The 72,089-nt window shown below is 42.4% G+C and overlaps 2 protein-coding genes across 2 annotated transcripts; both read left to right on the plus strand.

Annotated features, from left to right (window-relative positions):
- Nucleotides 1-8,628: 8,628 nt before the first annotated feature.
- LOC132900114 (hemoglobin embryonic subunit alpha-like) lies at nt 8,629-9,241 on the plus strand. Its single transcript, XM_060942154.1, has 3 exons — nt 8,629-8,723; nt 8,806-9,013; nt 9,113-9,241. The coding sequence occupies exons 1-3, from the start codon at nt 8,629-8,631 to the stop codon at nt 9,239-9,241; spliced, it is 432 nt and encodes a 143-aa protein (XP_060798137.1).
- A 5,057-nt stretch (nt 9,242-14,298) lies between these two features.
- Nucleotides 14,299-40,626, plus strand: nfe2l3 (nfe2 like bZIP transcription factor 3). The gene is made up of 4 exons (XM_060943185.1): nt 14,299-15,009; nt 16,296-16,403; nt 16,522-16,608; nt 38,261-40,626. The coding sequence occupies exons 1-4, from the start codon at nt 14,599-14,601 to the stop codon at nt 39,461-39,463; spliced, it is 1,809 nt and encodes a 602-aa protein (XP_060799168.1). The 5' UTR covers nt 14,299-14,598; the 3' UTR covers nt 39,464-40,626.
- Nucleotides 40,627-72,089: the final 31,463 nt, after the last annotated feature.

Consider the following 72,089-nt stretch of genomic DNA (forward strand, 5'->3'; position numbering starts at 1 on the left):
TTAAAGAACTGTTGCATGAACAGTTCTTTGAAGCCCTGAAAAAGGTTCTTCTATGGCATCGCCCTGAAGAACCGGTACTGGCCCCATTATTTTTTAGAGTGTATAAAGTCAAATGAATGATGTGCTGCCACACAGGATATAGTGCAGTTTGTGAGGATGTTACGGGGCAGACCGGGTTTGGTTCAACAACAACAACAACTATAATAATAATAATAATAATAATAATAATAATAATAATAATAATAATAATAATAGCTGCATTGATGGAGTTTGTGGGCATTAAATTGTGCACTCTATGCATCTTTATGGACCATCTTAAATGCGTGGGATCTTGTGAAGGCTGCCAAGAAACATGTTGGTATTTCAGTTTAAATACGCTATCAACAGAAGGTTTCCATGGGCGTGACCTCTCAAGATTTATTGCAGGCTGTTCTTATTGCAGCTAGTGTCACTAGATTACGTTGCACTGTGGTTACCATGCTAAATCCATCCATCCATTCATCCATTATCTATACCGCTTATCCGTCAGAGTCATGGGGAAAGAGCCAATCCCAGTTGACTTCGGGGCAGAGGCGGGCTACACCCTGGGCAGGTCACCGATCTATCGCAGGGCTCCATGCTAAATCAGATTACTAGCCAAAGTTAACTACCTCAATAGTTCTCTAAATTTCTACATAATTTTTTATAGGCCACCATGACTGTATTGTTAGTACACAGTATGTGATATAGGGTGAATTCAGATAGCCTATATTGGGACAGTTTTTGAATTCCCAGATTTCTAAGCTTTCTTGCCATTAATAAAACAAATCCCCAACACATGATTGATGATTATTTTCTAAAGAACCATGGCTTACATATTGTCAAGACTGACTGAAAGTCATTTCTAATGGAATGGGTCTAGTTTCCCAAAAGCATTGCAACACAAAGATCATATTGAAATGGTCTCTACCAGTTAAGACGATCTTAACTTTGCAATAGCCTACTTCAGGAAGCTCACCCCGCTTGGTAAATTTAGACTGCATGAATTTGGGACAAATATTTTCATTCTTTTAGGCCTTTATTATCATCAGTTACATGTTTTTAAAAACTATTATTTCTTTGAGCACACTTTTTCATCAGTGAAAAAAGTTCAAATTTATTTGATTTAAATGCAGGGTGTAGTGGTTAGTGCTGTCGCCTCACAGCAAGAAGGTCCGGGTTCGAGCTCCGTGGCCGACGAGGGCCTTTCTGTGCGGAGTTTGCATGTTCTCCCCGTGTCCGCGTGGGTTTCCTCCGGGTGCTCCGGTTTCCCCCACAATCCAAAGACATGCAGATTAGGTTAACTGGTGACTCTAAATTGACCGTAGGTGTGAATGTGAGTGTGAATGATTGTCTGTGTCTATGTGTCAGCCCTGTGATGACCTGGCGACTTGTCCAGGGTGTACCCCACCTTTCGCCCGTAGTCAGCTGGGATAGGCTCCAGCTTGCCTGCGACCCTGTAGAACAGGATAAAGCGGCTACAGATAATGAGATGAGATGAACTTAAAAGATGCCCAAGTGTCAAGTGTTTAGGTGTAAAAATAAGCCCAATCATTGAAGCAGTGATCTCTCTCTCTCTCTCACACACACACACACACACACACACACACACACACACACACACACACACACACACAGAGCAGACCCATACCTAGCCTTTTGCTGCCTATAAACATGACATTGCCAAGAGTCAAGTTTTTCCTTGTAGTTTTATGTGATATGCTTTTGTTTGCTTTTATTCACTGATAAAAGTGATTTTTTTTTTAGATGTCCAGAATTGTGTTTCTATGAAAACAGGATTGTTTACTAGTATCTGTGTCAGTATTGCGTGTGTTATATAGCTGAGTGACATTTAAACTTCATAAAAGTGAAATCTATTGATTTGCAGATTTTGTTGCCAATAAAAATCTCATGGTTACTGAAAATTTCTGATTAGATTTTTAGAATTAGAAGCCTTTGTCACATGTACACCACAGCACAGTGAAGATCTTTTTCTGCATTTAACTTTGCTGAAGCAGTGAACACACACACACACACACACACACACACACACACACACACACACACACACACACAGAGAGAGAGAGAGAGAGAGCGAGCAGTGGCGCCCAGGGATTTTTAAAAAAAATTTTTAGAATTAAAAGACTTTATTAGATAGCTCTGTGTTATTAAGGCAAATGGCATACTAGTGATCCGGTTATGTCACAAGTGAATATCTGGTTTCAGTGCAAATGGCTGTCCACTTTTATATTTATATATTATACTTTATAATATTATATTTTATATTATACTTAAATATTCTTAGCAATATCATAACTTTTAAAATATCATAAATTTTTAAAACGAGAAAACAGACTCAAAAAGGGAACCCATCCTGATTTGAGTGATAACTGATAGCATGATTATAATTAATCATGATATTTTGTTGAAGTTATCTACTGTTCATTGATGGAGACTTTAGTTCAAGACTGTTAATGACAACTGCAGTCCTAAAGTTATCATGGCAATTGTAGTCCTAAACCATAGTAGCAAAACTGTAAGTGTCCAGAGCCATCTTAAGTGTATCTTTTGACTGTCCATATGGGGCCATCGTCCACAGGAGCAAAGTGATAAGAACTCCAGCCAAAGGTAGGGCATCATGATGGATCAGGCATGTCCGAAGAGCAGGAGAGGCCAGAATCACTGGTATCTCAGAATTGACTTGACAGAGAGAGATTGAATGAGAGAGAGAGAGAGAGAGAGAGAGAGAGAGATTTTTAGGTATGCCCATTGCCACCTCATGATTAAGAAGAGTATACATTGTGTGCTGATGCCATGGCCTAATGGTTAGAGAAGCAGCTTTGGGACCAAAAGGTTGCTGGTTTGTTTCACTGGACCAGTAAGTTGAAGTGCCCTTGAACAAGGCACCTAACCCCCAACTGCTTCCCTGCTATTCATCGCTCTGGATAAAAGCATCTGCTAAATGCCATTAATGTAATGTAATGCAAGATTAACTATGACAGCATAACTAAAAGGGAGAGCCAGAAGATAATACAGACATGAGGGAGCCCTGGGACATAAAGCAGCCAGCCACTCCACTGCCAACAAAGCTGAGTGAATGCATCCATACATCTCAGTTTACCAAAACACTGTATGCCCAAGAATCATCCAGAGCTACTCCTTTAAATAAAAAAAAGGTATTAAAAAATCTGTTTTCTCTCAAGCTTTGTTCCTGATGACATCTCAGGGAGTTTTTCCTTGCCACCATACCCTCAGGCTTGCTCATTAGGGACAAATAAATTTAATAGGGATAAATGTATAAAAAGGTATTAACAAAATGCTTGACTAAACTAATATGTTTTCAGCCTAGATGTAAACACTGAGGCTGTGTCTAGGTCCCAAACACTATTTGGAAAGCTGTTTCATAATTATGAGGTTCTGTAAGAGAAGGCTCTGCCCTTGATGTACCTCACAACTTCACTATTTGAGGTACCAATAAATAGCCTGCACCTTTTGATCTAAATAGGCACGGTGGGTTATAAAAGACAAGAAGTTCACTCAGGTATTGTGACTTGAGACCATTCAATGCTTTATAGATCAATAGTAGTACAACCCCAATTCCAAAAAAAGTTGGGATGCTGTGTAAACTCTAAATAAAAACAGAATGTGATCATGCAAACCCTATATTTCATTGAAAATAGTACAAAGATATCAAATGTTGAAACTGAGAAATTTAATTGTTGTTTTTTTGAAATATATGCTCATTTTGAATTTGATGTCATCCACACATTTCAAAAACTTGGGACAGGGGCATGTTTACCACTTTGTCGCATCACCTCTACTTTTAATAACACTGTAAACATTTTGGGAAACTGTAGTTTTGAAAGAGAAATGTTGTCCCATTCTTGCCTGATATATAATTTCAGTTGCTCAACAATTCCGGCTCTCCTTTATCATATTTTGCGCTTTGTAATGCACCAAATGTTTTAAATGGGAGACAGGTCTGGACTGCAGGCAGGCCAGTTTAGCACCCAGACTCTTTTACTACAGAGCCATGAAGTTTTAATATGTGCAAAAAGTGGTTTGGCATTGTCTTCCTGAAAAAGATTTTGTCTGGATGGCAGCATATTGCTCTGAAATGTGTATATACCATTCAGCATTAATGATGCCTTCCCAGATGTACAAGCTACTCATGTCATGTGCATTAATGCAGGGCCGGCTCTAGGTCTTTGGCTGCCCTAGGCGAGATTGAGTTTTGGCGCCCCCCCCCCCCCCCCCCCCCCCCCAGAAAATAACCCCCTCTAATAACATCTAAATAACACTTTAATCTAATCACTCTATTCTATTACTATTAAACAATGTATGGTGCATGGACAATAAACAAGGAGTCATTTTTATCTTTTTCATTATTGTTATTATTGTTATCATTATTCACATAAAGTGTTACAAAGTAAAATGACCACACAAATTCAATACATAATATCTCCATATGATGGGCAAAAACTCTTCCGCACCCTGTTCAAAGTGTAGTGCATGGACAATAAACAAGAAATTATTTTTAGTTTCTTTTTTGCTATTAAAAGTTAAGTCATCTCTGAAGAATTAACAAATTAAATGAATAAAAAATTCTACAGTTCTGAATTGTGCAAACTTAAGCACCCTGTTAGGACATCAATGGGCTGTATTTTCAAACAAAAGTGCTATTATGGGTACTTTGTTATTGCTGTTTGCAATAACAAAGTTATGGGTTAATAATAACTTAGTACCCATAATAACAAAGTTATTATGGGTACTAAGTCTATTGCTGTTTGCATCTAGTTAGCTAGGCAGACATTGATTCAAGCGTCTAAAATATTAATTTGCCACTATAATGGTTGATATGAGAGATTAGATCAGACTTACCTCTATACTTGGCTCTATTTGTTTCTTCCTGTAGCCTTCGTTTGCGCCCTTGCGCACCCGAGAGTTTGGATTTCTTCATTTAAGCACTTGTAGTCTGGGCTACTTTTTGCAGTGGATAGCCATTCTCATTCCCCAATGAGCACCGCTCCCCGGGCCCCCCTTATAACCTATCATTGTGCATTTTTAGTAGGCATAAGGAAATCACCGACCACTACTGCGTAGGCTACACTTGTTTTTCAACCTTTTTGAGCAAGGGCGCACTTTTTTCAATGAAAAAATCTCAAGGCACATCACCAATAGAAAATGTTGACTGAAACTAAAACGCTGTTGCCAATATTTACAATATACAGTCATTCTATAATTTTCCACGGTACACTTGGTGATCTCTCACGGCACACTAGTGTTCCGCGGTACTAGAGTTCGGCAGCACAGTGGTTGAAAACACTGTACACCACTGATGCACTTGGTAACATCTTCATTCAATAACTCCATCCCTCCTTTTTGGTGGGGTTTTGGTCGCCCTTGGCGCCCCTGGGCACACTTTGTGCTCTAGGCAATTGCCTAGGTCGCCTATAGCAATCGCCAGCTATGATTACATGGCCAAAACAGAGAATAGCTGCGGATGAGCACTTGCGCGCCCGAAGACACACTATAGACAGGGCGAACCACTGTTGAGCGCTTATTGTTTCATGATTAACAACCACCACCCCACCCCACCCCGCTTTTTTTGACAAATCGCACCCTGACTACATGCTTTGCTGTACAATTAAAATAGGCTAAGACATTGTAATGCTGACTCGTTTTCAGAATAGTGGAAGTCATAATTTTTCTCCCCCCGTTTCTGCGCCCCTGGATGGACGCAGCGCCCTTAGCATTTGCCTATATTGCCTATGCCACAGGCCGGCTCTGCATTAATGCACCCTCATACCATCAGAGATGCTGGATTTTGAACTGTATATTGCTAACAAGCCAGATGGTCCTTCTGCTCTTTAGCCTGGAAGATGTGGTGTCCATGATTTCTAAAAAGAATTTCTACTTTTGATTTGTCAGACCTCAGGACAGTTTTCCACTTTGCCCCAGTCCATCGTAAAAGAGCTCGGGCCCAGAGATGGTGGTGGTGTTTCTGGATATTGTTTATATCTGGTTTTAACTTGCATTTTTGGATGCAATGAACTGTTTTCACAGGCAGTGGTTTTCTGAAGTGTTCCTGAGCTCAGACAGTGATTTCCACTACAGACTCGTGTCTGCTTTTAATGCAGTATCGCCTGAGGGCCTGAAGACCACAGGCATCCAATGTCAGTTTTCAGTCTTGTCTCTTGCATACAGAGATTTCTCCAGATTCTCTGAATCTTTTAATGATATTATGTACCATAGATGATGTGATCCCCAAATTCTTCACTATTTTACATTGAGGAACGTTACTCTTAAATTGTTGCACTGTTTGCCCGTGCAGTCTTTCAAAGAGCGGTGAACCCCTCCCCATCTTTATTATTCTGAGAGACTCTGCCTCTCTGGGATGCTCTTTTTATACCCAGTCATGTTACTGACCTGTTGCCAATTAACCAAATTAGTTTTTCTCGCATTACACAGCTTTTTCAGTCTTTTGTTGCCCCTGTCCCAACTTTTCTGAAACGTGTTGCCAACATCAAATTCAAAATGAGCATAAATTTTTCAAGAAACAATAAAATTTCTCAGTTTCAACATTTTATACTATCTTCAATGAAATATATGGTTTCCATGATTTGCAGATCTTCAAGTTTTGTTTTTATTTATGTTTTACACAGTGTCCCAACTATTTTGGAATTGGGATTGTGTTTTATAATCAGTGTGAAACTTGATTGGGAGCCAGTGCAGTATGGATAAGATAGGGGTGATATGGTCATATCTTCTAGTTCTGGTAAGGACTCTTGTTGCTGCATTTTGGACTAACTGGAGCTTGTTAGTTCCCTTAATTCCATTGACATATTCGAGTCTATCAAGGAGAATGTTATGCTTAATGGTGTCAAAAGCTGCACTAAGTTCAAACAACAAAAACATGGAGACACAGCCCTGATCAGAGGCCAGTGGTAGGTCATTTGCTACTTTAACCAGTGCTCTCTGTGCTGTGATGAGGTCTAAATCCTGGTTGATACATTTCACGGATGTTATTCCTATGTAGATATAAGCATAACTGCTGTGCCACAGCTTTTTCTAGGATCTTGGCGATAAAGAGAAGGTTTGATGATATTGCCTATATTTGCACAGCTGACAGGGGTTGAGGTCAGGTTTTTTAATCAGGGGTTTGATAACTGCTAGTTTAAAAGATATTGCTACATAGCCAGGGCTAAGGGAAGAATTGATTATTTTTAGAAGAGGTTTAATTGTTTCTGGTATTATCTGTTTGAAAAGTCACATAGGTAAGGGATCTAGTACACAAGTTAAAGATTTTAGTGAGAAAATTAGGTAAGATAGTTTGATTTCTCTAAGGGGAGTAAAGCATTCTAATTGCTGATCTAATACAATTATCTAAAGGGTTACTTGTCAAATTGTCTGGCTTTAAATTCATAGTTTAAATTTTTTGTCTGATATTTCCAATGTTGCCACTGAAAAAAAAATAATGAAGTTGTCGCTACTACATATTTCAGGTGTGTATGTGTCTATGGTAGTCTTTTTCCTCATTAATTTTGCTACAGTATAAAAATAAGAATATAGGATTATTTTTGTTATCCTCTATTAGGGTGGAGAGATACATCGATCTCACAGCACTAAGAGCTTTTCTATACTTCAAGAGGCTCTCCTTCCATGCTAATTGGAATTCTACTAATTTTGTTTGATGCCATTCATGTTCTAATTTTAGAATGGTCTGTGTGTGTGTGTGTGTGTGTGTGTGTGTGTGTGTGTGTGTGTGTGTGTGTGTGTGTGTGTGTGTGCGTGTGTGTGTGTGTGTGTAATCTATTTTTTTCTGATATGGATGCCATCTGTTTGCAGTCTTTGCACAGGAAAAAGGCATTCTTCGAGAAAAATGAAAATACGGCAGAAGGGAAAGTGAAAAATTGAGAAAGTAAAAAAATCTTAATACTAAGTAGTAGCCTAGGCCTAAGTAGTATTCTATATTTCCCAGTCTATTTATATACTTGCTTCAACTGGCAACAAAAAATATATTGCATTTAACTGATAAAGTAAATCATTGCTTTCCCAGTTTGACTGCAGTGTTTGAGTTGTACAAAAAGGCAAAGAATGTAATAACAACAGGAGAATGTAATAAGGCAAAGAATATAATAAAATGTATAAATTAATTTCTAAATTTTATTGCGCAATTAATAACATGAACCTTTATACCTATATGCCAACAAATAATTTATGTTTGATGTTTCAGATAGTTTTTCAATAAAATAATTGGTCCTTTTGTTTACCTCATAAAAACTATGTGTAACTATAAACTAAAATGAGTATTAAATAAAGCAGTGTAGATTAACATTGAGCTTTCATTAATTTCATGTAATTTGCTTTCTGGGCTGATTAGACAATTGTAAAGTTTTTTTTGGGGGTAAAATATCACAGCCGAATTAGCACGTTATTTCTTATCAGGTGTGAAAGTTATCTACAAGCAGCAGAAGTGCTGTCTAGTCTGTCATATTTGAAATTAATCTGAGGTGGGTCGCGGGTGTGCCAGCTTCAGGTCCTTGTATAAATGGATGATTCGTTTTTGAGGCAGTTTACAGAAGTCTTCTTCAAAGCCACTTTGAAACCATGAGCCTCTCTGCCAAGGACAAAGCCACCATCAAAGACTTCTGGGCCAAGATTGCCCCAAATGCTGAAGACATCGGTAGCGAAGCTCTGTTCAGGTAGGTGCTTGAGTAACTCTTCTCCCTTTGTTATTCATTTCGATTCCTCTTCAGATAATGAGGGCTAACTCTGTCTACGCAGGATGCTGACTGTTTACCCACAGACCAAGACCTATTTTTCCCATTGGAATGACATAAGCTATGGCTCTGCCCAAGTGAAGAAGCATGGAAAGGCTGTAATGTCTGGCGTGGAAGAGGCTGTCAGCAAAATCGATGACCTGACCAATGGGATGGTCAATCTAAGTGAGCTGCATGCTTTCCAGCTGCGTGTTGACCCTGCCAACTTCAAGGCAAGTTTATCTTAATCCTGTCTCCACTTGCATTAAATTATTGTTTTATCTGTGGCACAACATAATTGTTAAATGTTTGTCTTTTTCATTTCCTTGTAGATGCTGTCCCACAATTTGCTCGTGGTTTTGTCCATCATGTTCCCTGCTGACTTTACTCCTGAGATACATGTGGCTATGGATAAATTTCTTGTTGCTTTGTCTCTGGCTCTCTCTGAGAAGTACAGATAAGACGCTCTGCAGACAACAGAACAGAGACACCTGTATGCACAATACGTCTTTCTTACATCTAGAAAATGCCCTAGATTGATCTAAATAAAAGCTAAAATATTTTGGTCTGTAATTGAAAAAAGCACTGTATGTTATTTGTCTTCTCTGAAACTCTGTATTCAAGTATTACTGCATGCCCATATTAGACTCAGAATGAAAAGAAAGCTGACATTATAACAGGCTCAAACAAAATGAAGTAGGCTAAATGTGCTACTATCGGCTACAAACAAAGATTTCCACTGCCACAAGTAAATTGAACTAGCAATTTTCTGGTTCTATTATTATATTTTACTAATGTTTGAGTTAAATGAACTACATAAATCTAGAAACGATACAAAGAATAATACAGCTAGATCTACACACAACCATTTCTACTTCAAGATCGCTAACATCGTCATCTTTAATAGTTCCAACCAAAAGAAACAGCATATGACCACACTGTAAAATGTAACAAGTTCATCTTAATTAAAGAGGGTGGCACGGTGGTGTAGTGGTTAGCGCTGTCGCCTCACAGCAAGAAGGTCCGGGTTCGAGCCCCGTGGCCGGCGAGGGCCTTTCTGTGTGGAGTTTGCATGTTCTCCCCGTGTCCGCGTGGGTTTCCTCCGGGTGCTCCGGTTTCCCCCACAGTCCAAAGACATGCAGGTTAGGTTAACTGGTGACTCTAAATTGACTGTAGGTGTGAGTGTGAATGGTTGTCTGTGTCTATGTGTCAGCCCTGAGATGACCTGGCGACTTGTCCAGGGTGTACCCTGCCTTTCACCCCTAGTCAGCTGGGATAGGCTCCAGCTTCCTTGCAACCCTGTAACAGGATAAAGTGGCTAGAGATAATGAGATGAGATCTTAATTAAAGGAATATGGGAAACCAGTTGCCTTGAAATATCCATCCATCCATTACCACTTATCCTGTGCAGGGTTGCGTGCAAGCTGGAGCCTATCCCAGCTGACTATGGGTGAGGTACACTTTGGGCAAGTAGCCAGGTCATCACAGGGCTGACACATAGAGACAAACAGCCATTCACACTCACGGTCAATTTAGAACCATCAGTTAGCCTAACCTGCATGTCTTTGGACTGTGGGGGAAACGTGAACACCCGGAGGAAACCCACACTACACAGAGAGAACATGCAAACTCCACACCTTCAAGTTATGCTTACTTTATGACTACTATTTAAGTTTACTTAAAGCATAGTTGTGTTCACTCAACTGAGTTGGGTTGTTCCTACTTTAAGTTAAGTAAATATAACTATTGCTTTCAAGTTTACTTTATGCCTTTTATTTAACTTTACTTTAAATAGCATGTACACATAAATGGTCATTTCTAAGAGTTTCCAACTTGTATAACCCAAGTTAAGGTGACTTAACAAGAGAGTCTTGCTTACCTAATAGAATTCAGGAAACCGATTGCCTTAGAAAAATAAAGTATCACAACAAAGAATTCTTAGTCAGAAGTACTTTTTTTTAATGTTAACAAAAACAAATTTCAGTCTAACTGAAGAGTTTCTAGCTTTTTAACATTATAACTGGTGGTCCTGGCTTTGTGACAGTAACTTTCCATAAAACGTACATGTTCCGTTGTCAAACAACAACACACACACAAAAAACAAAAACAAAAAAAATGACACAACAAAAAGATCCAACTACATTTCTACTTTCACGTAGGCATAACATATACTTCAGAGGTAGTTTGTTCTACAAACATAAGTGAAACTAGATAGAACTCGACGCCAACTGCGTCGATGGGGATGCCTCCAACGGGTAGACTACACGCCTTATTAAGGTGTGATTTGGGGATGAACATTTGACCTCACAGTAATCTTGACCTGGTGAAATTACTTGTATTAGCCTTGGAGATATTGTGTTCACAAGGTTTTCGGACAGACATTTGACCTCACAGTGACCTTGACCTTAGACCTTTTGATCTCAAAATCTAATCAGTTTATCTTTGTCCCCAAATTCACAAATGATGAAAGTTTGGTGAAATTCCTTTCATTTGCCTTGGAGATATTGTGTTCACAGGGTTTCCGGACAGCCATTTGACCTCACAGTGACCTTGACCTTAGACCTTTTGATCTCAAAATCTAATCGGTTTATGTTTGTCCCAAAGCGCACAAATGGTGAAAGTTTGGTGAAATTCCTTTCATTAGCCTTTGAGATATCGTGTTCACAAGGGTTCGGGACGGACGCACGCACGCACGGATGCACGCATGCACGGACGGACGGACGCACGCACGCACAGATGGACGACCCAAAAACATAATGCCTCCTGCACCTTAAGGTGGCGGAGGCATAAAAAAATAGTTGATCTATTTCTAGAGGACCAATGAAAAATTAGAACACTAAATCAGGCTTTAAAACATTCAACTTGCAACATTCAATTCGAATAGAGGAGCAGGGGGTCACAAACACACACACATACACACACCACAGAGTGTAGGAATAGAGATAATATACAAGCACAGACACTACCTGCTCCTACCAAAGAACACTGGTGCAGAGGGTAACACATGCCTCCACAAAAACAAGTGGGGAAGAAGCAGCACACATCTACTGCAAAAGTGCAATTTTCACACTCTGGAGTTTTGGCCTCAGGTCACCTCCTCCCAGGTTCAACATGACCCTTCGAATGAAGTCAAAGGTGTTCTTCATTTTTTGGGGGGGATAGTCCAAATGAAGGTTATAAATTAGTCTGAAAGTCAGGCAAGCTTGAGCAGGGGTTCCAAGGTCATCCATAACAATGTTTCCTTCTAGTATGATAGCAGTGCTGGACAACTCAAGGTGCAGGGCATTTGGACCTGGTGGTTGCCTGTCTTCGGGTACAACAGTCAATACCACATACTCCGTGATGGCATATGAATCCTGCAGACAAAAAAGAACATTATGAATATGTGCAAGATAAAATTTGTCCTTGTATTCCTTATTTATTTCCCTGTGGTTATCATTTGATGTATTGAGTATATATATATATATATATATATATATATATATATATATATATATATATATATATATATATATATATATATATATATATCCATCCATCCATTATCTGTAGCTGCTTATCAGTCACAGGCAAGCTGGAGCCTATCCCAACTGACTATGGGTGGGTGGGGGGGTACACCCTGGACAAGTCACCAGGTCATCGCAGGGCTGACACAGAGACAAACAACCATTCACACCTACGGTCAATTTAGAGCCACCAATTAGCCTAACCTGCATGTCTTTGGACTGTGGGAGAAAGCGGAGCACCCGGAAGAAACCCATGCAGACACGGGAAGAACATGCAAACTCCACACAGAAAGGCCCTCGCTGGCTGCTGGGCTCAAACCTAGGACCTTCTTGCTGTGAGGCGACAGTGCTAACCACTACACCACTGTGCCACCTATACACACACACACACACACACACACACAATTCCAGAAAAGTTGGAATGCTGTGTGAACTGTAAAATAAACATAATAAATCACTGGATTGGAAAAGAAAAAAAAGAATAACAATGAAGAAGGGGCGGCACGGTGGTGTAGTGGTTAGCGCTGTCGCCTCACAGCAAGAAGGTCCTGGGTTCGAGCCCCGGGGCCGGCGAGGGCCTTTCTGTGTGGAGTTTGCATATTCTCCCCGTGTCCGCGTGGGTTTCCTCCGGGTGCTCCGGTTTCCCCCACAGTCCAAAGACATGCAGGTTAGGTTAACTGGTGACTCTAAATTGACCGTAGGTGTGAATGGTTGTCTGTGTCTATGTGTCAGCCCTGTGATGACCTGGCGACTTGTCCAGGGTGTACCCCGCCTTTCGCCCGTAGTCAGCTGGGATAGGCTCCAGCTTGCCTATTCATCCTCTGCATTTAACCCATCTGAAGCAGTGGACACCCGTGCGCACACACACCTAGAGCAGTGGGCAGCCACACACAGTACCCAGGGGTTAGGTACCTTGCTCAAGGGCACCTCAGCCCAAGGCCACCCCACATCAACCTAACTGCATGTCTTTAGACTGTGGGGGAAACCGGATCACCCGGAGGAAACCCACACGGACACGGGGAGAACATGCAAACTCCACACAGAAAGGCCCTCGCCAACTGCTGGGTTCGAACCCGGAACCTTCTTGCTGTGAGGCGACCGTGCTAACCACTACACCACCGTGCCGCCAACGAAGGGGAGTGCTATAAAAATAAGATAAGAAAAGATAAGATGAGGTGAGGTAATGAAAGAAAAAAGTCAGGAGATACTTTTCTTGGGGCAAATTTGATTGGATACGATGATTTAAAGGCGGCACGGTGGTGTAGTGGTTAGCGCTGCCGCCTCACAGCAAGAAGGTCCGGGTTCGAGCCCCGTGGCCGGTGAGGGCCTTTCTGTGCGGAGTTTGCATGTTCTCCGCGTGGGTTTCCTCCGGGTGCTCCGGTTTCCCCCACAGTCCAAAGACATGCAGGTTAGGCTAACTGGTGACTCTAAATTGACCGTAGGTGTGAATGTGAGTGTGAATGGTTGTCTATGTGTCAGCCCTGTGATGACCTGGCGACTTGTCCAGGGTGTACCCCGCTTTTCGCCCGTAGTCAGCTGGGATAGGCTCCAACTTGCCTGCGACCCTGAAGAACAGGATAAAGCGGCTACAGATAATGAGATGAGATGAGATGAGATGAGACGAGACGATGATTTAACACACAAGCCAAATACACGCGTTGCGAGTGGTAAGATGGCGGCCAGCTTGTTATCACATGATAACACATGATGCGTGACGTCATGCTCAAGAGGTCAGGTTTTACTATCCCCGCCCCTTTCTCCATTTATGGACTATGGACGCCCGTCGCCTCCTTATTTGAGCTTTAAACGTCCTATGAGTGACGTCACAGAGACTTTGTCCATCACTATGTTTTGAATTTCCGAGTTCTAAGGTGATGACTTTCTGGAAAATTCTATTCAATTATTAGTCAAATCACGTGCGCGACAAAGGAAATCCATCTGATTGGCTGTTAAAAAAAAAAAGTCGTCCAATTGGAGCTTGTTGCTATCGCACTGGTAGGCGAGCTCATGCACGTTATATAAATAAACCTTTATCTTCTCGTCTCTTCGGGTTCAAGGTTGCAGGAGAGCCAGGTTATTATGAGTATGTTGTGTAAAAGTGTTTCGCTTCGTCCTGTATGTTTTGCGCTCGAGTCCCTCTCTGGTGAGATGAGTCCTATGAGGAAGTTAGCGGAAGCCGAGGTTAGCCGGTTGGGAGACATTTCGCCGGTTTGGGCTGTTCCCTTTGTCTGAGAGCAGAGGCAGTGCGGTGCGGGCTCTTTTGTCTGGGCAGACTTTGTTAGGATTGTAGTGTTGGTGAATCGATTGGAAACATGCAGCAAATGAAGAAATGTTTCATGGACGGTCTGATTCAGCTCACCATCCTTCTGAGTTTGATAGGTGTTCGGGTGGACATCGGGTCCAGCCCGTTTAACTCTCCGTTAATAGAGATCGACGGAGGGCCAGGTTCAGCTTTCATCCAGACCCCGTTTCACTATTACCGGGACATCTCGGCCGGTCATCACGTGCACCCTAAACGCCCAGAATCGGAGGATTACATCACGAGCCGGAGGCTGCTGTCTGAAGTGCACGCGCTCGGCTCGCCGGTTCGTTTCCCCACGCGGCTCAGTGCGTGGCTCGTGCACCTGGTGCCTAATGGCGTGGGCCCGGAAGAAGTTCAGGACAATAACGGGTATGCGGGTGATGAAGAGTCCACTGATGAGAATGAATCCCACAACCATCCCGTGAGTTGTTCGCCTTTTCGGTCAGCCGGTGAACTTTCCAAATCGCGAGTAAGATCAAACGTCTGGCTCACTGAAGTAACGTGAGATTAGATGTCGGGCAAGTTCACAGCACAGTTCGCTACTTTGTTTACCAGATGTTAATCTAACGAAGTTGAAATGGTGAATGAACACAACACAGCACCTCTGGACCGTGTAGAAATAGCACATCAGGAGTGCATGCTTTGGTCAGATCGAGGCCCCACTGAATTAGTTTTTTGTTGTTGATTTAATGAAAAAAAAAAAATCCTCATAAGCAAAATCACTTTCACTTTAAGTGCCTGGAGGCCTGGTCACAGGTCGGATGTTTCATTATAGTACCAGAAACTGCACAGCTGTGGATGGTGTAATTTCACAATATTTATAAGAACTTGAAGTTTTTTTTTTTTTTTTATCTCATTATCTGTAGCCGCTTTATCCTGTTCTACAGGGTCTACGGGCGAAAGGCGGGGTACACCCTGGCCTGGACAAGTCGCCAGGTCATCGCAGGGCTGACACATAGACAACCACTGACACTCACATTCACACCTACGGTCAATTTAGAGTCACCAGTTAACCTAACCTGCATGTCTTTGGACTGTGGGGGAAACCGGAGCACCCGGAGGAAACCCACGCGGACACGGGGAGAACATGCAAACTCCGCACAGAAAGGCCCTCGCCAGCCACGGGGCTCGAACCCGGACCTTCTTGCTGTGAGGCGACAGCGCTAACCACTACACCACCGTGCCGCCCTGTTCTGTTCTGTTCCGTTCCGTTCTATTTTAAAGCTACTGTCTGTTACACACACAGTTACTGACCTTTACATTATTGTAAAGATGCCTGACAGATCCAAGGTATATCCAGTGTCTTGTTTGTTCTGAAAACCCTGAAACAATTTCAGTAGTTGTTGGCTTTTTATTTTTTTCACTGTCCTGCAACAATGTAAAGAAAATATTCCTGATCTGCCACTGAAAAATTTCTTTAAGCTAGTTTTCTCCTTTATGCTGCATGGAGCTGAGCTGACCAGAACAGTAACCACTTGGTGTAATTGTTGGGGGGAAAAGTGATCGTTTTGCACAGCTCTATAGCAATGTTGTTGCATTTCCTGTTTTGTGTTGCACGTGCTACTACTCCTTTTATAGCCAAAATATATGGTGGACAAGGTTTTTGTGCCCCATTTGAAGGTTGCTATATTGACTTTTTTTTTTTTTCTTGAGGTTTTGATTTTAAATAGTTATATCAATTCTTTCTTCATTTATGCCAATTTCCAGGAGGCAATTTTAACACAAACCGAAGAGGAAATTGTGAAAAATGATGAGGAAGGAATCCATCGCGATTCACCAACCCAACTCGCGCAAAGCTCAGCATTGGAACGAGAGGTAGGCTAACCTGTTGTTGTTATTGTTAGTCTTTGTTTTATATGTTGACTGTCTGTGTGTTCAGCCTATGAACTGTTATAATCATGATATGGTGCATGTGTAATATTTTGTTTGAAAGGTTCTGTTAAGTGGCAGTGTTCTACTTCCCCCTCGGTCTGGTGTTGAAGTCCACTCTCAATGGCCAGACTACCTGTCAGATTTCAATGTGAGTATTTTTCCCTTGAATGATGAGGAAAAAAACCCAACATTTTTATTGTAGTTTTGGGGTGAACACCACAGAAGGCAGGGCGGCACGGTGGTGTAGTGGTTAGCGCTGTCGCCTCACGGCAAGAAGGTCCGGGTTCGAGCCCCGGGGCCGGCGAGGGCCTTTCTGTGTGGAGTTTGCATGTTCTCCCCGTGTCCGCGTGGGTTTCCTCCGGGTGCTCCGGTTGCCCCCACAGTCCAAAGACATGCAGGTTAGGTTAACTGGTGACTCTAAACTGACCGTAGGTGTGAATGTGAGTGTGAATGGTTGTCTGTGTCTATGTGTCAGCCCTGTGATGACCTGGCGACTTGTCCAGGGTGTACCCCGCCTTTCGCCCGTAGTCAGCTGGGATAGGCTCCAGCTTGCCTGCGACCCTGTAGAACAGGATAAAGCGGCTAGAGATAATGAGATGAGAAGTTACTTTTTATTCTAGTCAAAACTAAGTGACTCAAGGCTGTTGTACCATTTAAGGATTTAATTGTTAGGCCTAGTCTTACTCAGTTAAAACCCCTTCTAATATACTGCATATCTAAATTCCACATACTGTAGCTGTATTTGTAGCCTACTTTCAGTTAAAGATACAATAGATGAGAAATGGTCCTCTATGTATAAGTGGGCTACAGTTATCACCACCTCAACCATCAGAGTGTCCAATACAGACAATTTGTACAATGTACTTTGCTTAATTTGTAGTGATCAAGCATGGTAAAGAACGATTATGGCTGCATTTCTGGAAGCATTCGGCAAGCACCGAAGGTTTGTAGGAACCTGTAGCTTGTTAGCGTTGTTTATTATTATTATTATTATTATTATTATTATCTCATCTCATTATCTCTAGCCGCTTTATCCTTCTACAGGGTCGCAGGCAAGCTGGAGCCTATCCCAGCTGACTACGGGCGAAAGGCGGGGTACACCCTGGACAAGTCGCCAGGTCATCACAGGGCTGACACATAGACACAGACAACCATTCACACTCACATTCACACCTACGGTCAATTTAGAGTCACCAGTTAACCTAACCTGCATGTCTTTGGACTGTGGGGGAAACCGGAGCACCCGGAGGAAACCCACGCGGACACGGGGAGAACATGCAAACTCCACACAGAAAGGCCCTCGCCGGCCACGGGGCTCGAACCCAGGACCTTCTTGCTGTGAGGCGACAGCGCTAACCACTACACCACCGTGCCGCCCCATTATTATTATTATTAATTCAATTATTATATTGAATGGAGCCCTGTGATGACCTGGTGACTTGTCCAGGGTGTACCCCGCCTTTCGCCCGTAGTCAGCTGGGATAGGCTCCAGCTTGCCTGCGACCCTGTAGAAGGATAAAGCGGCTAGAGATAATGAATGAATGAATGAATGAATTGGGAATAATGACTGGGTAATTTGAAATGCTGATTGGACATTTCATCTCCTTATCTGTAGCCACTTTATCCTGTTCTACAGGGTCGCAGGCAAGCTGGAGCCTATCCCAGCTGACTATGGGCGAGAGGTGGGGTACACCCTGGACAAGTCGCCAGGTCATCACAGGGCTGACACATAGACACAGACAACCATTCACACTCATTCACACCTACGGTCAATTTAGAGTCACCAGTTAACCTAACCTGCATGTCTTTGGACTGTGGGGGAAACCGGAGCACCCGGAGGAAACCCACGCGGACACGGGGAGAACATGCAAACTCCACACAGAAAGGCCCTCGCCAGCCACGGGGCTCGAATCCGGATCTTCTTGCTGTGAGGCGACAGCGCTAACCACTACACCACCGTGCCGCCCTGATTGGACATATTGGCAATAATTATTCCATCAGTTTTGTGCACTGTCCCTCAATGCATCTAGTGCCACTGTTGGGTCAGATTTCAAAGTCCATTTATGCTTAGAAATTTTGAATGGTTTGATGTAGGAATGAAATTCCAGCTTGTTTCATGCTGAGTTTAACAGATGATCCAGTGTCATTTTCTGCCATTTTAAAGGTCATAGGCAAAGGTTTTAAATTTATGCACATTTGAAACTTTTATATGTTTAAAAACCCTCTATAATTTTCTTCTGGTCCCAAGAAGTATTGTTAATAAGTAATAATTAAAATAAGTTAGAATAAGTTAACGTGGATCGTGGTGAATTTCTGCTCGGCGATTTTCGTGACCACTCGGTACGTGACATCATTCAAGACAAACAAATCGCTTCAGTTGAGTGCACTTCCGTTTATTTGCATTGCCATTCGGCTTGAGTGCAGACGTGCGTTCAGGAATTTCCAAAGAAAAAACATGCCTTATTGTTATGCAGTGAATTGTAACAATGGGACCGGTTCAAGAAGAAGATTTTACCTTTTTCCGAGAGAGGAGAAGAGGCGGTGAGAGTGGATTTTGCGCGTGAAGCGAGAGGGTTGGCAGCCGGGTAAATACGCCACTCTGTGCTCCGATCACTTTTTGAAGAATCCCCATCTGTTGGAGAGTTTGTGTCAGTGTCAGACAGAGAAGGCTCAAACCTGACACTGTTCTGACAAAATTCGAACACAAAATCAAGCAGTCAAAGAAGAAATGGAGCAGCAACGCTCAAGCAAAAAGGAGAAGATTGGAGGTAAACATTTTTACCTTTGCTTGCAATTGACAAATCAAGAATCCTGAGGGATCCTGTACAATCATTGTGGAAATGAGACAAAAGTGATATTTCCTTGCTTAGAGTTGGCTATAATTAGTATAATGCCACGGATGGCAGGCTAATGTGGCTTACCGGCGCACTGTCAAGTAATCGTTACCTCTATCCACTAGGGAGGGCGGTTTAATTGTTCTTCAAAAGGGCTCTTATTTAGTATTACGACGAAAGTAAGAATTTATTATAACTACCAGGATAAATTGTTTGGGCGCGAGTCTTGCTGAGGTCCGGGGTCACTGCGATCAGAGTCGGCCGAGTCGCTGTCCGATTCCGAGGCCGCACGGTCAAACCAGTGAGTCACATTCACCGATTGCTTTGCAACGTCCGTAGGTTCCTACATATATGGTTTCACCTCTCGATATTTAATTTGGAGAGTTCCTACTTCAAAATCGCTATCGCTTTCAGACATTTTACACAACCTCTCACGACTAAAGTCCGTACACGTGTGCTCGGTTTGCAAGTAAACACAGAGCTGCTCCCAGTCTGTTTGCCTTGAATGACGTCACGACGACGGTCCCCTGGCGGTGAAAGTGCACATAAGTGAGATATAAATAAACCTTTGGAACTTGCGCAAACCAGTATATTTTAACCGTTTTATTCAATTGTAGGGTGCAAATTAGACACCAGCAAGATTGAATTCGCTTTTTGGGTCGTTCTTCTAGAAAATAAAGTTGATATTCTACGTTCCACCTCCAACCCTTGCCTATGACCTTTAAGCCTCCTCCCCCCCCCCCCCCCCCCCTCAAATTTTAATATCTCACAATTTTCATCACCAAATTTGGCTCAGATTATCTTCAGCCAAATCTACAGAAGTTATCACTGTACTTGTGTTATCACTGCAGTTATCACTGTGCTGTGCTGTTACTACATTTTGCATGGCGCTTTTGAAGTGTGACATTTATTTATTTTAAATAATCACCTGTGTATTTATACTAAAACAATTATCTGTCTCAGGCTCAGTGAAATATTGTTAATTCTTTTTCCATGAAAGTTTATGGCAGGCCCTACAACCATACCTCAATGATTGCGGATAGTGCCAATACTTATTTCACCAATTTGAGCTCTGCCCCTTATCTAGCATCACTATTAGGTCATAATTAAAGTTATGCTCTTAACTTTGGAACTGTGTGATGTAGAAAGAAATTTTCCTCTTGGAAAAACATGCTTTTTCAGTCTCCTCCTCAGCTGTTCATTTGATTGCAACATTTAACAAGGAGCATCCTGACAAAAATCTCTAAAGAATTTTAATTTTGCAATAGCTTAATGTTCTAACATAAAATCTGGTTCAGCACCTTGTGTTAAAGCAACGAAATTTAAGTAATTGGAGGACTCTTCAACTGCTTGACCTAAAATTTTCATTCCCTTGTCATATGATTCCTTGAAAAATGCATGTATGCATGATGAAATTCATGCTTTTGAATTCTGAAATATAATATGAAATTAAGTAAGCTCCATCTACGGTACAAGCTGACGTCATTGTACATCACTTGAAGTCGTTGTGCATCTAAGGCCAAACCCCAGCTTTAAAATAAGAAACTATACAGTTGGACTTCCGGGAAGATGGTGGACGGGTTAGTAGCATAGCTTTCAGCTCGCCCAAGTCGGTAGAAATAAATCCACTCAATTTGAGTAACTCGACATACAATCGTCATAAACTTTGAGATGAGTGGTCACCGAAGCCGGAGAAACACTTAAATCTCAAAGAAAGCTCAAGAACAGTCTACAAAAGAAGAAGTCTCCGACGAAAGTGAACCTGAAAGTGAAGCGTCAGAGAAAATGGATCACGCCGAAACACTGAAAGCTGGACTTGCTAGCATCAGCAGTGATATATGGGACCTCAAGCAAGACTTCCGTAAAGAGCTGACAACATTTAAAGACGAACTCAAAGGTGAAATGAAACTAGAAATCGCTACCTTAAGACAAGACATAGAGCGAAAGCTTACAGAAAATCTCAAAGAACTTAGGGAGCAGAAGACGAGCATAACCGAGGCACAGGCTCGCATAGCGGAGTTCGAGGAGTACAACATAGAGACAAGCAGCCTCCTAACAAAACTAACCAAACAGACATGCCAGATGCAGGACAAACTAACGGACCTTGAAGCGAGGTCTCGGCGAAATAATGTCAGGATTTTCTGATTGCCGGAGGACACAGAAGGAAGCTCCATTACAGACTATCTTATAAATTACCATTACCAACTTCTTATAAAAGAGCTGGAACTACCCGAAGGAACCAATCTACAAACCCAACGTGCCCACAGAGCCCTCACGCTAAAACCAGGTCCAGGCGGTGCTCCGAGAGCAGTAGTGGTTAACTTTTTCTCAAGTTTGAAACTAAGGAGATGGTCCTACAGAAAGTCTGGCAGAAGAAGGGGATACAGGTGGGCAACAAGAAAATCCAATTTGACCACGATTCATTCAAAAGTGCAAAACATATCTGGGCATCAAGAGAGCACTGAAAGAAAAAGGGATCCGTTTTCAGACCCCATTCACAAAAATAAGAATCCATTGGAGCAACAGTGTTAAGAGCTACGACAACGCGAGGGATGCAGCGCAGGACATGAGAGCAAGGGGATTAAGCATGGATGTACCGGATGTGGATGCGGGGTGAGCGGAGGGGATGACTCGAGGTGCTCCGGGATGGCAGCGAGTGGGAGATGGCAAATCAAAGCAGGATACGCCGGCACATCGAGCGAAGGAGACGTTGCAAGAATACCAGAGGAGACCTGATATTTAACATCTTGTCTGTGTAAAAAGGTAGCAGGGCTTCAAAGAACACTGACCTGGCTCAATTCACGTTGAACTAACGAGGCAGTAAAAATGAGGTTGGTTGAGTTAATTAATACAAAAGGGCTTCAGATATTACAGTTCAATAAAGAGTAATACCGACAAGGCGAGGGATACTAAGGTTGGACTTGTCTAAACTAAGCTGGGCACGACTCTAGGTCTAGGGATGGGCCCTCACAGGAGAGGATTTTCCATCCACCCACCAACAGGGACAAGGGGGAGAAGAAGAAGAAATCCCAAGTGGAAGTTACCCAATGTTCTTAATGTTGTTTATGTTTAAGTTCATGCAATTTTTGAGCTGCTTGGGGGGACACATATGCACAATAGTGAAGTAATATGGTATGTAATGATCTGAAAATAATGTCCTTAAATGTAAATGGTCTAAATACACCTAAAAAGAGAGGAACAGTCATCTCATCTCATCTCATTATCTCTAGCCGCTTTATCCTTCTACAGGGTCGCAGGCAAGCTGGAGCCTATCCCAGCTGACTATGGGCGAAAGGCGGGGTACACCCTGGACAAGTCGCCAGGTCATCACAGGGCTGACACATAGACACAGACAACCATTCACACTCACATTCACACCTACGGTCAATTTAGAGTCACCAGTTAACCTAACCTGCATGTCTTTGGACTGTGGGGGAAACCGGAGCACCCGGAGGAAACCCACGCGGACACGGGGAGAACATGCAAACTCCGCACAGAAAGGCCCTCGCCGGCCCCGGGGCTCGAACCCAGGACCTTCTTGCTGTGAGGCGACAGCGCTAACCACTACACCACCGTGCCGCCAGGAACAGTAATAAAACTGAAAAAAGAAAAACATGTCATATTTTTACAGGAAACTCATCTGTCCCAGACAGAACATGAAAAATTAAAAAAAAAATTGGATTTAGGAATTCATATTATAGTACATATAAACAAGGTCATGGGGGGGGGGGGTTTATGACATTAATCCCAAATTCAACTATGTTTGTATGTAAAAAGGAAATCCAAGATAAAGAGGGAAGATATGTACTAGTGAAAGGAAAACTAGAAAATGAACCTGTTACGTTGGTAAATGTTTATGCACCTCCAGAAAGCAGTAAACACTTCTTTAAATCCCTGTTTAATGTTACTGCAACAGAAATGGAAGGTACTTTAATCTGTGTGTGTGGGGGGGGATTTCAACATGGTCATGAACCATAACTTGAATACAACAAGTTTTAAAAGGAAATAAAAAACAGATATCAAAATTTGTAAAGTTATCTTTAGAAGAAATGGGAATGATAGACGTGGAGAAGTCTCAACCCTACTGAAAAGGACTTCACACATTATTCGGCAACACACAATGTTCATTCAAGAATAGATTATTTTTTCATAAATATGGGGGATAGACACAGAGTGATTGAGTGTAAGATTGGAGGTGCTGATATATCAGATCATAACGCATTATTTCTAAAAATAAATCTGAATGCCAGGAAAAGACAGACAATCTGGAGACTAAATGTAGGAATACTAAATAATGAAGGACTGGTGAAAGATTTGAAGGAAGACATTAGGCAATATATGGAGGAAAATAACAATGGAGAGGTGGGCCTGCACACTACGTATATGGGACGCTTTGAAAGCGGTTGCTCGAGGAAAGATAATAGCTAGAACCACATTATTTAAAAAAAAATTAGAAGAGAAGCATATTCAAATCATTCTGTAACATTGAGAGAATTAGAGCAACAATACCAGAAGACAAATGACCCAAAAATATATAAACAAATTAAGGACACCAAAATGAAGATATCTGAATTACTATTGGATGAATATGGTAAGAAGAATACATATTTGAAGCAAAATTATTATGAAATTGGTCCCAGAGCGACAAAACTTTTAGCAAAACGTATCCGGAAACAGCAAGCAGTGAATACTGTACAAAAAATTAGAGTTCGACATACCAATGAGCTAATACATGAACCAGAGGGTATAGAGAGGGTATTTCAGGGGTTCTATAAAAAGTTATATACGCAGCCATCCGCTGCAAAAGAAGAGGAAATGAGAAATTTTTGAGAACAATTAGATCTACCATCAATTGGCTCTAGACAAAATGAAAGATTACCAGCAGACATTGCAAGAGAAGAGATTATTCAAGCGATAAATTCATTGAAAAATAATAAATCTCCAGGAAGCGATGGTTACCCTGCAGAATGGTATAAGGTTTTTAAGGAAGAATTGATACCAGCACTCCAGGCCTCTTTTAACTGGACTCTTAAAGAAAATAAAACCCCATTAACATGGAGAGAAGCAATTATTTCAATCACTTTAAAACCAGGCAAAGATAAAGACAGATGTGAAAGTTATAGACCGATCTCAGTACTAAATATAGATTATAAAATATATACATCCATTATCTCCAAAAGAATAAATACATTTATTGCAGAAATAATAGATGAAGATCAAACAGGGTTCATATCAGGTCGCCAAACATAAGACAATATTCGAAGAACTTTACAAATAATTGGCCAAACACAAAAAGGGAAGCAAAGCACTGTACTGGTTAGTATCGACACGAAAAAGGCATTCGATTGTGTTAATTGGAAATTTCTCTATCAAGTACTAGAACGATTTGGTTTCAATAATAAATCTGTACAACTGATTAAAACATTGTATCAAAAACCTTCAGCTAGAATAAAAATTAATGGAAATTTGACTGACAAAATATTGTTACAGAGATCGACCAGACAAGGATGCTGTCTGTTGCCGATTCTCTTCGCAGTCTTTATAGAGCCTTTAGCTCAAGCAGTTCGACAAAATAAAGAGATTAAAGGTGTCACAATTAAGGGTGTAGAGCATAAAATTGGGCTTTTTGCTGATGACATAATAGCTTTCCTCGAGCAACCGAACACATCGCTCCCTAATCTGATGAAGCTACTTGAACTGTATGGACATTTTTCAGGATATAAAATCAGTGTATCTAAAACTCAGATTTTAGCACTCAACTATAACCCATCGAGAGAGATCCAGGAATTATACAAATTAAATTGGAACTTTAAAAGCAATTAAATATTTGGGTGTTATGGTCACTAAAAACCTTTCTGAGCTATATAGTGCTAACTATAAAAAATTTAAAACAAGAAATACAGAAAGATATAACAAGATGGTCTACTTTACCACTGGGTTTAAATTCAAGAATTGATATAGTTAAACTGAATATACTACCGAGATTTCTATATGTGTTCCAATCCCTGCCAATAGATATCCCCCAAGGCCAATTCATAGATTGGGATAGAATGATCTCTAGATTTGTATGGGGTGGTAAAAAACCCAGAGTCCGATATAAAACCCTCCAGCTCCCCAAAGAAAAAGGTGGTATGGGTCTTCCAAAACTGATGGAGTACTTTTACGTTGCTCAACTGAGACCTGTATATTGTTGGTGTAAGTCAGAATTTAGAGCAAAATGGAAATATATAGGAAAAAGAAGAAAACAAAATTCCAATTCAAAATATGGTTGGGGATAGTCAGTTATATAAGGAACTTAAAATTAATATGAATCCAATAACAGTACACACATTAGATCTGTGGTTTAAAGTACTGAAAAAGTCCAAGATTCAGAATGATGCAAAAATATTAAAATGGGTAGGTTATGACAGCAATTTTAATCCGGCAAAGTATGATCAAAGATTTACACGTTGGGCAGAAAAAGGAATAACTGTGTGGTGTGTGTTAGAAAACAAAGAGGAGCTGGTGAGTTTTGAAAAACTCAGAAGAAGCTTTGAATTAGATTCACACGAATTGTTTAGATACTTTCAAGTAAGGGACTACTATAAAAAGGAGATCAAGTTGGATTCTTCCGGGGGAGTGAATGATGTCATCTGAATCATAGTTAAAGCATATCAGGACAGTAGCATAAGAATAATCTCATCACTATATCAAGGATTGAGTACTAACAACAAACATTCAACTAAATATATTAAGGTGAAATGGGAGGAAGAACTTAATGTAGAAATCACAGATGAGGAGTGGCACAAAATGTGGAAGATACATCAATCATCTACTAATTCACGAATTTGGAGGGAGTTTGCATGGAAGAATCTGATCCATTTTTTTTTATTACACCGAAAGTGAAGAGTAAGCAGCTGCACAGTCGTCAGAAATGTTGGCGAGGATGTGGATCTTTTAATGTAGACCACTCTCACATCTTTTGGAAACGTCAAAAATAAATGTATTCTGGGAAATGGTATGTTGGGAGCTACAGCAAATATTAGGGTATGGCGTGCCTAAGACTTGTTTAGTGCTTTATTTATGTAAATTCACAGGGACTGATATTACTCTTGATGGATACCTGATCAAAATACAACCCCGATTCCAAAAAAGTTGGGGCAAAGTACAAATTGTAAATAAAAAAGGAATGCAATAATTTACAAATCTCAAAAACTGATATTGTATTCACAATAGAACATAGACAACATATCAAATGTCGAAAGTGAGACATTTTGAAATTTCATGCCAAATATTGGCTCATTTGAAATTTCATGACAGCAACACATCTCAAAAAAGTTGGGACAGGGGCAATAAGAGGCTGGAAAAGTTAAAGGTACAAAAAAGGAACAGCTGGAGGACCAAATTGCAACTCATTAGGTTAATTGGCAATAGGTCATTAACATGACTGGGTATAAAAAGAGCATCTTGAAGTGGCAGCGGCTCTCAGAAGTAAAGACGGGAAGAGGATCACCAATCCCCCTAATTCTGCGCCGACAAATAGTGGAGCAATATCAGAAAGGAGTTTGACAGTGTAAAATTGCAAAGAGTTTGAACATATCATCATCTACAGTGCATAATATCATCAAAAGATTCAGGGAATCTGGAAGAATCTCTGTGCGTAAGGGTCAAGGCTGGAAAACCATACTGGGTGCCCATGATCTTCGGGTCCTTAGACGGCACTGGATCACATACAAGCATGCTTCTGTATTGGAAATCACAAAATGGGCTCAGGAATATTTCCAGAGAACATTATCTGTGAACACAATTCACCGTGCCATCCGCTGTTGCCAGCTAAAACTCTATAGTTCAAAGAAGAAGCCATATCTAAACATGATCCAGAAGCGCAGACATCTTCTCTGGGCCAAGGCTCATTTAAAATGGACTGTGGCAAAGTGGAAAACTGTTCTGTGGTCAGACGAATCAAAATGTGAAGTTCTTTATGGAAATCAGGGACGCCGTGTCATTCGGACTAAAGAGGAGAAGGACGACCCAAGTTGTTATCAGTGCTCAGTTCAGAAGCCTGCATCTCTGATGGTATGGGGTTGCATTAGTGCGTGTTGCATGGGCAGCTTACACATCTGGAAAGACACCATCAATGCTGAAAGGTATATCCAGGTTCTAGAGCAACATATGCTCCCATCCAGACGACGTCTTTTTCAGGGAAGACCTTGCATTTTCCAACATGACAATGCCAAACCACATACTGCATCAATTACAGCATCATGGCTGCGTAGAAGAAGGGTCCGGGTACTGAACTGGCCAGCCTGCAGTCCAGATCTTTCACCCGTAGAAAACATTTGGCGCATCATAAAACGGAAGATAGGACAAAAAAAGACCTAAGACAGTTGAGCAACTAGAATCCTACATTAGACAAGAATGGGTTAACATTCCTATCCCTAAACTTGAGCAACTTGTCTCCTCAGTCCCCAGACGTTTACAGACTGTTGTAAAGAGAAAAGGGGATGTCTCACAGTGGTAAACATGGCCTTGTCCCAACTTTTTTGAGATGTGGTGTTGTCATGAAATTTTAAAATCACCTAATTTTTCTCTTTAAATGATACATTTTCTCAGTTTAAACATTTGATATGTCATCTATGTTCTATTCTGAATAAAAAATGGAAATTTGAAACTTCCACATCATTGCATTCTGTTTTTATTTACAATTTGTACTTTGTCCCAACTTTTTTGGAATCGGGGTTGTACTACTGGTGGCAGGCAAGAAAGCCATCACTAGGAACTGGGGAAAGGAAACACCACCAACGAAAGATCAATGGATAACATTTGTGGAAGAAATCTTTTTAATGGAAAAATTGACACACATACTGAGGCTACAGGGAGCACAACTGGATAGGAAATGGGAAAAATGGACCCTATACAGGACTCTAAACGCTGATACTGGACTGGAATAATAACTGAAAGATATACCATTCTACAAGATTGTAAGAATAGTGTGCTCTCCCCAGGCAGCTTTCTGTTTAGTTTACTTGTGTTTGTTTTAATTGTTGCAAAAATATGTCAATAAAAATTTAAGTGACCAAAAAAAGAAACGATACAGTTTATCATTTATTTTTATTTATTTATTTGCACATGATAAAAGAGATTTACAAGAAAACATAAATGGAACAAAAACAGAAAACGTGCTGGGGGGAGAAAAAAAGCACAATGGCTTGTTCTAAGTCTTCCCCCATTTAAATTAACAAGTAATTAATAGAAATTTAACAAATTAGAGAATAACTATATTAACAATAGTAACAAATAATAACAAAGATAATAATAATAATATAATAATTGGTAACAAAATTATACATTAAACTGTAACTGGTATCATAACTGAAATAAATATAAACAATGTCAATTGCAGATAACAAAATATAAGTTAACGAGTGAAAATAAGAAACGAATAAAATGTAACCTAGGATCTATACATAAAGTAAAAAGTATAACTGATTGATTTCGAATAGTGAATAAATATTGTACTAATAACAGAAGCCTGGTGCATGGTGTAGTGTAATATTTTACAATTTGATCCAAGACTGAACTATATTTAAAGATAAAGGTCAAGTGTGGCTGGGGAATGAAAATAGGTGGTTTTTGAGATTACGTTTAAAACTAATCATGGATGTAAAACTTTTAAGGTGGAGGGGGAGGTTATTCCATTCAATTACACATTTGTATTGAACACTCTTTTGACCTAGGGATGTTCGCACTAGGGGGATATGTAGTTGGTCGCTTTGTCGAGTTTGGTAAGCATGAAATTGGGAATTAAGATTTAAAAAAACTATCAAATGTGTCTGGAAGAGAATTTCTAAGAAATTGGAAAGTGAAGATATTTAGCTGAAGTCTGTTGATATCAATAATATTTAAAATCTTAAGCTTCGTAAATGGAGGTAAAGAATGGGCATAAAAACTGGATCCGGTGGCCATACAAACAAATCTATTTTGGCGTAGTATTAGGGGCTGTAGTGTAGTTTTGTAGGCACATCCCCATACAATATTTCCGTAGGTCAGATATGGGTATATTAAGCTATTATATATGGTGATAATGGTTTGTTGAGTGAGAAGATGTTTGATTTTTCCCATAAGTCCAATAGTTTTAGATATTTTATTACATAACATGGCTATATGTGTTTTCCAGGTCAGTTTGTCATCTATTATTACGCCTAAGAATTTAGCTTGACACTCTTGAGAACGGGGCATACTTTTTAGTAAGATTTTTGTGGTATTTCTATTGTAGATTTTATTTTTATTACAGAAAATAAGGAAGTATGTGTTTTTGGCATTGACAGATAATTTGTTAGCCTCGAACCAGATAACTTTTTCTAATTCTTGATTAGCTAGTTTTATTAGAGTATTAAAGTTTGAGTGTGAAAGGAAAAGATTGGAGTCATCTGGAAATAAGATAAAGAAGATGATTGTGGAAGCTTGTGCAAGGTTATTGATGTAAATTAGAAATAGTAAAGGTCCTAAAATTGATCCCTGTGGTACTCCACATTGTACTGTTTTAAGTGTAGATTTAGTGTTGTTAATTGTTACATATTGTTGTCTGTCAGATAGATAAGAAGAGAGCCATTTTAATGCAGAGTCATTTATGCCATATCGTTTTAGTTTGCTTAGTAGAATAGAATGATTTACTGTGTCGAATGCTTTAGATAAATCGAGAAAAATCCCAATGGTGTACTCTTTGTTGTTTATAGCTGAGGAAATTTTGTCCATTAACTGAATCAGTGCCAGAGAGGTGGAATAGCCCTTTCTGAAGCCATATTGGTGTTTGTATAGGATGTTATTATGATCTAAATGTTTCAGAAGATGGTTATATATTAGTTTTTCGAGAACTTTAGATATACAGGGGAGAACAGATATGGGTCGATAATTGTTGATATTAAGTGAATCACTACTTTTAAAGATGGGAGTTACCTTTGCAACTTTTAGTGAGTGAGGAACAACTCCATTTTGCAAGGAAAGAGTAAGAATGTGTGTAAGAGGGGCAATGATATGGGGCAGGGAAAGTTTTAGAACTTTAGCGCTTATTTCATCATGCCCAGCAGCTGAATCTTTTAGGTTTTTGACGATGTCTGTGATTTTGGCATTAGTTGGTGGTATAAAGGTCGATAAATTAGATTCTACTTGTAAGGTAATGTAGTTCAGAGGGTCCTGTGGTCCTTTTTGTATTTTGCTTTCTAGTAAAGGCCCAATATTGACAAAAAAATCATTGGATTCATCACATAGTAGTTCTTTATTTTCGATAGTTTTATTTCCAATTTGAATTTTGTTTGGACCGGGTGTTTTTATTTTGTCACGATTTAAGACGTCATTTATCATTCTCCATGTTTGTTTTATATTAGAAGCGGCTTCAGTAAACTTTCTGTGATAGTGTTCTTTCTTTGCAGTTCTAAGGAGATGATTTAGCTGATTTTGGTACTTTTTGTAGACACTGTGGTTAAGGGGTGTAGGGTTCTTGATGTACTTAGCATAAAGTTTGTTTTTTCTGCGTATTGATTTTAATATTCCGCTACTTAACCAAGGTTTTTTTCGAGAATGGATGAAAATTTTTGCGTTTTTCTTAGGAAAACATTTTTCATATAAAGATCCATACGTTTCAAGAAACTGATTGTAAGCTTTCTCTGTGTCCGCCTTGGTAAGTATGTTGTCCCAAACTATACCTGTTAGGGATTCTGTAAATTTCTGAATGTTTGGCATGTTAATGAGACGGTAAGATATTTTGTCTGTCTTCCTAGTTGGTTCCACTAAATCAGATATAAGGAATATCGGAAAGTGATCCGATACATCTGTTACCATAATCCCAGCCGTGTAGTCGATGTTAAGTGTGTTTGTGTATATGTTATCAATTAGGGTAGCAGAGTGTGGGGTAATCCTGGTGGGCTTGTATACAAGAGGGAAAAAGGAGTTAGGGAAAATGTTATTAATGTGATCAGTAGTAGGGGAATGCGAGGTTTTAAGTAAGTCTATGTTATAGTCTCCAAGAATGTAGCAAGTACTCTTTTTTCTTTGTTGATATTATTCAGGCGTTTTGTCAATTGGCTATTAAATTGTTGAATGCCTGTATTAGGAGGACGGTATACGCCGCCAATGACGATTTTTTTCCCCTCATTACCATTTGAAAACAGTTCAACAAAAATACACTGCGTGCCCGATTCATCGATTACGATACAAATTCCAAGTCGTTTCTTTCTATACAAGATAAATAATTTCTTATGTATAGAGAAACACCCCCCCACCTACCTTGTTCAGTCTACAGTGATGAATGCTTTTATACCCGGGTATGTTATTATTGTGGATTGTATTTTCAGTTAGCCAAGACTCTGTGAGAGCAATTACTGAGAACCTATGTTTTATAGAGTATAGGTATTCATTGAGCTCCTCGAAGTGGCGCGAAAGGCTCCTTACATTTAAATGAAACAGAGAGAGAGAATTGCTTTTTCTTGATTTGCATGCATTGATGAATGAGTCAGTGTTGTAATACTGTGTGGTGCTCTTAGAAGAACTATAGTAGTTATTCAAGAAATTTAAATCAGGGTCGAGAGATGAAAAGTGTGATTCATAAACATTTTCATTTAAGTCAAAGGGGTTAAAAACTAGGGTACTTAAGTCACTGTTACTTATTTGTGAAGGTAGAGATGGCTGTTTTTCAGTAGTGGAGATCATGAGGTTTGATTACCGGCGATGACTTAGTCGAGTCTGGTTTCTTCATGTGTTGGCCCTCCTTGGTGTGTCTCTCGATGGGTGCACGACCAGCCGATTGTACTGTAAGTATGCCACGTTTCCTCTCTCTCTTGCTGCCCGCATTTCCGGGAGGAGTTCTTTCCTTTTTTGGCGTACTGCTTCCGAAAAGTCTTTGTTGATGTAGATGTTCGATCCTTTGAGGTACTTTGCTCTCTGCATGATGGCTTCTTTGTCTTTGTATCGGAGAAGTTTTGCAACAATGGGTCGTGGCCGGCTGTCTTCCTGGAATTTTCCATTACGATGAGAATGTTCGATTTCAATCTTAAGTGGGTCGAGCTTGAGTTTGTCCTTGAGGATTTCTCTGACTTTCTGTTCACATTGGTACCAGTTCTCTTGTTTGTTGTCAGGGACGCCGTCGATCAGAATGTTATTACGACGAGACTGGTTCTCCAAGTAATCGGATTTATGAAGGATCATGTTGATGTCAGCTCCTAGACGATCTATTTTCGTCTCAACTTCCTTGATATTGTGGCTCTGGTCATGTTGTTTTGCTTTACCGTCTTGGATTTCCGCCTGGGAGAATTGTAGACTGTCCTTTATTTCCTGCACCTCGCGGATGAGACCGTCCATTCTTTTGTTGTTGGTATCCATTACTGTTGCGATGAAAGACTGAAAGGTGGATTGTTGTCTCATCAACAGGTCCTCATATTTTGCCCTTTGTTGAGCTAGCATTTCTTTCAGGGTACCAAGAGTGACTACGTCCTCATCATTTAGTTGTTTTTGTCCTCGAGTAGGCATGGTATCGACGGTATGTGGGAATTTAGAGATCACACAATTCCTACCTGGGTAGATCTAATTAGTGGAATCCGATGTAAATCTGGCGGGAGTGGGGATGGACACACCGCGCCGCGGGGGCTCCTTTTAAGCCCACTACGGTTAATCCGCGTGAAACAGAAGTGTAGACAACTCGCTGCCGGGCTCGCCAGGCCGATCACTAGTTGTTGGGACAAAACTGGCTTCAAGTCGCTTCAAATTGCAAATGACGGTTTGAAGACGATCTCCGTGGTCCTTGAATGTCCAACTTACAAGGATGTCTTGTTAGTTTAAGTAAAAGTCGTAAAAATTCGCCTTTTTTTTGCTGATAGTTACGGAGCTGTAAAAACCGGTGTCTTTAACCTCTGGCGCATGCGCACTCCTCTTCAACATGTTTTGTTTAATTTTTTTTCCCCCTGAAATTGGCTGAAGTTGAGCTAGCTAAACTCCCAAACTGTATTTCTTTGCCATTTGTTAATGGGACACCACCATGAGTCTGCTGTATTTTCATCGCTATTCTGACATTGGCTCACTAGTGTCTCTGGTATTGGGGGGGCGTGGTTATGCAAGAGCCATGTAAATTTGCAGATGGCACATGTAAAAATACATTTTTGACCAAAATTACACTTTGGTTTCATCTTTGTAAAAACAATATTATCTGCACACTATGATTTCCCAGCTTCGTGCATTCTCAAGCACTTATGTTGGTCAGTTTTTATCCCCCGCTGGCCGAAAGGCCCAAAGAGGGATTATGTCGTGGTGATGCCCGTCCATCCCGGGAAGGGTACTTGCCTTCTGAAATCAACTCCTCTAACAATTTTTGGAGGAATTTCACGAAACTTGGCAGGATTCTTTGTTATATATCGTTAATAGGCATATTATAATTTTGTTAAATTTGGTCACATTTTACCAGAGTTACAGCCCTTGATTAACAAAATTATACTTTGACAATTTCATGAGTGTGTTTTCCTTCTGAAATCAACTCCTCTCACAATTTTTGGAGGAATTTCACCAAACTTGACAAGAGGCATTGTTATATGTTGGTAATATGCATGTTGTTTTGTTAAATTTGGTTACATTTTACCAGAGTTGTGGCCCTTGATTAACAACCTTGTACTTTCACAATTTCGTGAAGGTGTGCTCGCCTTCTGACATCAATTCCTCTCACAATTTTTGGACAAATTTCTCAAAGCTTGGCGAAAGGCCTTGTTATATGACGGTAATACGCATATTGTGATTTTAATTTCGTTTGTGAAAATTTGACCAGTTTTGATCCTTGATTAAATAACTTGTACTTTGACAATTTCATGAGGGTGTACGTTCTTCTGAAATCAACTCCTCTCACAATTTGTGGAGGAATTTCACCAAACTTGGCAAAAGGCTTTGCTATATGACAGTTATACGCGTATTGAAATTTTGTTTAATTTGGGCAAATTTTACCAGAGTTATACCCTTGATTATTAACAAACTTTGGCAATTTCATCAAGGTGTCCTTACTTTCTGACATCAACTTCCCTTACAGTTTTTATCCCCTGCTGGCTGAAAGGCTCAAAGGGGGATTATGTCGTGGTGATGTCCATCCCGGGAAGGGTACTCACGTTCTGAAATCAACTCCTCTCACAATTTTTGGAGGAATTTCACAAAACTTGACAGGATTCTTTGTTGTAGGTCAGTAATGTGCATATTGCAATTTCGTTCAATTCAGTCTTATTTTACCAGAGTTATGGCCGAGTTGCCAGTGGGGGATATTGTGCTCTCAGAGCACTCTTATGTTTTGATGTACTGTGAATTCCAGATAACCTCCAGGGGCAGTGTTTCAACACCTGGATATTTTCTATGCACCTGGTGATCATATAACATTACCAACAATAACTGTATTTTGTATAATGTTAGCCAAGTCAAATATGTATTGATGGATTTTAGTTCCTATTAATGAACTCACATCAGTCTCCCAATGGAGTGAGTGTGACACTCATATCTGAATGCTCTTCCAGTCTGTTTGAAGGTCAGTTCCTTGAGACCCACTGGTATAGGTTCCCTAGAACATTAGGTTGCACATGTAACCATATAGGGTGGCATGGTGGTGTAGTGGTTAGCGCTGTCGCCTCACAGCAAGAAGGTCTGGGTTCGAGCCCCGTGGCCGGCGAGGGCCTTTCTGTGTGGAGTTTGCATGTTCTCTCCGTGTCTGCGTGGGTTTCCTCCGGGTGCTCCGGTTTCCCCCACAGTCCAAAGACATGCAGGTTAGGTTAACTGGTGACTCTAAATTGACCGTAGGTGTGAATGTGAGTGTGAATGGTTGTCTGTGTCTATGTGTCAGCCCTGTGATGACCTGGTGACTTGTCCAGGGTGTACCCCGCCTTTCGCCCATAGTCAGCTGGGATAGGCTCCAGCTTGCCTGCGACCCTGTAGAACAGGATAAAGTGGCTAGAGATAATGAAATGAGATGTAACCATATTCTAGTAACTCCAGATTCAGGGTGTTGCTCTTGTTGTGACCTGCAGCAAGTGTGTGTCGACTTGTTTTTGTCACCTGTTTGTTTTGGGCATTTTTTTTTAAACTTTGTGTTCAGGTTATTTAATTTTAGTGCCACATCAACAAACAAGTATAATTCAGTAGTTACAAGGAGTGCCTTTTTCCAATGGACTTGACTGACATTAGTTGACAGAAACAAGGATATAATCATGTAGACTTCTGTGGCATGGAACAAAATGAAATGTATATTAAAAACAAAAATACTGGCCATTTTAAGAATTTGTCAAGAAAACAGGAACAAAGAGGCAGAGTTCATCAGTCTTTGAAGATGACTGATGAGCTAGAAGCTAATGTCAAGCACTTAGACAACCCCACCCCCCCAAAAAAAAACCTAACTTGGATTCGCAAATTTTGAACAATTGTAGACCAATTTCCAATCTTCCTTTTACCTTGAAATTATGTGAAAGGGCTGTTGCTGATTTTACTGCCTACCTATCTGACACAAATCTTTTTGATAATTTCAATCTGGTCTTATACCCCACCATTCCACAGAAACTGGCTTAACCAGAGTAATTGGTGTCATTGATTATTGCTGTTTCTTGACTTGAGTGCAGTGTTTGACCACGTAGACCATCATAGGTCCAGCCAGAAGTAAAGCATCAGGATGGATCAGGAAGGTCTGAAAAGCAGGAGAGACCAGAATCGCTGGTGCCTCAGGATCAACGTGTAACTCGACCAAGAGGGGGGAGAGGGAGAGAAAACACAGGTTGTTGGGTATGCCTGGTGTCACTTAATGGTTATGAACCGTATACATTGTGCGCTGAGTGCAAACAGGGACTCCGGCAAGACTATGACAGCATAGCTAAGGGGGGGGGGGGGGGGGTAGTAGTAACAGCATCCATACATCCCAGTTTACCAAAACACTCTATGCCTGAGGACCCTCTAAATCCACTCCTTTACCTAATAAAACGCTATTAACAAAAAGCTTGACTAAACAGAGATGTTTTCAGCCAAGACTTGAACACTGAGACTGTCTGAGTTCTGAACACTACTTGAAAGGCTGTTCCCGAACTCTGGGCTTTGTAAGAAAAGGCTGTGCCCCTGATGTAGTCTTCAGAATATGAGGTACCAACAGATAGCCTGCACCTTTGGATCTAAGTAGGTGTGGCGGATCATAAAACAGTTACTGACTGACTGTTAGCCTAGCCAAATGTGGACAATTGTATGAGAATTTGTGTTAACATTGATGACTGCAGTATTTCTAAAAGTTCAACCCTCAAATGGAAAAATGTATTTTTATGCAGGTGCTGTAGCATTTAATCCAGTAAATTATGGCATGTTTCATGTAAATAAGATGAGGTAAAGTGAGCTGAAATGAGCTGGAACAGTATTGTGGCACCTTAATAGGGATGTTCACACGGCACATATTTGCATCGATGCTGCACCGATGTATTATGTTGCGATATATCTTACACCGGTGTAAATTTTGTGGAGCATTCACACGTCACAAACCTGCTTACTAGAGAGAAGCGTGTTAGCACCGGTGCAGCCCCACTTGCGTTCACACGGCAGTTTTTGCGACCGTGCTATACGATAGTAATAATGCGGAAATGAAATATGCGCATGCGTGAAAATGTACTTCCTTTTCCCGGTTGTCATGGCATCACCAAGCGCCGGGAAAACAACGTGGATGAAGACACCAGTGTTGCCAGATACTGCTGACGTTTTCCAGCCCAAAACATGTTCAAATCCGCCAAAATGCACTTAAAACCGCCCAATCTGGCAACACTGGAAGACACGCAGTTCTGTTGTTGTTGATATTCGCCATTTTGGAAGCGCAAAATACCAGGATGCAAATTATGCAATGCCCGTAGGTAATCAACTCTCCTCACGCGTAGCGAGTCTACCCCTGTAGCGTTCAGACGTCCCATTTTATATCGGTGCTGCCCCCCAAACTAGCATTTACTCCGGAGTAAATTTCTTAAACCACCTCCCGAGCAGGGTTAGATTTGCACCGGTTTAAGCAGCTTTCAGGGGCTACACCGGTATAACTTTGTACCGTGTGAACGCTCTACCGGGGCAGCCCCGGTGCTACACCGGAGTAAAAGTTGCCGTGTGAACATCCCTAATAACTCTGAGAGGGTAAAAATCGCTTTCTACTTGTTTCTACAGCCTGATGGACGGCAAGAACCAAAATCTGTCACTGCTTCACATAAACAAAAAGGACCAACTGTGTTTCCCAAGAAGAAAGACCCAAACATTTGACTTGAGATGCGTGAAGACTTTTTAGATTTACACTGTTTGAACACACATTGATTTTATCCATATTAATTCATTCCTATTGCAGATTCCTGTTAAACTGTTAACATGTAACGAAAACATGGTGTCTCTCATTGCACCTTTCTGTGAGCCCACTAGTGAAATTAACACTTGCACTGCTACTGCCAGCGATTAGTTTTACGCTCCAAGGTGTTCTTTTTAAATGAAGGGCACACTGTTATTGAAAACCTTTACGCTGAAGTGTGTTGTTTATTTAAATGACAGTTACAGTTTATTTAAACAAGTAAGAAAACAGCACATTGCTGTTTAGCATGCAGGTAAAAATGAAGTGGTGATAAGTAGCCTATAAGTAAACGTAACATGGATGAACTGTTTAAAAAAAAAAATCACGAGTGGATTCCTTATCCAACATGTACATTGAAATGCTCTATGAAAACACGGGGGACTGGCAAAGCGTCTGATCGCATTTAAAATGTGCATCTACCTTTCCCGCCTCTTGCCAAAGCCATGCTAGTTTACCTCTCTGAGCCTATTCGTTAGCCTACATTTTTCTAATATGCAGAATGAATATGGGAAGTATATACAAGTGAGCACTTAGGTTTGCAGTATTGTGTGAGTCATGTAGCTTTTACTGCAATTGCAATTTATTATGCTGGCTATTGTTCTGATAACCTTTTCCCCCCACTTCACCCTCCACAGGATTTTGAGTCTTTGATTGCGCAGCATGTGCCTGACATGGACCCTATCAGCTCCAATGCCAGCCTTCAAGATGCCATGGTTAGCAGTGGTGGGGATTACAGACCAGACCCATCTAGAGGGGGAGCGCACACCACACCACACCAAACACCTTCTGTTTTCAACCTAGAGTCTATAAACTCCTCAAATCGACACACACCTCGAACAGCTGTTGGTGCTTTGGCTTTGCCTCCTTTCTCTTCATTGGGGAATAGCTCTCATGGAACCTCCCACTCCAGGGTTGGTGGTTATTTGGATGAGGCTGTGTTTGAGCAGATAAATTTGTTGGGTCTGGATGGCTTGTCGAGTATGGAGGGACAGGAACTAAATGGAATGGATGGCAGCTTGGATGCTCCATGGCTGGAGGACTCTGACTCTGGCCTGTCATTGGAAACTGATTCCAGAAGTCCTGCCTCTATGTCCTCTTCAGATTCATTTTTTGAGGGTGGAGCCATGGGCTACAGCAGTGAAGTAGAGTCCCTTTTAAGTAATGGTGGGGCTTGTTCATCATCTTGCTACGATTGGCCACAAGTAAGCCTTAACAAAAAAATCTGGCATGATCACAACTATTCAGCCCAATCATCTGAAGACCATGGCCCAAAATGTTGGCCTCAACCTCCTACAGCTATAAAACAGGAAGTAATGAGTGAGGATGAAACTGGATTTGAGGAGCCAAGCCGGGATGAACAGCGCCTGCAGGCTATGGGTCTTCCATTTTCCGCCCCTCAAATTGTTAACATGCCAGTGGAAGACTTCCTGGAGCTGCTGGAAGGGCAGAGACTGTCCACATCAGAAGTCACACTCTTGCGGGATGTACGCAGACGTGGAAAAAACAAATTGGCTGCACAAAACTGCAGAAAAAGGAAGCTGCATGCTATCCTGGGCCTGCAGACTGAGGTGGAGGGACTTGTTGCTCAGCGTGATGCCCTTCTGCGTGAGAGAACATGCACCACCAAGGCTCTGTCAGCTACAGCTGAGCGTTTCGGAATGCTTTCTCGTGTTGTGCTGAGACAACTGAGGGATGAACATGGACAGCCCCTTAGCCCAGAGCAATACACACTCCACTGTGGCACAAACGGACGCATAGTGGTCCGACCTCGACCAAACGCTGTGAGAATGACAACAAGGGCCAAAACTACAAAGAGGAAGAAGGATAAAAAACCTTGAGGGCATTCTGATTTTTTTTTTTTTTTTTTGTGTGTGTGTGTGTGTGTGTGCGCGCACGCGCATTTCTGAAAGGGCTACTTGGTCTCGGACTACTGAACCTTCCCCTTTTAAATATTTAAATGAAAAGTGATGTTAAAAGTACAATATAATGGACTAAAGTTTCTTTGCTAAAAGGCGTGTATCAAAGGCACTGGACATATATATATATAAAAAATTAATTTTAAAGAAAAAGATGCACAACAGGGTTCCCCAGCCCCAGTCCTGGAAATTCTAGCACAATTGTTAATCATTAAAACATAAATGGCACACTTTATTATTAACAAACATGGAGATATGAAGGTATAAATGCAGGTTATTCTGTGTTGAGTTGTTTTTTTTTTTTTTGTTTGGTTGGCTTTTTTAAATAAATTATTATGGTGATCAGACTCCATAGCTTGTTATGCAATTGTTATCCTGATTATGCAATTGTTAGTTTTTAACCACATGACTGTTCCACGATGGCCTTATTAGTCCACTTCTTGGGTCTCAATACATTTGTATTGACCTCATTTGGCTTTTTACTGGATTTTACACGGTTGCGCTTTTTGTTTTTTGTTCATTTTATGTATAACATATAAATATTGTGTGAGGTTTTAAAATAAATTTATCCTAACTGATGGCTATAAAGTTTACATGTAAAATATTTCCTATTCAACATTTCAATTCCAGAATTATTGGCATGCTTCATAAAGTGTGCAAAATGATTTAATAAATTATTTTGTCGAATGTTCATTTCCCAAGCAGACAAAACAAAATCAGTTGTAACCAGTAGAAAAAAAATGTGCACATTTCCCTGTATTGCACAAAGCATGTAATGCATGTGTTGATATTTTTTATGCATCAATTTTTGGTCATTTTCATGAAGGGTGCCAGTAATTCTGTAATGCACTGTGCCTGTATTATGGCTATCAAATTTGTTATACATGCTATATCTGTTGTTGCAGCATTGTGTGTATTTAAAACAGTCAGCAAATTTAAAGGTCAGTACTGAGACAACTTTCTCCCCATGTTTATTTGCAGATATTTGCCAGTTGTTCCACAGAAAAATGATAAATCTGTCAAAATACGTTTTGTTTTAAACTATGGAAAATCTCAAGATGAATAAAGGAGGAAGTTTTAATGATTTTTGGGTTGGTGTATGTGCTGCATGCATTCCTGTTGGACCACAGAACTGATGGTGTTCTCCCTTTAGTCATCACTTGAATCTAAATGCATCATATAAATATAAACTCCATCAATTGAATCTGGTGTTTAAGAACTTTATCACTTTAGCTCCAAATGAATGCAATTTGGACACCATGAGTTGCTGTATAATTACAATTATTCTTCACTGGAACTAAGAGACCCAAACTTGTTTCAGTATGATGATGCCCCCATGCACAAAGCGGTTTATCCTGGGCTAAGGAGGGAAAGAACTGTGCCAAGTTTCCTAAAAGCATTGTAACACAAAGATCATTGTTAAATGGTAGAGTGAGAAGCACAATGAACATTCTCCTAGGTAAGACGCTCTTAGTGTTAAGAGGCTTTTGGGAAACTCACCACTGGACTGATACTCAGTCATCCAAAGTCCTCTTTTCAGATGAAAGTAAATTTTGCATTTCATTTGGAAATCAAGGTCCTAGAGTCTGGAGGAAGAGTGGATAGGCACAGAATCCAAGATGTTTGAAGTCCAGTGTAGAGTTTCTGCAGTCTGTGATGATTTGGGGTACCATGTCATCTGCTGGTGTTGGTCCACTGTGTTTGATCAAGTCCACTGAGCAAGAGGTTCAGGAGTGGCTTGATATTAGGAATGTGACAGTTGGAGCCCCTTTCCTGAAGACGTTTGTGTGTGGTGGCTCTTGATGCACTGACACCAGGCTCAGTCCACTCCTTGCGAATCTCTCCCAAAGTCTTGAATCGACTTTTCTTGACAATCCTCTCAAGGCTCCAGTCATCCCTGCTGCTTGTGTACCTTTTCCAACCAGACTTTTCAGCAATGACCTTCTGTGGCTTACCCTCCTTGTGGAGAGTGTTGATGATCATCTTCTGGACAACTGTGGTTGCATGTACTGAACTAGACTGAGAGATACATGGTATTTATACTGTTTTACTCAACTCAAAATGAAATACTCTCATGTTTTGAGATACTGGATTTCTGATTTTCATGAACTATAAGCCATAATCAGCAAAATTAAAACAAAAAAGACTTGAAATATATCACTTTACGTGTAATGAATTTAGAATATATGAAACTTTACCTTTTTGAATTAGATTATGAAAAAAATGAACTTTCATAATATTCCAATATTTTGAGATGTTCCCTCAATAGGCCTATGTTTCTTATTCTGTTACATTGCAACATCTGATTACACAAAACAAAGTGTTTTCAGTAGGGAAAATAAAATGAGTAACAGACTTTATTATGTAACAATGCCAGTGGGTAAAATCCATTAAAAAAAAACAACACATGCATCCAGCCAATTAATCTAGTCTAACAGTCATAAAATCTCATAGTAGGCAAGCTGGAGCCTATCCCAGCTGACTACGGGCGAAAGGCGGGTTACACCCTGGACAAGTCGCCAGGTCATCACAGGGCTGACACATAGACACAGACAACCATTCACACTCACACCTACGGTCAATTTAGAGCCACCAGTTAACCTAACCTGCATGTCTTTGGACTGTGGGGGAAACCGGAGCACCCGGAGGAAACCCATGTGAACAACATGCAAACTCCGCACAGAAAGGCCCTCGCCGGCTCCGGGGCTCAAACCCGGACCTTCTTGCTGTGAGGCGACAGCGCTAACCACTACACCACCGTGCCACCGAAAGCCAACAAGAAGAAAAATTGTAGTAGTGGTGTAAATAACTGTTGTTTAAAAATGTTAACTCAAATTCCTGAAATCTTGTAGATGGAATACTGACAATTAGTGGTAAATTGCACAAGCAGGACTGTGTGCAGTTGTGCAGATTCTTTGTTGATCGTTGCTGTATGTTTATATCTTTGTCTTATATACAGTATATATATATATATATATATATATATATATATATATATATATACACACACATACATACAGTGCTTTGCAAAAGTATTCATCCCCTTGGTGTTTGTCCTGTTTTGTTGCATTACAAGCTGGAATTAAAATGGATTTTTGGAGAGTTAGCACCATTTGATTTACACAACATGCCTACCACTTTAAAGGTGCACATTGTTTTTTTTTATTGTGACACAAACAATAATTAAGATGAAAAAATAAATCTGGAGTGTGCATAGGTATCCCCCCCCCCCCCCCCCAAAAAAAAAAAAAAAGTCAATACTTTATAGAGACACCTTTTGCTACAATTACAGCTGCAAGACTCTTGGAGTATGTATCTATTAGCTTAGCACATCTAACCACTGGGATTTTTGCCCATTCCTCAAGGCAAAACTGCTCCAACTCCTTCAAGTTAGATAGGTTGCATTGGTGTACAGCAATCTTCAAGTTATGCCACAGATTCTCAGTTGGATTAAGGTCTGGGCTTTGATTAAGCCATTCCAAAACATTTAAATGTTTCCCTTTAAACCACTCCAGTGTAGTTTTAGCAGTATGTTTAGGGTCGTTGTCCTGCTAGACCATGAACCTTTGTCCCAGTCTCAAACCTCTGGCTGACTCAAACAGGTTTTCCTCCACAATGGCCCTGTATTTAGTGCCATCCATCTTTCCTTCAGTCCTGACCAGCTTTTCTGTCCCTGCAGATGAAAAGCATCCCCACAGCATGATGCTGCCACCACCATGCTTCATTGTAGGAATGGTGTTCTCAGGCCGTTGGGTTTGTGCCACACATGGCATTTCTCATGATGGGCAAAAAGTTAAATTTTTGTCTCATTTGACCAGAGAATCTTCTTCAGGGTGTCCGCGGGGTTTTAAAAAGTATTAAAAAGTGATAAATCAAAAACGCAAAATTTAATGGCCTTAAAAAGTGATAAATTTGGTCAAAAGGTATTATTTTTAAAGAATAGGTATTATTTTTTTCTTTTGGACAATGACTGGTTTCATTTTGATGAAATAGGCAAAATAAAATAAATCCTTTCTTGCTTGCGCCGCTACTTCAAAAATGAATGTGTGATATGAACTTGATATTGACGTCGTATTGTATTCATTGGTCGATAGAAATCTGAAATCGTCTGCGTGCGCATAGCTAAGTCCAAGTGGAGACGGAAAGCAGTGCTAAGTGAAACAGTATCTCTTCATCGAATTCTAGCGGGTGGCAAAAAGTTTAGAAATGGGGAAATGTAAGTTTTCCCGATCCTGGCTCCGGGATCCAAGCTTTCAAGCTTGGATAAGGCCTGTCGTCGGGAACGACAGGCAGGCATACTGTAAAGTATGCCTCAAAATCATTAATATTAATTGGATGGGGGCTAATGCGCTCAGGTCGCACATGAAGTCGGAGAAACACGTCAGGGGAATGCGCGGTCGTGGGCAGCAACAGTCTATCACCTCGACAGCTAGCACTAGTGCTAGTGCTATACCAACGGCCACACCACCGCAGCTGCACGAGCAGACCAGACCCGTGGACCCGACTCAAGACTTGAAGATTGTGCTGGGAGGCAATGCCACGCTTCGGGCGGAGACTCTGTGGTGCCTTAACACGGCTTCAAAGCACCAGTCTCTGAACTCGAACCAGGGAATAGGGGAGCTTGAGGCACGGGCGCAGATAGAGGGGGGGACGGGGGGGATTCGTCCCACCCAGATTTAAATTCACCTCGTTCGGTCCCCCCCACTTATAGGGAGGAAAAAACGTCTATGCTGTCTTTCTTTGCATAAGGCAAACCTCACGGAAAAATCAAAAGACTAATTACCATTCGGTTTATTGAGGTGCACAGCAGTACATACATAGTTGCAACTGCGCAGACTGCACAGGTTGTGAGCTCGAGCTTGGTTGCTATGGTTACAAGTTTGACAGGCATATCGGGGACAGCGCCTCCTAGTTCAGGACCCCAACACGGCATGATGAAGGATGCCAAAAGGCAGAAAACGATTGCATCGTTTTTTCAAAAAAAAAAAAAAAAAACGACTGTAAGTAAACTGTGCCTTACTTTATCATATCACCTTGCAATTTTTTGATAGTCTGTTCAAAGTAATGTCGTAGTGAAAGTAAAATCGTACGGAGTAGAGATGCCTTTCTGGTAGCCTCCTTCTTTCGGTGGCAGCCTGTAGATACAGTGCTCAGAAGGCAGTTTTAATGTTTAATCTGGCGTTCCCTGCCATAATTTCAGCGAGCATATTGTTTCATAAGGAAACTTTGCGAAGAGTTGTTGGCTGACTGCCGCTCACGCAACACACAGGCATAGTTAGAAAGTCAGGATGCACTGGTTTACACTTTACACACACACACACGTAGCCCAGGCTCTCGCTATGGTTAACAGTTGGAACTTAGCGGTTTTAAAACTAGTTTTGCAGTTTTGCAATTTCTGTGCGTGATGATAATGTGTAAACTTTGGATTTCCATAGGCTATGTTAAAATGTTATCATTGTCCTGGCCTGCAGGTAGTTCCTGGTGATGGCAGTGAGGGAGGTGAAATAACATGTATACACACTACCGTTCAAAAGTTTGGGGTCACCCAGACAATTTTGTGTTTTCCATGAAAAGTCACACTTTTATTTACCACCATAAGTTGTAAAATGAATAGAAAATATAGTCAAGACATTTTTCTGGCCATTTTGAGCATTTAATCGACCCCACAAATGTGATGCTCCAGAAACTCAATCTGCTCAAAGGAAGGTCAGTTTTATAGCTTCTCTAAAGAGCTCAACTGTTTTCAGCTGTGCTAACATGATTGTACAAGGGTTTTTTAATCATCCATTAGCCTTCTGAGGCAATGAGCAAACACATTGTACCATTAGAACACTGGAGTGAGAGTTGCTGGAAATGGGCCTCTATACACCTATGGAGATATTGCACCAAAAACCAGACATTTGCAGCTAGAATAGTCATTTACCACATTAGCAATGTATAGAGTGGATTTCTGATTAGTTTAAAGTGATCTTCATTGAAAAGAACAGTGCTTTTCTTTCAAAAATAAGGACATATATATATACGCACATACACAAAATGGAATCATTTGCTGACAGCTCAGTCCCCCCCAGTTCAAAAATCCTATCTGCGCCCCTGGCTTGAGGTCATATTAATAATTCACACTGGAAAAAGAGACCATTGTTCTTAAGAAAACAAAACGTTATAAGTATGAAAAAATAATTAACCACCAAACACAATAATTTCCACACATGGTATATATCAGTTACACACTTTTATAAAGGTAAAACGAAGGGTTTTATTTTTCAAATAAAGAAGTGTGGTGGCATTTTCTACTCTGTCCGCCATGTTTCTAAACGGTATTTTTTTTTTTTTGTCTACGCACGTGTAACAGAAAAGGCTTTCCGTTATGATGTCCGTCTCCACCTGCGTGCGTTTGCGCTGCCCCTTGTTAATTTGGTGATTGACACTTCAGCTGCACCCGGTTAACTGCGGTCAGCGCAAACGCACGCAGGTAGAGACAGACATCATAACGGAAAGCCTTTTCTGTTACACACGCTTTATTCACTTGGCCAATTTGTTAGACTTAGAGTTTTCGGCTCTTTAAACGGAAAAGTGGAGTTTACGGGGATATTTTTCTTACGCGCCCGAAACGGATGGATTTGAAATGTAAACAAGAACAGTGCCTGGTTTTCTCGGGTTTCTATAATGACGTACGTCATTCCGCAGCTATTTGAGTTGATGACATTTTTGTCTGCTTGTTTTTTTTTTTAATCAAATGCTGTATAGAATAGATTCAACTAGTTGACTCTAGACCTAGCAGTATTTGTAGCTGTCGCCGAATGGTTGGAAGTCAGTCTTCAAGAAGGTTGTAAGTTTAAATCCAGTACCATTCCATCACTTAAATGAAGCAAACTACCCCACCTCACATTGTTACTGTAACTAATGCCCTGTTGCGAAATATGCAACCGAGTCTCCTGGATAATGGTAATGATGTAAGTAAGTGTTGGATGACAAAATCTATGTGCATGTCACAAAATCTTTCTGATTGATACTTGGTGCAATTCGATGTCGTGGTGGTTGTAAAAAAATCTGAAGGTAGTAAAAAAAGGTATTAAATGGTAGTAAATTGACTCAAAGATTGGTGTATATACCCTGTTCTTCCATGTGTTTGGGGAGTCTGCCACATGCTGTTGGCCAAACTCCAAACGTGATTTTTTTAAAGCAATGGCTTTTTTCTGGCCACTCTTCCATAAAGCCTGACTCTGTGGAGTGTATGGCTTAAAGTGGTCCTATGGACAGATACTCCCATCTCCACTGTGGATCTTTGCAGCTCCCTCAGCGTTATTGTTGGTGTTTTTGTTGCATCTCTGATTAATGCCCTCCTTGCCTGGTCTGTGAGTTTTGGTGGGCGGCCTTCTCTTGTCAGGTTTGTAGTGGTGCCATATACTTTCCATTTTGCTATAATGGATTTAATGGTGCTCTGTGGGATATTCAAAGTTTGGGATATTTTTTATAATCCAACCCTGATCCATACTTCTCCACAACTTTGTCTCTGCCCTGTTTGGAGGCTCCTTGGTTTTCATGTTGCTTGCTTAGTAGTGTTGCAGAGTCAGGGTCCTTCCAGAACAGGTTGATTTATACAGACATCATGTGACGGATCATGTGACACTTTGATTGCACACAGGTGGATCTTAATCAACTAATTACGTGACTTATGACATGAATTGATTGGACCAGCTCTTATTTAGGGGTTTCATACGAAAGGGGGGTGAATACGTATGCACACGCCAGATTTCTGGGGATTTTTTTCATCTTAATAATAATTGTAATATTGTGTTTGTGTCACAATAAAACAGCAATGTGCACCTTTAAAGTTGTAGGCATGTTGCATAAATCAAATGGTGCTAACCCTCCAAAATCCATTTTAATTCCAGCTTGTAATGCAACAAAACAGGACAAACACCAAGGGGGGGAAGAATACTTTTGCAAGGCACGGTGTATCGCCATAAGCACATTACCATATATTCCACTTTTCAGCACAAATTACTTAAGTAATAATAAGTTGTGTTTTTCTGCATTCCTTGTATTTTGGCTCCATCTAGTGGTGTGAAAAATACAAAATCTAAGTGGTTACTCAGCCTGGGCCTGTTTGTTTGTTTGTTTGTTTGTTTGTTTTTAAAGCAATCTTTAGTTAAGCTGTGTATAAATAATTCAAGCAATATAGATTTACAAATGTTTCAGAAAGGCTCATGCTTGCATGACCCCAGGTACTTGAATTCATCAACTTTCTTTACGTCTTCTCCTTGCATCTTCACTACACTCTCATCCCCATTCTCATTGATGCAAATGTATTCTGTTTTGCTACTGCTCACCTTCATTCCTCTTCGTTCCAATGCATACTTCCATGTCTCCAAACCCAACTCAACCCAGTGCCGTATTAAGCCAATGCGGTGCCCCTGGGCACTATACCTCAAGTGCCCCTCCCACACACACACCCTGTGCGCACGTGTTCAGTAACCTCCTGCACACACTCACAAACCTTGCCCTTTGCTGTCAAAAATAGTAGCATATACATAAACAATAGTACACATAAACAAGGTCATTCTTCCTCATTGAAAATGTATTAAGTAGGCTACATCAGCCCATCAAATTCACTGAAAACAACCAATGATATGCATGTAGGCATATTGAAATGTCTTATTCAAAAATGAGCAGCATATATTTGTATGTCTCAAGGGGATCCTCGTCGTCGCCGACCCCTCGGCTAACACTGGCTGTGGTTGTAGCATCTCCCCAGCTAGTGCTAGTAGGGCCATCTCCCTCACTAGCATCGCTGATTTCACTAGCTTCGGCTTCAGCGCTGGTAGTGACAGCAGTTGTCGATGTTTTTATAAAAAAACGATCTAACACTGGAACATTTTTAATTGCAGCTACACGCCTGGAGTCTTTCTCTTTTTTAATTTTCTCTTCGCACAACCACTCAATTGATGTCTGTCCATTTTTCATTTCTACCGCGGTTTTAAAAAAATTTATGCATTTCACTGTAGGTGGACTGGCTCAACTGAAAGGCTGAGGAAAGGGGGGTTAATGGTCACATAGGCCACTCTTGCTCAGAATTATGATTATTGTTGTTGTTCTTATGAAATTAGTGTTCATAATGAATTATATATGACTATTTAACAATGTCAAGTGTATAACCATTTTAAGTGTACAAACATTCACGAAAAATATTTTTAAAGTTTCTGTCATGTGGTGCCCCCCCACTGGCTGTGAGTGGTTGGTGCCCCTGGGCACTGTGCCGCAGGCCCATATAGTTAATCCAGCCTTGCTCAACCTCATTTCTACTTTCACCACATATCACAATATCATCCGCAAACATCATGTTCCATGGTGACTCTTGCCTCACTTCGTCCGTCAAGCTATCCATCACTATGACAAACAGGAAAGGACTCAAAGCAGATCAAGTCCCACCTTCACCTTGAACCATTCAGTCGTTCCAACTGCACACCTCACTGCTGTTTCACTGTTCTCATACATGTCATACATGTTAATCCAGCCACTGGGGGTGCATAAGCGTACTCTTGGTGCTGGTCCCAAGCCCGAGGGAGAGGGTTGCGTCAGGAAGGGCATCCGGCGTAAAACTGTGCCAAATCTAACACGCGGATACACACACACACAGTTATTCGTGCTGGTCCAGGGAATCAAACTGGCAACCTCTTGGTCCCAAAGCTGCTTCTCTAACCATAACTTCCTAAACACACAATGCCCTCCATAATTATTGCCACCCCTTGTAAAGATTAGGGGAAAAAATCCACCTTTTGATAAAGTTGCTTCATCTCACACTGAAGAAATGAGAAAAATCCAACCTTTAATTGAAATAAATTTATTCAGAGAAAAACAAATCCCTCATCAAAGAATTATTTTCAACAAAAACATATGTGTCACTATTATTGGCACCCTTGGAAATTATATTGAACACAATGTAACTGAAACATGTTTCCTATTTAAGTTGTAAATTTTTTAGTTGATTGGAGTGTGTGGGAATATTGAAGATGTAATTCATGACTTCTTGATTAACTGGGGTACAAATATGATGTGACACAGAGGCCAAATTCCCTTTGTCATCCATCAACATGGGAAAGATAAGAGAACACACAAACCAAGTGAAGGAGAAGTGTGTTGACCTTCATAAGTCAGGGAATGGTTATAAAAAAAATAGCTACTCAATTGAAAATGTCCATTTCTACTGTTAGGGCAATAAAAAAAAAAAGTGGACACCAAATGGAACTGTTACAAACCTGCCTGGAAGATGACCCAAGTTTATTTTCCCCCCACATACAGTGAGGAGGACGGTAAGAAAAGCAAAAAATAAAATAAAATAAATATTGTTATAAAATTGTTATAAACATTGTTATAAAATTGCTGAACATGAGTTCTACCATATTTACCAGTGCTTTTGGGCAGTTTACGGACTAGACATGATGCAACAGTTGTAAAAAACTCAAACTTCTTACATACTTTTACATGATCATAGCATTGTCAATATCGAGACCAACAGTGCTTGGTTGAGCCTTGTTTTTAGTCAATGCACCAATATTTTTCCAAGATATTCCACATTTTTTGGGGTTCACAACAATATTCAGTTAGCTTGGAATTAATGTAATAAATCTTTGCTGCTTTTTTCTTGTATTGAACAATGTTACGTAGTGAAATGTACCATTTATAATGTTCACAGTTTGAAGTCCTTCTAAACTTCTTATAAACATTATTCCTTTCATGTATCAGGTGTAAAATTTCACCTGTCATCCAAAGTTCTGTATTGCCCTTTACACGAATAGTCTTAGATGGTGATATTTTATCTACAGCAGCAAGAAATTTACACTTAAAAAGTGACCAAGTTAAGTACACATCATCACATATATATTAGACCAGTCAATACTAAGAAGAAGGTTTTCAAAATTTTCCTTACTATACTTTTTTGATGATCTGACTGTAACAGACTGTTACTGGCAGTCTTTCAGATGGCCAGTAACGAGAGAGAGCTGTGTCACCCCATGGATGTGTTCATGTGTGTTCAGCATAGTATTTACTGAAAAGTGGAAGTAATAATAAAGTGCACCTTGAATTGTAACGCCTGTTTTCAGTTCCTCATTGTCCAAATGTAAAAGTTGTTACACTGGTACTGAAACCTGGAACTTGAGGAACAAATGCCACTATGGACTCCAAACCAGTCAGGAAGCTCTTGACCATCGACCTCCAACATCAGCACCAACAGCTGCTTGCACTGTCCATCAAGCAGGAGCAGCACTTCCAGGCCCTGTGCAAGGCCCAGGCAAAGGACTGGCAGGTGGTGTCTTGGTCCAGTCAGCAGGGATTCCAGCGGTTCCTCCTGCGGCCAGTGTTTCTGGCAAAATTCCATGCACTGACTCACATAACCCAGGAAAATTTGCTACATGCGCAAGAATGTCAATCCCGCCTGTACAACAGAGGGACATGGCTAAGAGAACTTGCACAACATATCAAAAATCCCTTCGCAATTCAACTTCAGCGATATCTTGGCATCATGTTTGCCAAGTTTGACATGAATCTGATGAACCGTCTAGGAGGAGTACGTTAAAAATGACCATGTGTCATCATCACTCCAAATAGCCTTATGGCACCATCACTCCAAAGTTTTACCCATTCATTTCAATGGGAAATGGAAAAAGGGGTGTATCAAATTTCATGAGTTTTCGTGCATGGGAAATGCCTCAAATAAGGCCAAACATGACAGAAAAAAAAAAAAAATAAAATAATAATAATATAGATAGATAGATAGTTTATTAAAAATATTGATCAATAAAATCACTAAAATCCAAACTAATTCAGATGTCTGCAGATGTGACATTTATTCTGCAGTCATCGAGGAACTCCAGACTTCGAAAGGGCACACGTGATCCTCTAACAGATGCATGTACAGATCTTAAAAGTTCAAAAGAGATCACAGTCCTTAGCCACGTGATGACGGTGTTATAATGCTCGCCATTCTTCTGGGCCATCTTATCCCCCAGGAACTTAAGAAAACGTTCACACTCTTTCCCTATTCCACCGTTGGTTCCAAAGACTAGGGGTGTAAATGAGCCCATCTCAATGTCGAGTACACGCTGCTGATATTTGCGTTTCTTCTCTTCCTCATGTTCTCTAAACATGTCGAGGGGGTGAAGGCGTGGCTCAACTTCCACATTGGTACAGACCTTATTAATAAGTGATGTTAATAGATTTCTAACATTATCATGTCTCTGCGCAACAAACCCTCCTTTTTTACATGAAATGGCGTGATTCACGTCAAATTTTTCCCCACAAACACACTGTCTTGGTAGATTGACAAGGGGCAAATTATAACATAAACGCAGAGAATCTCTGAATTCTTGCTTGTTGAGAGCTAAGCCTTGATCCACAAGTGGCAACGCGTTGAGCCATGAACTTGCACCCATATCTCTTGATTGACTGACAGATCGTAACAGATCTGGAGAAAGAGTAGAGTCAATGGCGTCCATTTTCTCCTTAGTGCGCGCCGTCTTTAAAGATCACTGATGTTGTTTCATTTCCTCTATAGATCTCTCATCTATCTTCATGAAGATGCTTTGGGCTATGATGGAATCCACGTGATCAGTTGTTATTGACGTTGAAGCAGCAAACTGCTGTGGTGCCTCAGATTTCAAATCTGGTATGCCCAATCCCCCTTGAGCCATTGTCAAGGTGACAAGTTGACGCACCTCAATAGGTAAGGGCTCAGACTGGCCAAATAGCGTTGGGACAAATAGATCAACCTCCCTCTCCCTCCTTAAGGAGATACTTAAACTCCTCCACTTGAGGCAGGACTTCTCCACCAACCTGGAGAGGGCAAGCCACCCTTTTCCAGTCGAGAACCATGGCCTCGGACTTGGAGGTGCTGATTCTCATCCCAGCCGCTTCACACTCGACTGCAAACTGCCCCAGTGCATGCTGAAGGTCCTGGTTTGAAGAAGCCAACAGGACAACATCATCCGCAAAAAGCAGAGATGAAATCCTGTGGTTCCCAAACAGGATTCCTTCCGGCCCCTGGCTGCGGTCATGAGCTTTGGGTAATGACAGAAAGAACAAGATCGCGGATACAAGCGGCTGAAATGAGTTTCCTTTGCAGGGTGGCTGGGTGCTCCCTTAGAGATAGGGTGAGAAGCACAGTCACTCGGGAGGAGCTCGGAGTAGAGCCGCTGCTCCTCCACATCGAGAGGAACCAGCTGAGGTGGCTAGGGCATCTTTTTCGGATGCCTCCTGGACGCCTCCCTGGGGAGGTGTTCCAGGCATGTCCCCCCGGGAGGAGGCCCCGGGGAAGACCCAGGACACGCTGGAGGGACTATGTCTCTCGGCTGGCCTGGGAACGCCTCGGTGTTCTTCCTAAGGAGCTGGCCGAGGTGTCTGGGGAAAGGGAAGTTTGGGCTTCCATGCTTAGACTGCTGCCTCCGCGACCCGGTCCCGGATAAGCGGAAGAAGACGAGACGAGACGAGACAAATAGATCATCTATTGCCTCTTGAATTGGGTTGACATATTTCTCAAAAGATTCTATTGTACCCTTATCTCTTGATTGACTGACAGATCGTAACAGATCTGGAGAAAGAGTGGGATGGCGTCCATTTTCTCTTTAGCGCGCTCCTGGGATGCGCAGACAGAGTAGGTGTTAATTATGCAACGCGTCATTTCCTTGCATAAAATTTGAATGTTGTGCAAAGCCACAGATCTATTCATTTGATTAAAGACGTTACTTGCGTCGATCAGCAAAATCCCATCTGTCCCTTCCTCTTCAAAAACTTTACTCATCACATGTATCGCAGCCTCTGCTCCTGCACTATGCCCTGTGCAGACCTATAGTGGACCAGCAGCATCTTTGATTTCCTCCTTTAGGAATCCGGAGACAGTCTTGCCAACTATACGCCTCAATACCTCTCCGACACCGATAGGTTGAATTCCAGGGTCCTTATCGAGCGGAATAAGCCTTCAATAAAGATGGATGGTAGGACTTCGTAAGCAGCTGTCTCGTAAATACAGCTATCTCTTCTCTCAGGATTTTCCCCTCGATCTTGAAATTCTTGGAACACAAAATTCGTCTGTCGAGTTCCGAATCCATTCCCGATGATCCCACTGATCCCTTAGTTCTACTAACTGACTTGTAGATCATTTCTTCATCAATGAGATAATATATATTTGGAGGAGTATAGTCAATTGGGCCATACAGCAAGGTATCCTCGGCGATATCACCTGCATCCGAGTGCTTATCCTTTAGCCCTTGCAGAACTTCTGGTGAAAGATTGAGCAAACCTGACAAACTCTCCTTATCCAAGAGTTTTATTGCTGTAGACAATGTCCCTTGCAAAACAAGCTTTGGATATCCTGGATATGTCTTCGATTGCTCTGGCTTTCCTTGAATTCACAAACTTCCCTTGAATAAATCTCACTTACCTGTCTCCAAAGAGCAAACCAGCACTCTATTACTGCACTATGTTCTTTGCTTTTAGAAGTGGCAGAAGGCTTTTGCAGAATCAAGGTTGGAAGCACCATGAAAGCTTTTAAAGTGATCGAGTTCAAGTCCAAATTTGAATTAAATTGTCTCAACCAAAAGGTTAATTCTTCAATAAAACTCTTTCCTACTCGGCTGGATGGTACATTGAAGATATTTCTCCTATAATGGACAATTTCCTCGTGAATATCATTGATGGTTTTACAAAAACTTGCATAACTGGTATCACTCCATGTTTTGTTCTTGATTTCTGAAGGGAACACCTCATAATGAGGCAAATTTGGCTCTATTTTGTTTTGATCTGTCTGTTCATTACTTGATGGTCCCGAGGGAGAAGGTCTATGGTTGCCTTCGGTTGTTGTAAAGGGAAACTGCAAATTCAAGTCCAAAGAATTAGCATTATCACCTTGGCATTGGCTAATATTCTGAGAAGCATCTTGTAAATTGTTTTCTTCAGCAATTCATTTTATTTCGCCTCCTAATAACGAGCTATTTCTTATGAGATTTTGCTCTAGCTCCATCTTTTCTAATCTCGATGCTTGGTCCCGTAAGTTCTGATTTTTCAGTCCCAAATATCCATAACCTTTCTCTTCCCACAGAGCCGCCATTATCTCGATATAACCATTTTTTCTGCTGTTAGTATTACGTGGAGGATCTGAGGAGGATACCATTTCCTTTGTTTTCCTCTTACATTCCAAAAGATCAATGTTCATGCCTTCTATCCATTTCACTTTAACCTGATTCCTTGACATATTTGTGCTGCCTCCTACCTTCACCTATTTTTATAGGTAGATTAAGAAACAAGAAAAAAAGAAAAAGAAATCATCTACCTTCGGTTCCAGTGTGTGTGTGTTCACTGCGTACTGTTGCATATCCACATTAAATCCTCTTCATTGAAAGAAATCGGGTTCAGACAGTGATGTACCTGTGGGGTTTAAACTCACACCTCTGTAGATCCACTGTGGGGTTTAAACTCACACCCTTTTCTCCATCATGTCAACACATTGTTTTGTTTAAATCCTGGAGATCCAGATTTAAAATCAGGGTCGAATACTGCACACTGAATCCCAGGGTTTTAAAGCAGAACAAGGTTTTAAATCCCTTATAATAATAAAATTAATAATAATAAAAAAATAATAATAATAATCCTTTGAAAAACAATAGGGTCTTCACACCGAACGTGCCTGGGCCCTAATGAGTGTAATAACAATGTAATAATGAGTGTAATAATGCGTAAAATAATGTAATAATGCGTGTAATAATGTAATAACGAGTGTAATTACAAGTGCAACAACAATGTAATAACGAGTGTAATAACAAAGAAACCCCACCAAAAACATACCTCGCCCCCAGTGGACTAATTCATACATATAATCAATCACAATACAAAACAGGTGTAATAATGTAATAACAGGTGTAACAAGCATGTAATAATGAGTGTAATAACGCATGTAATAACGCATGTAATAATGGAATAACGAGTGTAATAATGAGTGTAATAATATAATAACGAGTGTAACAATATAATAATGAGCATAATAATGCGTGTAATAACGAGTGTAATAATGTAATAACGAGTGTAATAACAATGTAATAACATGTGTAATAATGAGTGTAATAACGCGTGTAATAACAAGTGTAATATCGATGTAATAATGAGTGTAATTACACAATGTAATAATGTGTGTAATAATGAGTGTAATAACATGTGTAATAATGTAGTGTGTAATAACGAGTGTTGTAATGTAATAACGTGTAATAACGAGTGTAATAACAATATAATAACAAGTGTAATAATGTAATGCATGTAATAACAGTGTAATAACAATGTAATAACGAGTGTAATAATGTAATAATGCGTGTAATAAAAGTGTAATAACGCGTGTAACAACAGTGTAATAACAATGTAATAACGAGTGTAATAATGCATGTAATAACAGTGTAATAATGAGTGTAATAACAATGTAATAACTAGTGTAATATGCAATGTAATAACGCATGTAATAACTAGTGTAATATGCAATGTAATAACGCATGAAATAACAGTGTAATAATGCATAAAATAACAGTGTAATAACGAGTGTAATAATGCATGTAATAACAGTGTAATAACAATGTAATAACATGTAATAATAATGAGTATAATAACGAGTGTAATGTAATAACGCATGTAATAATGAGTGTAATAATGTGATAAGTATAATAACAATGTAATAATGCACGTAATAACAAGTGTAATACCAATATAATGAGTGTAATAATGTAATAACGAGTGTAATAATGCATGTAATAACGTAATGTGTGCAATAATGCATGTAATAACAATGTAATAACGAGTGTAATAACAAGGTAATAACGAATGTAATAACAATGTAATAATGAGTATAATAATGTAAGTGAGTGTAATTATAAGTGTAATAACAAGTGTAATATAATAATGAATGTAATTACGCATGTAATAATGCATGTAATGATGAGTGTAATTACAAGTGTAATAACAATGTAATAATGAGTGTATAAATGCGTGTAATGAGTGTAATTACAAGTGTAATAACGAGTGTGTAATCCAGCCGCTGTCATAAAAACCAAAGTGAGGCTCACCCCCAAAACGGCACATGTCCCATGGGTACAGTAAGTACAGCGATACCCTATTAATGAATATGAGTAGCCAGGCAGCCAACACGTGTGTAGCCTGCTGCAGCATCTTATAATTTTGGCTTGTGAACATGCGTGTTAATGATACCATAAACATAAGAAGATGGCACACACCCTTTACAATTACATTTTCCAGTCATATCGCTATGCCACACTCTTGAATGTGGATATAATTTCATGTTTGTCCTTCAGTAAACTGAGAAATATCTCTAAACTGCTCATCTGTGTCAGTGACTGTTGCTTCTGGATATCTGTGAGGCAGAATCTTCTAGGCAGCAGAGGATTTATATTTCTAGATCACTCATACTTTATCAATTCAACTTTCTTTTGTACAGACAAATCAAAATCTATCAGACAGATAGTGGACCATGAGGAGATATTTGCTGAATTTTACAAATTTATTGGATAAGAATTGATGACTGCACCTTTAAATCAGTCTTTTTCTTGTCTTGATCTCATTATCTCTAGCTGTGGACAGGGAGAACATGCAAACTCTGCACAGAAAGGCCCTCGCCAGCCACGGGGCTCGAACCCAGACCTTCTTACTGTGAGGTGACAGCACTAACCACTACACCACTGTGCTGCCCCGTTTGTTCTCCTATCTCTTGAATTTAATCTTAGATGCTTATTTGTGACGTCATCACAAATGAGTTCAGTTGTTTGTAAGTAAGTAAATGAATAAATTATTGCTTTATTGGACATTCTAAATCTCATCTGATCTCATTATCTCTAGCCACTTTATCCTGTTCTACAGGGTCACAGGCAAGCTGGAGCCTATCCCAGCTGACCACGGGCGAAAGGCGGGGTACACCGTGGACAAGTCACCAGGTCATCACAGAGCTAACACATAGACACAGACAACCATTCACACTCACATTCACACCTACGGTCAATTTAGAGTCACCAGTTAACCTAACCTGCATGTCTTTGGACTGTGGGGGAAACCAGAGCACCCGGAGGAAACCCATGCGGACACGGGGAGAACATGCAAATTCTGCACAGAAAGGCCCTTGCCGGCCATGGGGCTCGAACCCGGACCTTCTTGCTGTGAGGTGACAGCACTAACCACTACACCGCCTTGCCGCCACGAACAAATTTACATAAAAATATTTGTAAGTCAATGTGGCAGTGGGGGCATGGTCAAGCGCCGGTCTGTGACAGGAGGGCGGAGCCAGGGAAGGGGAGTGGCAGAATCACTACATCTGACAGTAATTAACCTGTGTTTGTGTGTCTTCCCAGTAACTGTGCCCTATTTAAGGAGGCAGAGGGAGAGCAGAGGAGAGCTCTTCCCGGGACAAGAACACAGCGTGTGTGTGTGTGTGTATTTATCTAATAAGAACGTTTGTTATGCTGAAAAGTCTGTGTAGAGCTCTTTGAAGTGTGGGTGGAGCACAAAGGATGGCAGGACAACGCTTCAGATGAACAAAGGCTTTTTATTCCCAGACTTTTCAGTTTACTTGCCAGTTCTTAATCCGATAGCGTCACACACACACACACACACACACTGTGTTCTTGTCCCGGGATGAGCTCTCCTCTGCTCTCCCTCTGCCTCCTTAAATAGGGTGAGGTTACTGGGAAAACACACAAAACACAGGTTAATTACCGTCAGGTGTAGTGATTCTGCCACTCACCTTCCCTGGCTCCGCTCTCCTGTCACAGACCGGCGCTTGACCATGCCCCCGCTGCCACATACCCCCACCGCCCGACTCAGGCCGGGCGCCCGTCCGGCCCGCAGCCTACTCCCCCCCCCGATGGGAGAGGAAGTCCGCCATGACCATCTGCGCCCCCGGCCTGTGGACCACCTTGAAATTGAAGGGTTGGAGTGCCAGATACCAATGGGTGATCTGTGCGTTGGCATCTTTCATGCGGTGGAGCCACTGGAGGGGCGCGTGGTCCGAACAGAGGATGAAAGGGCGCCCCAGCAGGTAGTAACGGAGGGCGAGGACCACCCACTTGATCGCCAGGCATTCCTTTTCAATAGTGCTGTAGCGCCCCTCACGCACCGACAGCTTCCTACTAATGTACAGGACGGGGCGATCCTCCCCCTCCACCTGCTGGGACAAAACGGCCCCCAGCCATCTGTCTGACGCATCCGTCTGCAACATAAAAGGGAGAGAGAAGTCAGGGGAGTGTAAAAGTGGCCCCCCACACCGTGCAGCCTTTACCTCAGAGAAAGCCCGCTGGCACTGCTCCATCCACTGGACCGGATCTGGCGCCCCCTTTTTAGTGAGGTCAGTCAGCAGGCTGGTGACGTCCGAATAATTAGGTATAAACCTACGATAGTAGCCAGCCAGCCCCAGGAACTGTCTCACCCCCTTTTTGGTCTTGGGCCTCGGGCAGGCCGCAATCGCTGCTGTCTTATTAATTTGGGGACGCACCTGCCCGTTGCCCAAGTGGAAGCCCAGATACCGTACTTCCACCCGCCCAATCGCACACTTCTTCGGGTTGGCAGTGAGACCCGCCCGCCTCAGCGACCTAAGGACGGCCCTCAGGTGTTGCAGGTGCCGCTGCCAGTCGTTACTATAAATGATAATATCGTCCAGATATGCGGCCGCATAGGTGGCGTGGGGCCGGAGGACCCTGTCCATCAGCCGCTGAAATGTAGTGGGCGCCCCAAACAGCCCAAACGGAAGTGTGATGAATTGGTGTAAGCCGAACGGTGTGGAAAAGGCCGTTTTCTCCCGGGATAATGGAGTCAAGGGGATCTGCCAATATCCCTTCGTCAAATCCAGTGTTGAGTAAAAGCGAGCCGTGCCTAGTCGATCGAGCAGCTCGTCAATACGAGGCATTGGGTACGCGTCGAATTTAGACACTGCGTTGACTTTTCTATAGTCCACACAGAACCGGACCGACCCGTCGGCCTTGGGTACCAAGACCACCGGGCTGCTCCAGTCACTGTGGGACTCCTCGATGATGCCCATTTCGAGCATGGCCTGAAGTTCTTCCCGAACCACCTTTTTTTTGTGTTTGGGTAGCCTGTAAGGGCGGGTACGCACTACCACCCCTGGGGGCGTCTCTATGTAGTGTTCTATGAGGTTAGTGCGACCGGGCAGGGGCGAGAACACATCCGAGAACTCGGCCTGCAACTGGGCGACCTCCGTGAGTTGGGTCGGGGAGAGGTGGCCTCCACAGGGGACCGGAGAGGTACGTGATGCCAATGTCCCTTTTTGAACCTCCGACCCCAGCTCCGCCTTCTCCGGAACTACCGACACCAACACCACGGGGACCTCCTCGTTCCAGAGTTTAAGCAGATTGAGGTGGTAGATCTGTAGCGCCCCCTCCCTGTCCGTTCGCCTTACCTCATAGTCGACGTCCCCGACTCACCGTGTGACCTCAAAGGGTCCTTGCCACTTGGCGATTAATTTGGAGCTCAACATGGGCAACAGTACGAGTACCTTATCTCCCGGAGTGAACTCTCTAAGGCGCATGCCCTTGTTGTACAGGCGGGCTTGCCGTTCCTGGGCCTGCCGCAAATTCTCCTGAGTTAGGTGGGTGAGTGTGTGGAGTTTTGCGTGCAGGTCCATAACATACTGAATTTCGTTTTTACGCTGTGAAGGTCCCTCCTCCCAATTTTCCCGCAGCACATCTAAGATGCCGTGCGGCTTACGCCCGTATAATAATTCAAATGGGGAGAACCCCGTGGAGGCTTGGGGGACCTCTCGCACTGCAAATAACAAGGGTTCGAGCCATTTATCCCAGTTACGTGCGTCCTCACTTACGAATTTTTTAATTATATTCTTGAGGGTGCAATTGAACCATTCAACTAAACCATCCGTTTGTGGGTGATAAACGCTGGTGCGGATCGGCTTAATACCCAATAGCCCATACAGTTCGCTCAGTGTTCGTGACATAAACGAGGTGCCTTGGTCAGTCAGAATCTCTTTCGGGATTCCAACCCAGGAGATGACGTGGAAGAGGGCCTCTGCAATACTGCGTGCTGAGATATTGCGAAGAGGCACCGCTTCCGGGTATCGCATTGCATAGTCCACCAGAACCAATATAAAGCGGTACCCTCGTGTTGACCGATCTAATGGCCCGATAAGATCCATCCCAATTCTTTCGAACGAGGTCTCGATTAATGGTAGGGGGCACAAAGACGCTTTTGGAATGGCCGCTGGATTTACTAACTGGCATTCGCGGCACGCCGTACACCACTTACGGACGTCGCCGTGAATCCCCGGCCAATAGAATCGGGCCATTATCCGGGCTAGTGTCTCATCCTGCCCTAGGTGTCCAGCCATGGGATTAAAGTGAGCCGCCTGAAATACCAATTCCCAAAGGCTCTTTGGAATTAATAGCTGTGTGACTCGCTCTTTTGTCTGAGTGTCCTGCGTCACTCGGTATAATCTATCCTTCATAATAAAAAAATAGGGGAAGGACGGGGTGGCGTTTGGCTGGAGCGTTTGACCATCGATTACTCTCACTTGGTCAAATGCATGTCGCAGAGTCTCATCTCGCGATTGTTCTAATGGGAAATCCGCGAGGGATTCCCCAACAGAAAGAGGAGGAGCCGGCGGCTCCTCACTCTGTCGCGGAGATGACGTAGACGGCTCTGCGACAGCAGCTCCAGCCAAAGTGACACCGGGACCTCCCCCTGTCAAATGGCAGGACCCACTCTTTACTAGGCACGTCATTAAACCCCGAAATCCCGGCCAATCAGTCCCCAAAATTAAAGAGTGGGTAAGGCGAGGATTAACCGCCGCCTTCACTATGGATTTTTCCCCTCTGAAATATATGTGGACCGACACCAAAGGGTAGCTGTGAACATCCCCGTGCACACACAATACCTTCACCCCCTGTGCTCCCCCCAATGCCTCGTCTTGCACCAGGCTTTGGCGGATTGAGGTCTGATTGCAACCAGAATCCACCAACGCCTGATATGTAGCCCCTTGTACACTCACCGGTATGCGATATGCTCCGGCCCAATCGAGGGCAGCTTCTGGCGCGTCGGGGATCCGTACCACCGCGCCCACCTCCATTGCTGCGCACTGTTGTTGCAGGTGGCCCGGCTCCCCGCAGCGCCAGCAAACCGGCCCGGGCCTTCCCTCTGCACCTGTGCTCTGGGGCTCACTCACCTGAGGGTGGGGAGAGACAGACACAGAAGGGAGAAACGGGAGGGCACCACGGGTGTGGCGGGCCGGCTGGGGTGGAGCCGGCCCCTGCCTCCGTGGTGGGGGGATGGGGCGAGGACGGGACACAGAAGGGAGGGGAGAAAGAGAGAGAGAAGAGGAGAGGAGAGAAGACGTTGTCGGCCGTCCTGCCGCCGAAACAGCCGCCAAATGATTCTCCGCCAGTCCTACTGCCTGATCCAGCGACGCCGGGCGGTGGCACTGGACCCACTCCGCGGTTCCGGCTGGTAAGCGTGCGATGACTTGCTCCAGCGCCACCTGATCGATGATTCCCTCGGCGTCGCGATCATCGGCCCTCAGCCACCGCCAGCAGGCGTCCCGGAGCTGCTGGCTGAACGCGAACGGCCGGCCGACTTCCTCCAACCGCAGCGCGCGGAAGCGCTGGCGCTGTTGTTCTGGCGTGCGCCCCACGCGCTGGAGGACGGCCTGGCGAAGGTCCGTGTAGGCCAGCCGGCGGTCGGCGGGGAGCTGTAGTGCGGCCAGCTGCGCCTCTCCTGTCAGGAGGGGGAGGAGGCGCGCCACGCGCTGCTCCATCGGCCACCCCGAGGCTTCGGCGACCTGCTCGAACAAGGTGAGAAACACCTCGGGGTCGTCCTGCGGGCCCATCTTGGTCACGGTGAGGGGGGACGGGCCTGCGGCCGGGGCGCTGGTGGACCCCGCCGACGCGAGGAGATGCCGGAACGCCTCGCGATCTTCCTGCTGGGCCAGCACCAGGGCTTCGAAGCACCGCTCTTGCTCCTTTCGGAGCGTGACGAGCGCCTGGTGCTGGCTTTGCTGAGCCGTGGTGAGGGCGTGGACCAGGTCCGCGAACGGGGAGGATTCCATGGGGCTGCAAGGTTGGTGCTCCACCTTTTCCCGGGTTTCGGCACCACTGTAGAGCTCTTTGAAGTGTGGGTGGAGCACAAAGGACGGCAGGACAACGCTTCAGATGAACAAAGGCTTTTTATTCCCAGACTTTTCAGTTTACTCGCCAGTTCTTAATCCGATAGCGTCACACACACACACACACACTGTGTTCTTGTCCCGGGATGAGCTCTCCTCTGCTCTCCCTCTGCCTCCTTAAATAGGGCGCGGTTACTGGGAAAACACACAAAACACAGGTTAATTACCGTCAGGTGTAGTGATTCTGCCACTCACCTTCCCTGGCTCCGCCCTCCTGTCACAGACCGGCGCTTGACCACGCCCCCACTGCCACAGTCTGGCAATAAAAGGATGTCGTTCCCTGAAGCTTTGTCCTGCCTTCCTCTGTGCTCCACCCACACCTAAGAGAGCTCTACAGTCAATAAAAACATATTACATAATACACCAGTTTTTAAGACAAAAAAAAAACATCATTGTTTGTTGTCAGGGATACCGACTAGTGGCCTAGTGGTAGCGTGTCAGCCTCTCGATCAGGAGATCGGGAGTTCTATTCACGGTCGGGTCATACCAAAGACCATCATAAAAATGGTACCTACTATCATCTGGCAAGGCACGCTGCAATACAGATGTGCATGGGGAGTCAAACTCTCGTGGTTACCAGAGGACTTGCCCCCCACTGTAACCCTAGCTATGTAATAGGTGAGAGGCCGAGGGCTATGGAAACGGAGATCGGTGCCGCCCGATGCGCCACCATACAGGTTGGGTCTGGTTAGTACTTGAGTGGGAGACTGCCTAGGAATACCAGGTACTGTAAGTGGCGTGGGAAGGACTTTGATTTTGATTGATTGTTGTCAGGGATAACCTTGACCTTCGTCATTTTCATGTGCCTGGCAGCTCCATCCTCAACATTCTCCTTCCAACATGCTCTGCATCTCTTCTCAGGATGTGCCCATGCCATCTCAGTCTCATCTCTCTTAGCTTAATTCCCAAGCTCTCCACATGTGCTGTCCCTCTGATGTGCTCGTTACTTATCCTATCCAACCTTGTCACTCCCATTGCAAACCTTAATATCGTCAACTCCGCCACCTCCAAGTCCCTGTGATGGGACTTTCCTATCACAAATTACTCCTGAAATCCTTCTCCAGCTGCTCCACCCTGCCTGCACTCTCTTTCACGGTGGTGTAGTGGTTAGCACAGTCGCCTCACAGCAAGAAGGTTCAGGGTTCGAGCTCAGTGGCCGGCAGGGGTCTTTCTGTGTGGAGTTTGCATGTTCTTCCCGTGTCTGCGTGGGTTTCCTCCGGGTGCTCCGGTTTCCCCCACAGTCCAAAGACATGCGGTTATGTTAATATGGGACGGCCTTGGGCTGAGGTGCCCTTAAGCGAGGTACCTAACTCACAACTGCTCCCCGGGCATTATTAGCATGGCTGCCTACTGCTCTGGGTATGTGTGTGCGCTCATTGCTCACATGTGTGTGCATGTGTGTGTTCACTGCTTCAGATGGGTTAAATGCAGAGAGGAATTTCACAAGTGTGTGATGAATAAAGTATTTCTTTCTTTCTTTCTCACCTCACTATCGCAGCCCCCATTTTCCTGCACAGTTATGCTACAACCTTTTAGGATCTTAGAGACGAAGGGAGGTTTGATATTGGCTTGACAGGGGTCAAGGTTGAGGTGAAACTGGTAGTTAAAAGATGTAGGTGCATAGCCAGTGTTAAGGGAGGAATTCATGATTTTCAATAGAGGTTTAAAGGAAATGTGTAGGTAAGCGATCTAGTACACAAGTTGATGATTCTAGTAAGTAAGTAAGTATGCCCTTTATTATCCCACAATGGGGAAATTCATGTGTCGCAGCAGTACATCACACAATCAACATGTATCCAAGGATAGACAACATACGTACAAACACAGGACCAAAGTTAAAACTAAAAGGATATATACAAGATAGATACAAAAGGGGGATGTTATAAAAGTAGAAGTGTTGTTACTAATCGACTAAATAAATAAATAAATACATAGATAAAAGTTAAAAGTACACAGACAGTGCAGTCATATAGCAGCATAAGAGGGGATAAAAAATCCTAGCAGCACAAGATCATCATCATCTTCATCACCCTCATCACAAACCCCCTCACCCCTACCACCCAACCACCCCCCCCTCTCCCACAGCATCATCATCACCATGGCTACCGCAGAGAGTTGTTAAACAGTCTAACCGCAGAGGGAAGAAAAGACCTGCGGTACCTCTCAGTCTTACAATGTGGGTGGATAAGCCTGCTGCTGCTCAGTGGGCTCTCCAGGGCTGCCATTGCTCCATGCAAGGGGTGGTGGACATTACCGAGGATTGATGACAGTTTTGTCATCATCCTCCTGTCCCCCACCACTTCCACAGGGTCAAGGCCACAGCCCAGGACAGAGACAGCTCTCTTGACCAGTTTGTTTAATTTCTTTGCCTCTGCCACTGTGATGCTACTGCACCAACACACCACACCATACATGACAACAGATGCGACAACAGAGTCATAGAAGGTCCTCAGAAGGGTGTCCTGCACCCCAAAAGACCTCAGCCTCTGTAGCAGGTGGAGTCTGCTCTGACCCTTCTTGTAAAGTGCCTGTGTGTTAGCAGTCCAGTCAAGTTTCTTGTTGAGGTGGAAACCCAGGTATTTGTAAGAGTCCACAACCTCAATTTCTACACCCTGAATATTCACGGGTACAAGGGGAGGGGCTCTGCGCCGGTGAAAGTCCACCACTAGTTCTTTTGTCTTTCCAGCATTAATCTGGAGGTGGTTCTGTTGGCACCATGACACAAAGTTCTGGTTTAATTCCCTATACTCCCTCTCGTCTCCGTTGTTAATGAGACCAACCACGGCTGAGTCGTCTGAGAATTTTTGTAAGTGACAGTTTGCAGTGTAGTGTGTGAAGTCAGCTGTATAGATAGTAAAGAGAAGAGGGGCCAACACGGTCCCCTGCGGTGCCCCCGTGTTACAGACCACAGTGTCGGACACGCAGCCTTTTGTCCTCACATACTGCAGCCTGTCACTCAGGAAGTCCAGGAGCCATGCTGACAGGTTGTGGGGCACTCCTGCTCGTACCAGCTTGTCCCTCAGTAGGTCTGGATGGATGGTATTAAAAGCACTAGAGAAGTCGTAAAACATGATTCTCACAATGCTTCCAGGCCTCTCCAGATGAGACAGGGCTTTCTGTGTGAGGAAGATGACGGCGTCCTCAACCCCGATGCCGGGCTGGTAGGCAAACTGCAGTGGGTCTGCAGATGAGCTCACCAGGGGGTGCAGGTGGTGAAGAACAAGCCTCTCCAGGGTCTTTGCCAGGTGGGCTGTCAGGGCCACCGGTCTGTAGTGGTTAAAGTCACAGGGCCTAGATATTTTGGGCACCAGTACCACACAAGAGGTCTTCCACAGCTGCGGTACCTTCTGCTGTCTCAGGCTCATGTTGAAAAGATGCTCAACAATCCCACTCAGTTGTCTAGCGCAGGATTTGAGGAGCCTGGAGCTGATGCCATCAGGACCTGTCGCCTTCTTGACCCTGAGCTTGGCCAGTTCCCTCTCCACCTGCACTGTGGAGAGCACCACACTAGGTGAGGGGGGAGGGGGGAGAGGGGAGTGGGAGGCGGGGGGAGGGGTGGCTGGTTGGTCAAATCTATTAAAAAACCTATTTAGGTTATTCACTCACTCCTGGTCTCTTGCCAGCTCAGGTCTGGAGTTGTTGTGGCCTGAGATTGTTTTCAGACTCCTCCAGACCCCTCTGACATCACACTGCTGTAGTTGTAAAGAGGTAATTAATGAAATTAGTTCAGTCTTTTAGAGGGATTCTCTAAAAGGATCCTAATAGTTCTTAAATTTTCTGACTTTAAGTTAATGCTAATTTTTTACTAATATTTCTTCTTTAAGTCTTTCTGAATAAGGGCATCTTTTAAATTATTTAAACCCAGTAAAAATAAACAATTTACCTTGACAAAATACTCCATATTTAAAAGTGCAGTAATCCAAGCAAATTAAATTTTTTGAAGTCAGTTAAGTTGATGTTTACATTATAATATATAAATATAGTTAGGTTTCTACATACACTTAGGTGCATGACTAGTACGCTAATGTTCTACCAAATTTACAGGATTTTCAAGAATACGAAATTTCATGTGTAAATGCTCATACAAATGATTTACAGCTGCTGGTGGAGACTGGGCCCAGAGTGAGTATTGTATGGAAAGGCCATTTACATTCCCATGATGGGACCCCCCCGATGCTGTATTTGGAACAAGCAGCCCTATAGGGAGAGAAATCAGTACGTTATTTTGCTGTTGGAATCTTTGGCTTTGGCCATCCGCTGCAAAGGGGCATGGTCTGTGACAAGGGTGAAGTGTCATCCTGTGAGATAATATTGGAGCTCTTCGATGGCCCACTTGATGGCAAGGGCTTCTTGCTCCACAGAACTTTTTACTCACATAGACAATGGGGTGATCATCACCACTGAACTCCTATGAGAGAACTGCACCTCGGACAGTCTCAGATGCATCTGTGTGGACCAGGAAGGGCTGTTGTAAGTCCAGGTTGTTCAGGCTTGAGGAGCTGATGAGGGTGGATTTTAGTGACTGGAATGCTTGCTTTACCTCCAGAGTCTGGCAGAATGTGTCTGGCTCTCCCTTAATAGGTTGGTCCATTCCAGACTCCAGTCTGCACCCTCCTACTCTTTGCCCCAGCTGCTACTCCATTAGCTGTTGTTGCTGCTGCCACCCCAAGATGATGCCATCATTGGGTGACAATGTTTAGCTGTGTCAAAAGCCAGTGCAGGCAGCTTCAAACTGTCATTGTTCACCTTGCTGTGTTTGTGTTTGCTGAGTCTGTGCCGTGTGCTATTTTGCTATTTCTGGTTTTGATCTGTCCTTATACTTCCTGACAATGAGTTTGGTCTGTCCCTTGGTTTTGGTGCTGCTTGGATTTGTAAATAGTACTACTCCTGTAACTATCTGCATGTTCTGGTGTTGATTTACCCTGAAGTTGTCATATATATATATATATATATATATATATATATATATATATATATATATATATATATATATATATAGTTACTTCTGTGTGTATCTTATTCCTGGCTAACCCTAGTGTACCACATACTCACTTTCTCCACTTCATCACACGTAACCCCTTGCCTTTTAATTATGCAGTGTAACCCAACCCTAGATTGGGTCATAACTGTGGGTGGTAGAAATGGGCAACTGGACTTGCTTGAAGATTCTTGAAAACGTTTCACCTCTCGTCCAAAAGGTTTCCTCAGTTCTGTCTGACTAATAGGGAGTTACTCCCTATTAGTCAGACAGAACTGAGGAAGCCTTTTGGACGAGAGGTGAAACGTTTTCAAGAATCTTCAAGCAAGTCCAGTTGCCCATTTCTACCACCCACAGTTTACTATGACCTGGATGATTGAGAATCTTCACAGACATTGGGCCATAACAATAGCCCTTGGTGAAATTAAGTGTCAAGATGAACCGGGCTCTTCTTAGGTGCTTGATGAGGTCACCCACTTGTGTCAGGGGATAGCTGTTGAATTATGACACCTCATTCAGTTTTCTGAAGTCATTGCACAGCCTTCGGCTCCCATCAGGTTTGGGGACAAGGGTGATGGGGCCAGGCCAGAGGCTGGTGGACTCCTTGATGATGCCATCTCATAGCATATGGGCCACTTCAGCCTTAATAGCTTGACAACAAGCCTCTGGGGCCCAGTAGTGCTGTTGTCAAACCACTACTCCTGGTGGTAAATAATATGATCGTTTTCTCATAAGCAAACCGGCACTGACGTAGGATTCAGAAGGAGGTGTCCTGCACGTGACATCACGAAAATCAATGTTTGCCAGGAAATCCAAATGCCAAGTTTTTTCAGAGGCGGACCAATTCGCCTCAAATGGCTTGATTTCAACTGAATTTTTCTGGTATTGCGCAAGGTAAAAAAAATTGCACAAAATGCAAAATGTGACAGATATTTGACAAAAGTTTAATATAAAATAGGAGAATTACATTGATCTTGCTCCTGAATTTACCCGTGATATGCACTTTAAAGGTCATAGGCAACAGTCGGAGGTGAAATGTAGAATATCAACTTTATTGTCTAGAAGAACGACACAAAAAGCGAATTCAATCTTCCTGGTGTCTAATTTGCACCCTAAAATTGAATAAAATGCTTAAAATATACTGTTTTGCCAATTTCCAAAGGTTTGTTTACATCTCACTTATGCACACTTTCACTGCCAGGAGGCAGTCGTCGTGACTTCATTTAAGCCAAACAGACTGGGAGCAGCTCTGTGTTTACTTGCAAACTGAGAACACGTTTAGGAGGTTCATTTATTTAACCACTTTCTAAATATACTTTTTTTTTGCTGGAGAGAAACATACAGGGCTAATTTTCAACAATAACATATACCAGGAGATTTAATGGGGTTACCCACTGATGCACACAGGGGCACACACATAATATAATAGAACATGGATTCGTTTATCTCATCTCATCTCATTATCTCTAGCTGTTTTATCCTGTTCTACAGGGTCGCAGGCAAGCTGGAGCCTATCCCAGCTGACGATGGGCGAAAGGCGGGGTACACCCTGGACAAGTCGCCAGGTCATCACAGGGCTGACACAGACACAGACAACCATTCACACTCACATTCACACCTACGATCAATTTAGAGTCACCAGTTAACCTAATGGGGGCGGCACGGTGGTGTAGTGGTTAGCGCTGTCACCTCACAGCAAGAAGGTCTGGGTTCGAGCCCTGTGGCTGGCGAGGGTTTCCTCCAGGTGCTCTGGTTTCAGCCGGGATAGGCTCCAGCTTGCCTACGACCCTGTAGAACAAGATAAAGCAGCTAGAGATAATGAGATGAGATGAGACATTACTGTGTGGTGAAAGACAACTCTTTCCAATACTTGTGTCACACACATTGCCCAATGTAGGGAGATTTTGACTCACCCCCACTCCTCTAAAGAGCATAATAATACCTGACGGTATTGCATCAAATACAATTGAGAATTCCTTTGGAGAAATGGGGATTCCGTACCTTTGTAAAAATTCTGAGTATGAATATAGTTGTCCATGCTGGTTAAACAACTGATTAATCAAAATATTATCAGGCGGCACAGTGGTGTAGGGCGACACGGTGGTGTAGTGGTTAGCGCTGTCGCCTCACAGCAAGAAGGTCTGGGTTCGAGCCCCATGGCCGGCGAGGGCCTTTCTCTGCAGAGTTTGCATGTTCTCCCCGTGTCTGCGTGGGTTTCCTCCGGGTGCTCCCGTTTCCCCCACAGTCCAAAGACATGCAGGTTAGGTTAACTGGTGACTCTAAATTGACCGTAGGTATGAATGTGAGTGTGAATGGTTGTCTGTGTCTATGTGTCAGCCCTGTGATGACCTGGCAACTTGTCCAGGGTGTACCCCGCCTTTCGCCCGTAGTCAGCTGGTGTAGGCTCCAGCTTGCCTGCAACCCTGTAGAACAGGATAAAGCAGCTAGAGATAATGAGATGAGATGAGACGGTGGTGTAGTGGTTAGCGCTGTCGCCTCACAGCAAGAAGGTCCGGGTTCAAGCCCCGTGGCCGACGAGGGCCTTTCTGTGCGGAGTTTGCATGTTCTTCCCGTGTCCGCATGGGTTTCCTCCGGGTGCTCTGGTTTCCCCCACAGTCCAAAGACATGCAGGTTGGGTTAACTGGTGACTCTAAATTGACTGTAGGTGTGAATGGTTGTCTGTGTCTATGTGTTGGCCCTGTGATGACCTGGCGACTTGTCCAGGGTGTACCCTGCCTTTCGCCCATAGTCAGCTGGGATAGGCTCCAGCTTGCCTGCGACCCTGTAGAACAGGATAAAGCGGCTAGCGATAATGAGATGAGATATTATCAAACCATGGTTTAAAGAAAATAGATCTATTTTTGTAAAGAACATATCCATTATTCCACATATAGAATTTATGGGGGCTGAAGTTATGCTTGTAAATTAAAGACCAAGCCATCAACATTTGCTTGTGGAAAGAAGCCAATTTAAGAGGTATCTTGTCAATACTATAGCTGCATTGTAAAAGAAAGTTAAAACCACCTAGGGAAGAAAAAACATAACGAGGAATGAAGTTCCCTAATGAAGTTGGACATCTGAAAAAATGCCTGATCCAGTTGATTTTAAATGTATAGTTCAGCGTATACAAGTCTAAAACGTTCAAGCCACCTTTGCCATATTCGTCCATTAAGACTGACTTTTTCATAATGGGTATGATTCTTCCACACAAAGTTAAATAAAATTTTATCTATAGCATCACAAATTTGTCAACACTGAGAGAGAGTGCAGCATATGTTAATCTATGTTTGAAATAGAGTCAGCATTACATTCTTTTATAGCCAACAGCTCACATTTCTTTAAGTTCAGACAGAGACCTGAAGCCTTAGTGAATAATTTTATGATCTCAGTGACCAGAGAAACTTGTGAGCTGTCTTTTAAGAACAACGCTGTATCATCAACCAACTGACTAAGGCCCTGTTTACATTATTTCGAATCAGCGGATCATCAGATTAACGTTTTTAAAACGATTCGCGTACACACACAAAATTTCTGTGCCCGCAACAAAACCGTTCCCCGTGCACACAGCAACGCCAATACACGGATACGCTAATCACATGACTAATTAGACGGCAAGTCACATGATCCCAGTGCATATCGGGCATGCGCAAGTCACTCACCACTTGCAAGTGGAACGATGTCGTTGTAAAAAATGAAGTATGCCAGTCTGTTATCGGCGGTACTGGTACTACAATGACGCCTTTTTTACACCGTGTATGGTCTTCATGTTTATGCTAGAAGGATCTAACAGTGTTCGGTACACTCTTCACCTCGCAGAACGGCCGTTTTTTGCGATTACAACAAGACTATTTAGTGCTATGGTAACCAACACACTTCCTGTATTGCTCATTCACTTAATGACTTCCTCAACACACTTCCTGTATTGCTCATTCACATGACCAACGTGGCATGACCAACGCCAGCGAATCAGGAAGGTGGATGTCACAGTGACGTTGTCCAATGACGACATCAGCTAGAGCTCAGCACTGCGTATCCTCGTTCCTCAATGTTTACACAGCACCGGATCAGATACGTACTGGGTTGAATACGTGGGCCCTGGCGGATTCAAACTGTTCCGCCTGTGGAGTCGTTTTCCGGCATTTTAATGTGCACGGACAGTCCATCTGCAACGAAAACGATACGGTCTAATGAAAACACCACCTAATAGTGAACATTCGGTCAGCAGTAGTGATGCCCTGCAAGTTGCTTCACTTGAGATGAGTACACAAAAGTTGGGCTGCCAGCAAGAACAAATACGGTAGGGCGATATAGGACATCCTTGTCTAATGCCTCGCTGTACATTAAATCTC

The sequence above is a fragment of the Neoarius graeffei genome, chromosome 16 (assembly GCF_027579695.1).
Source record: "Neoarius graeffei isolate fNeoGra1 chromosome 16, fNeoGra1.pri, whole genome shotgun sequence".
NCBI classification, from domain to species: Eukaryota; Metazoa; Chordata; class Actinopteri; order Siluriformes; family Ariidae; genus Neoarius; species Neoarius graeffei.

Excerpts from the sequence above, each read along its gene's own strand:
- LOC132900114 (XM_060942154.1), top strand. The coding sequence starts at position 8,629 with ATGAGCCTCTCTGCCAAGGACAAAGCCACCATCAAAGACTTCTGGGCC. Across the intron at positions 8,724-8,805 it reads GGTAGCGAAGCTCTGTTCAG|GATGCTGACTGTTTACCCAC; the intron begins GTAGGTGCTTGA and ends CTGTCTACGCAG. Across the intron at positions 9,014-9,112 it reads TTGACCCTGCCAACTTCAAG|ATGCTGTCCCACAATTTGCT; the intron begins GCAAGTTTATCT and ends ATTTCCTTGTAG.
- nfe2l3 (XM_060943185.1), top strand. The coding sequence starts at position 14,599 with ATGCAGCAAATGAAGAAATGTTTCATGGACGGTCTGATTCAGCTCACC. Across the intron at positions 15,010-16,295 it reads ATGAATCCCACAACCATCCC|GAGGCAATTTTAACACAAAC; the intron begins GTGAGTTGTTCG and ends GCCAATTTCCAG. Across the intron at positions 16,609-38,260 it reads ACTACCTGTCAGATTTCAAT|GATTTTGAGTCTTTGATTGC; the intron begins GTGAGTATTTTT and ends CACCCTCCACAG.